At 40.0% G+C, this 60,948-nt stretch overlaps 5 protein-coding genes across 5 annotated transcripts; 2 read left to right on the plus strand and 3 right to left on the minus strand.

Annotated features, from left to right (window-relative positions):
• Positions 1–1,060: 1,060 nt before the first annotated feature.
• LOC122782639 (GTPase IMAP family member 9-like) lies at positions 1,061–6,481 on the minus strand. The gene is made up of 2 exons (XM_044047070.1): positions 6,427–6,481; positions 1,061–3,020 (listed from the first exon to the last, which is right to left on the minus strand). Exons 1-2 carry the CDS (start codon positions 6,446–6,448, stop codon positions 2,257–2,259), a joined length of 786 nt encoding a protein of 261 aa, XP_043903005.1. The 5' UTR covers positions 6,449–6,481; the 3' UTR covers positions 1,061–2,256.
• LOC122782637 (GTPase IMAP family member 7-like) lies at positions 3,897–6,484 on the minus strand. Its single transcript, XM_044047068.1, has 2 exons — positions 6,427–6,484; positions 3,897–4,883 (listed from the first exon to the last, which is right to left on the minus strand). The coding sequence occupies exons 1-2, from the start codon at positions 6,446–6,448 to the stop codon at positions 3,913–3,915; spliced, it is 993 nt and encodes a 330-aa protein (XP_043903003.1). The 5' UTR covers positions 6,449–6,484; the 3' UTR covers positions 3,897–3,912.
• Positions 6,485–14,603: 8,119 nt separating this feature from the next.
• Positions 14,604–16,977, minus strand: LOC122782638 (GTPase IMAP family member 2-like). The gene is made up of 2 exons (XM_044047069.1): positions 16,927–16,977; positions 14,604–15,502 (listed from the first exon to the last, which is right to left on the minus strand). The coding sequence occupies exons 1-2, from the start codon at positions 16,946–16,948 to the stop codon at positions 14,628–14,630; spliced, it is 897 nt and encodes a 298-aa protein (XP_043903004.1). The 5' UTR covers positions 16,949–16,977; the 3' UTR covers positions 14,604–14,627.
• A 3,147-nt stretch (positions 16,978–20,124) lies between these two features.
• Positions 20,125–35,195, plus strand: gabrr2a (gamma-aminobutyric acid type A receptor subunit rho2a). Its single transcript, XM_044046947.1, is given in 10 exon segments — positions 20,125–20,274; positions 20,277–20,400; positions 21,267–21,373; positions 29,219–29,286; positions 29,480–29,703; positions 30,562–30,644; positions 33,282–33,422; positions 33,928–34,080; positions 34,249–34,457; positions 34,561–35,195. Coding segments are annotated over 10 exon segments (1,512 nt in total). The 5' UTR covers positions 20,125–20,195; the 3' UTR covers positions 34,885–35,195.
• Positions 35,196–38,146: 2,951 nt separating this feature from the next.
• On the plus strand, positions 38,147–60,735 carry syne3 (spectrin repeat containing, nuclear envelope family member 3). Its single transcript, XM_044047724.1, has 18 exons — positions 38,147–38,251; positions 40,204–40,372; positions 41,534–41,706; positions 41,992–42,301; positions 43,164–43,319; positions 43,410–43,769; positions 44,393–44,529; positions 45,214–45,388; positions 45,689–45,871; positions 47,011–47,154; positions 47,725–47,859; positions 48,074–48,235; positions 49,661–49,833; positions 51,240–51,732; positions 52,478–52,621; positions 53,736–53,930; positions 54,560–54,610; positions 56,914–60,735. The coding sequence occupies exons 2-18, from the start codon at positions 40,229–40,231 to the stop codon at positions 57,094–57,096; spliced, it is 3,318 nt and encodes a 1,105-aa protein (XP_043903659.1). The 5' UTR covers positions 38,147–38,251; positions 40,204–40,228; the 3' UTR covers positions 57,097–60,735.
• The last annotated feature ends 213 nt before the right edge of the window (positions 60,736–60,948 follow it).

The following is a 60,948-nucleotide window of genomic DNA, read 5'->3' on the forward strand; positions in this document are numbered from 1 at the left end:
GGGAAACATATGTATTTATGTGACAACTGTATCATCACAGCGATGTGGTGATTGTTGTGCAATAAAGGCCACAGCTATCAGGTGTCACTGTTGACCATACCTGGAGCAGACAAGTGTCTACACTGCCACTATCAAAAACAGGTGGGGTGGGAGATTATTTTCTGGAGCAGTTTTTGTTGTCTTGCTTAAAATCCTCTTCACACATGATTGTAACCAATTAATTAATGCATTGTCACAAAAATTAAAATAATCACCTGTGGTGCAAACACGCATGTAAAACACCATCCAATCATAATGAACGGTCCCAATTAATTAATTGGATTGTGACAAAACGATCCAAGACCAGAGTGAACATCAATGCTGCGTTTGAACGGTGACGACAGAAAGGGCTGCAAAGCGATGCTGGCTCTGTTTCTCCTGGTCTTTTGAGAGTATTTCTTATTTTTCGACACTGTCATTTGAACAAGTATCCAAAAAAGGTAGCGTCACTGAAAAGGGGCTTGGGGTTTTGAATTCCAAATGTAGCCTGCTCTAACTGTTTTACTTACCTTTTAATGCATGTATAAAACATATGGAAACAAACTAGTCAACTTTCTTGTTGTTGTTGTTGTTGTTGTATGAAGTACTGACACCTGAAACCAAGAACCTACAGAACATATATCAGGGGTGTCAAACTCATTTTTGTTCAGGGGCCACATACAGCACAATTTGATCTTAAGTGGGCCAGACCAGTAAAAATAGTAAAATAATAGCATAATAATCTATGACCAACAAGAACTCCTTTGTTTTTTCTCCTTTGTTTTACATTTAATGAGGGATTTTTTTACAAAACATGACATTTCTTGAGAAATATAAGTGCAATTTCAACAATATCATGCCTAAATTTACTATTTACACATCATCTATAAAGGCATAAACATTTAGTCACAGGTATCTGGAAGTGAAAAATATTGCATTTGACATTACATTTAGATTGTAATCATAGTGTGAAATTTTGACAAATTCATCCTATGGGCTGGATTGGACCCTCTGGCGGGCCGGTTCTGGCCCCCGGGCCGTATGTTTGACACCCCTGGCATAGATGCTCGCCCTCAGTGAAAACACATCGGACACAGGGTGCACAAAGGATTTGAGATGCATGATATTATTGGCACCGTATTGGTATTATATAATGCTTTAAAATGGATATCAGCAAACACCAATATCCCCTGATATGAATTACATGATATTACCATATTGCACAATGAGCTAAATGTACATCTGCTGAGACATTAGTATGTTAAATAGGTAGATGTTCATTTATCCGTAGAAGAGACTACATGACCACCTTTGGCAGCTTCTGGGTGGAATAAGAAGTGTATACACTGCTCACCCTCCTCTTGGTCAGCCTTTCTCAAAGGGTGGTCTGTGGACCACTTGTGGTACGTGAGCGACCCCGCTTTCAGTGTTTCTCAAATGGCCTGTGACATATATGTGTTGTTTTTAATATCAAATCAGCTAGCAATCAAGAGTGTAAAATCAAAAAATATTTGTTTTGTGGCATTGTCCGGCTCGAGCAGTGCAGTGGACTGGTTTGCGACACTGCTGACCGCAGCTGTTTTGGGGTTATTTTAAGTTAGGTGGTCCATGAGTGTTGTTTTATGAGTTAAGTGGTCCTTGGTCACTTGGATTTGTGAGAACTTAGAATTTCAAAGTCACAAAATAACACATTTGAACTTGGTGCACATGACAAAGTACACCCACTCCTGAAATAACTTGAACTATCACTTTAAGACACACGTGTCAAACTCAAGGCGGCCTTGATAATGTGTGATGTCTTTCCTGCTCCTCCATTGATGCACTTATCAAGTCACCTTGCCCGTAAAAGAATTAGACAAACTAAATGTGGAGTTTGCAAACAGAGCCAGAACCAAAGGGGGCTCAGCCACTCCTTTGTATTTTGCTATTTCCCTTTAAACTGTATATATCTGTTCAGAAATGAACTGTTGATTGATGAGTATATTAAAATATTGACAAGTGATGACAGAGGAAATCAGGTCATTACTATACTGCTGATTTCAAAGGAAAATCATTGATAAATTAATTATTTAGCGGCTGAGTACTGTAACAGATGTGTGTAACACTTTGAAACACGTCATTCAATGTTGATATTCAGCCACCGTCGTACAGTCCTGACTAACATGAGATGAACAGATCTGTTGCCTCATCTGTTCACCAATATCACCTGCCTGTGTCTACCCACAATGCCTCCATCTCCTACTGCAGAAGACATTTCTCCCGTTTGGCCGACTCTCCCGTTAAATTCATTTCTCTCTTGACTTCTTCCTTCAGTGATTTCCTCCTCTGCCGCTCTGCTGCCTCCAGCTCCTTTGACTCTCTTCTTTTCTCAACCTGTGAGACCCTTCTTGCTCTCTGGAACATCTTCATGGTGTAGTGTCCTCCGTCATTCTCTTCTGTCATTCTGTTAATTTTCTCCAGGAGCTCAATGGTCTGTCCCTGGTCTTTCGCCAGGTTGTTGAAGACATGGTATCGCCCGCAGCAGAACTCGATGAGCTCGCAGAGTTCCCCGCTCTTCGAAACAAAGCCGTCAATGGTTTGCTTCTTCAGTTTGTCTCCATGTGTGAACAATAGCATTAAATATTTAATGGCCTCTTCACCAAAAGTACTTTGAATTATCTTGATGGTGTCTTTCTCCTCCTGGGTGAATCTTCCCAGCCTTAGCACCAACAGGAAGGCATGAGGACCAGGAGCAGACAGAGGAATACATTCATCAATCTTTTTCAACACTTCTTCTTGGGCAAAATTAGTGTCAAAAAGCCCCGGCGTGTCTATGACAGTCACCTTTCGGCCTCCGACCTCGCCCTCGGCGCTCTTGCACTGAAATGTCCAAGAAGAAGCAGAGAGTTGAGATTGAAATGCTTCTCTTCCTAAGATGGTATTTCCTGCTGCACTCTTCCCTGCTCCTGTCTTTCCCAACAAAACAATCCGAAGGTCATCGCTCCTCTTCTGCCTGCGAGATCCTGTTGAGATAAAACACACAAACATCTTTGTTTTCAGCTTTACTAATGTAGTTTTTACTTTCAGTGGCATTTTGGAAAATGTTACTGGTTAATTGTTTCTATCTGTGAACCACCAGGGGTTTTAAGACCTTTGTAATAGAAGTTTAAATGTAACTTTAATGCCTACACTACCATAATAATTGAAGGGTTATAGTGGAGGATCAGTATGGATTCTACTGCTGTGTCCCTTTTGTTCCTCTGCTCACCGCTCTCAAGCATGTGAGGGAACTACGGTGGCCTTCTCATTTCAGAGAGCATGTTGTTTGTCTTCCTTTGGGCCACTAAACTTTAATAAATGTTACACAATGCACCTTTAACAGCGTGATCTGTTGCAACACACAGAGGCAAAAACAAAATGCCCACTCATTCTGTTGCGCATACACTGTATGTGATCATAAAAGCTGATCATTTGCTTTTATCACAGCACAATGATGACAGTTAATTTGTTATATCTTTATTACATGCTACATACACATAGTATACAAGCTGAAACCACATAAACCATTCTACCTCACCAGCTATCAGGAGCGAAATCATATGAATGATAACATACAGTACAGAAGAGTAGTAGTGTTAAAATTATATTTAAAAAGTCACTCTCCTTGAAGAGATAGAGATTTCTAGATAATTATATGACATTACCAGGGGGGTAGATGATTCTAACCAAAATATAATGGGAACATACTTGGGTGATTGCTTACCCATCACAAAAAAGTTTAATATATATATATATATATGAAAGTTTATATATACTTGGATATTTGGTTTTAATTGTAAAGCGCTGCATCTTAGCTTACTGGCATTTATCTGTCACAATAGTGTTTGTTTTTCTCTGGAGTGTGCTTCTTTGTTGTTACTGAACCTTGCAATGCTCAGAGACTTTCACTGACAGAACGCCAACACCAGCTCCAATGGCTGCTCCAGCTGCAGCTCCAACCACTAAACCTATTGGACCTCCCACAATTCCAATCAGACCACCAACTGCTGCACCGCAGGTTGTTGTTATAGCAATCACTGGAGCAGCTATGAAGCCATTAGATTTTTCTGCTCGAGCTCTGGCTTCATGCTCATATCTGACATGCACCCGCCTCTCCTCCTTGCGGTAGACGTTCTGTGACGCACATTTGGCCCTCAGTTCATCCAGCTCTCTCTGCTTCTTAGTTTCCATCTCCTGCAGGAGTCTCTGTTTCTCCTTCTCTATGGCCTCCTCTGCTTTCATGAACATGTCATTGGTGTAGTAGCTTCCGTTGTTGGCCATGGTCATCTTGTCAATTTTGTCCAGGAGGTGGTTGGTTTGCACAGCATCTTTGATTTCATTATTGAAGACATGGTATCGACCATAACACGAGCGAATGAAGGCTTGCAGATCAGCACTCTCTGAAATGTAGCCCTCAATAGATTGGCTTCTCAGCTGGTCTCCATGAGTAAACAACACCATTGTGTAATTGGCGGCATCTTCACCAAAAGTGGTCTGGATCATCTTAACAGTGTCCTTCTCCTCCTGGGTGAACCTGCCCAGCTGAAGAACCACCAGGAAAGCATGAGGGCCAGGTGCAGACAGTGAGATGCACATCTTGATCCTCTTCAACACTTCCTCTTCAGTGAAATTAGTGTCAAACAGTCCTGGAGTGTCAATAACAGCAATCTTTCGGCCTCCAACATTCCCTTTAGCTTTCTGGCATTCAGCTGTCATGGAGGATGGAGATAGTTCAGACTCAAAAGCCTCTCGGCCCAAGATGGTGTTTCCAGCTGCACTCTTCCCCACGCCCGTCTTGCCAACTAGAATGATCCTCCTCTCATAGGAGTCTGTGGCACTGTAAAACCCTGTCGGACAGAAATACACCACGTCACACAGAGCTGTGTTGTTAGAGGCTTTGTGTATCTTCTGGATGAAAAACAAAACAAAACAATAAAATGTAAACAGGAATCGGAGCTAGATCTTCTCCTGGATCTTTAGTAACTTTTAATGTGTTACATGTCCACAAAAAAAGGAAAGAAAATGACACGCATGCGTGCAATAATAAACAACATCCTCATCTTTACTGGAGCTAACAGCTAGCACATGAGTCAGTATTTTTGTTTGTTATTTTGTAATTTTTGACAAGCAAAGAGCCTTGAAAGCAGGCCAAGCTGAACCCACAGTGCACTCTCTTGGACAATTTGGTAATTCCTTCATAAATTCTGTAGCGCTTCTAGGCAGTATATTTTTATTAATATTATTTTTATTATTTTTATTTTTAACTTGAACAGTTTTGAGCTTGAACTTTATGAAGCAAGTTTGAATGGATAAACGGACCTTGGACACAATTTGGCAGCCCTAGTGTGTTTTCACTGGTCCCCTGTCAGAATATGCTTATAGCTCACTGGTATTAAATGTCACAGTTGCTTTGTTTGTGGTCTCTCTGACATGCATATTCAATTGTTAGTATTGCACATTTTACCTTTAAATAACTAGGTAGCCCGGCTAGCTGGGTAACTGACGACTAACTAACTAGCTAACAGAACAGTTTGACTGAACTGCCCATGGGTATATATTTGTATATGTAGTGATGTCACAGAGACAGGTGATGTCACACATTATCATGATATTATTAAAAAATATATATCTTATTGCAACTAAAACTCGATTTAAAAAAAAGAAAACTGTTCTAAATTGATTGCATTTGTAATAACTACTGCATAAACAATAAGTTAGTCCACTGTTTCTGCCCCAAGCTTGAACTTGTAAATAGTAGAAACCACCTACTACCATGGTTCTCAAACAGTGGTACATGTACCACCAGTGGTACGCAAGCTTCCACTGGTGGTACTTGAAGGAAAATCAGAAATACTGTTCTATTGTTTAAACCAGGGTGTGTGAGCTGAGGATATTTTTAACCAGATTGTGTAGATAAATTAAACAAATAACATAAGATTATAATAAATTAAATAATATTAATTAGAGTCACCTTATGTCTCGCTTCATCTTAATCTAATTTGACTATACCAGTGTGTGAAGTATATGTGAAGAAGAAGATGAGAGAGCAAATGGTCTCCAAATCTGCCTCCTGTGATTTCAATAACATTTCCATTTCCTGTAAGCTGTCAGCCAAACATAAAGAGATGTTCTACAATAGGTGTGTGCAGAAATGACCAAGAGTCTTTAGTGATTAGTAATAGAATGTGTTGAGTCACTATTACTATTCAAACAATTACTTAAAGACACGGTAAAAGTAATTGAGTAACACTCCAGAGATGACAAATCAGAGAAAACAAGTCTTATGACTGTGCACATCATGAAAGAGAGAGAACAGCAACATTAAAATGTCTCCTCTGAAGATAAAAAGCACTTTTGAGTTGTCACACATGCAAAACATCAGACTCATACCTTGATATTTCTCCTTACTCATGTTGAACTGATCTTGTTCTCCTGTTGTCCGTGTGTCTTGTGATGTATGATGTATTTTTTCTTCCCGACACTTGTTCTCACTTCACCCGTCATACCTCTGCATGGGTGTTTCCTCTCTGTGTAATAGAATTGTACGAGGAAGTACAATTCTGTGTGGGGTTTATTAATCTACCTTTTATTATAGATTGTATTGGATGTCAAAGTAAAGATGCCGCGTATACACATAGAACATGTGAAGCAGGACATCATACAATTAATTTTTTTGAATTATGAGCATAACTATGCAACCAAAGACACTATAAACAAAACCTATTTTTTCTCCTGTTGTGCAACAAAACCGGTTGCACCAGTTCATTACCCTGCAACAACTCTGCATTGTTGGAGACAGTGAACATTCCTCACATGTTTTAGATGGTCACTTGATTAATTGAACTTCATTTGGGCAGTCTTTCATTCTGTCCATAATCAAGAGTCAAAAAAAAAACAAGAACAACAAAGGCATAAAGTCAGTATTCAAACAGCATTGTGTGTAGGTAATGCTTTTAAGACACTTGATTTTACATTAAGGCACTGATTTTCTTGATGAACTGTGGTGTGGGAGAGTTTACTTGGAAAGTGCAGTTTATAAATGGTCCAAAACATCAAAATTGTTATTATAATAACAAGTCATGGAGGTGTGTTGGCGACACTGCTCGCCTATAATCACAGGTGCAATCAGCCCTCCTTATGTACTCCAGCTCCACACTCACTCCTTTGTCAGATTGTTTTTAGCCCTCATGCAGGACTCTCCAGCGTTTATTTATGGACTGGCTATCGCTTCCTGACCCTGCCTGTCCTTGACCTTGCCTCTGTCTGAACCCTAATTCTTCATCTCCTGACTGTTTGCCGTTTCCTCTGCTGTGGTTCTCATAAAGACCATTACCAACCTGCACTGGAGAAGCTTGAGTTAGTCAGAACTCTACCTACAATGCTGTAATATGAAATGAGATTTTAACGAATGGGGACGATCGGCGTCAATATTGTGGTGACTACAAATAAATCAGCACTTAGTGTAGTGTAAAAGATCAGCTGAGGAGGCAGTTTATGATTCAGTCAAAGAACAGAGCTTGTTAATCAGGAATGTGGTCTCACGTGTCCTCAAACCACCTCAGAATGGGGCCTCTGTGATCAGATTGAGAGAGCTCAGAACTGAACTTGGCACCATCTAGATGTAATTGTTTAATAACAGGGTTGAACAGTGTCATTGACTCAGTTGTGAAGAACCATTCTCTGGATTTCTCATCTTTCCCTCCTGCCTTTGATAATATTTGCCATTGCGTCTTTTGAACTTTTTGTTTTTCAATCTCATCATCCTCCATTTTTGTAACAACCTTGACAGAACTAAACTCAAACACCTGAACTATGAAGGGGAGTGTTTAAGAGTAAAGTACTGTGCTAAGTAGCCATAGTTATCCTACTCCTAGTGTGTGCACCTACTGCTAGAGATTGTGTGTAGTATAGGGTTTAATCCCAAAGTCAGTGTGTGCCTGCAGGACTGTTTGTGGCTTTTCGGCTCCAATTAGTGTCCTTGGTGCAGTTTGTGTATTATTATTTTTTTCCAGTTCAAACTGAGCACATTTCGGCCACACGGTTCGCACTCTTGCCTTTGCAGCATGAAGACCCAGGTTTGAGCCCGACTGAAACAAGGGCCTTTCTGCATGGAGTTTGCATGTTCTCTCCGTGTGTGTGTGGGTTTTCTCTGTGTTCTCCGGCTTACGACCGCAGTCTAAAAACATGCAATACAGGGATTAGATTAGGTAAATTGGACACTCTGAATTGACCGTAGTTGTGAGAGTGAGCGTCAATGGTTGTCTTTATATGTGGCCCTGCGATGGACTGGCGAACTGTCCAGGGTGTACCCCGCCTATTGCCCTATGTCAGCTGAGATTGGCACAGCACCCGCCGTGACCCCCCTGTGGAGGATAAAGCAGTAGAAAATGGATGGATGGACATAAATCTCACAACATCATGATTAGGAGACCTGAGGGGAAAAATGTATGTCTGACAAATTTGTGAAGGTTCTCATCCAGGTCATAGTCTTCCTCTCTTCTTCTTCTTGGATGTGAGTTGAGATGTCTTCAAGCTTAACTCAAGCAAGCCCAGTTGCTAAAATGCTGAATTTGCCTCACAGGATCTTAAAATTACTTTGATAGACTAGCTGATGAGTTGGCGTAAATTTAGCTCTGTCATCTTGGCTCATGTATTGATAAAAGTTTCTCTTTTTCTTCTGATGCCAAATATTAGATCTGCTTCCCTGAAACATCTGCTGCTTTTGTTGATACTAAATATTGAGTTGCAGCCAAAGATAAGAGAGAGAGAGAGACTGGCAGTTTAGTCTCATGTCTAACGTACTGAAGATAATGTCAGCATTGAAACTCAACAAAGACAACGTGAGGCAACTCGGCTCCAAAGTGGTGAGAGGCTTCTTTTTGCCACTTGATGTCAGTGTTGTTTGAGGATTTTACATGCACACATGTTATCCCTAACATTAACCATAACAAGAATGTAGCACAACATCAAGGTAAACAGATAACATTGAAACGCAAATATTTTATGAAAAACCATAAACCCAATAGTTATATATTATAAAAAAAGGGATTACCAAAATTGTCCGCAAATGTCAGTGTGACAGGTCGTCTCCCTCCTTGCCACTATATGGCCCTATGCCAACTCAAACCCCATACTGATTGAGGGATGGTGCAATGTGTCTTTATATATAGGAGGTGCAGACACACCTGCCTCTCCTCTCTTTCTTCCGTTTCCCTCCGGTGACTGTGGCCTGTTGGCGAGGCCGTTGTGGGCGCACACTCCTTGCCGCTCAGTGCGACCGGCTGCTGGGGCCGTGGGGGACACATCGCTTTCCTGGATGCGCAAATAACAAAAGCGATATAGCCCATTTTAGTTTGTACATATACAGTGTAAATAAAAACACTATTATAGCGTTCCAGTTTTACATAAATATTGCGTTTTCTTGTTCTAGTTCAGGGGTGTCAAATTCATTTTTGTTCAGGGGCCACATACAGCACAATTTGATCTTAAGTTGGCCAGACCAGTAAAAATAGTAAAATAATAGCATAATAACCTATGACCAACAAGAACTCCTTTTTTTTTCTCCTTTGTTTTACATTTAATGAGAGATATTTTTACGAAACATGACATTTCTTGAGAAATATAAGTGCAATTTCAACAATATGGTTCTGGCCCCCGGGCCGTATGTTTGACACCCCTGTTTTAGTTGCTCATTTGTAGAATTTATGTAAGAATTTGTGTTTAAATATATAGGCCTGAAATGATCTTCCCCTGTTCCCCAGACTTCAGTGGGCATGTTGAGGTGATGAGGTGGTGTTTGGTAAGTATGGGGTGAAGGAGAGAAAATTGGAAGGACAGACGGTTGACGATTTTGAAAAAAGGATGGAAATGGCTGTGGTGAACATGTATTTCAGGAATAGAGAGGATTATAGGGTGACCTATAAGAGTGGAGTAGATGCTCACAGGTAGATTTATACTGTACAGAAGATGCAATCTGAACAAAATGGGATACTGCAAGGTGATGCCTGCTGCACTCTTCCAATCTCCTGTCTTTCCCAACAAAACTATCTGGAGGTCATCGCTCCTCTTCTGCCTGTGAGATCCTGTTGAGATAAAACACACAAACATCTTTGTTTTCAGCTTTACTAATGTAGGTCTCTGCTGCTGGCACTGCAAACATTATTTATCACAATATATTCATCTGAATGTAATTCAATTTTAGTTGTTTTATATATTTTATAGTAAGGTATGTTTCTGTGGCATTATGGAAAATCTTACTGGTTTATTTTTTTCTATCTGTGAACCACCAGGGTTCTTCCTCATGGGAATAAGTGAGCGCGGGCGAACTCCAGCAGGGAGTGAGGGAGATCAAATAAGATGATGGCCCCCAAAAAACACAAATCTGGACCCCAGAAAAGACTTGAGAGGGAGGCCAGGACTAGGAGCAGCAGAGCAGGGGCCCAGGACATTAAACATTATTTCTCTAAGAATGGTGAGAGTAAAGCTACCGAGGGTGGTTGAAGCCTACTTGTTCATTCATTTATTGTCTGTAACGTTTACCTTAGACAGGGCACAGGGGCTGGAGCCTACGTTAGCTGTCATCGGGTGAGAGGCGGGCTACACTATAGGCAAGTCACCAGTTCATTGTAGAGCAACAATTCCTAGTGTAGATAACGGAACGTTACTAATTTGGAGGCTATCTACAGCAGACTGTGTGTTTCACACATTTTATTGTTGGACAGTGCTCCAGTAAGCACCAAGCACCCCATTTTGTAGACTGTATATACGTTTGACAAACATCTGAAATTTTCAAAAGATAGAAGATTGTGCCTGTGTAGTATGTCACAGTGATGGTACCTAAGTGTCTTTTTGTCACATATTTTCAGTGCCTGTTTATACAGGGATTCTAAGTGGCCTGATTGTTGTTTGACTAGCCTGCCCCCAACAAGTGATACAATAGGAGACGTGTGATAAAATAAGAGCATGCAGAAATATTTTTGCAACCTCTGTGTATAGGGAGGATCTAATCTGCCTGAAGTTAGCCAAGTTGTATTTGATAGTTTTTGTCATCTTTTTTATATGTTTCTTGAAACTCAGATTTGGATCAAGTAGCACACCAAGATATTTGAACTCGCTGACAGTCTCAATCTGTTCACCTCTGATGTAGATGTTTACATGTGAGATGTTCAGCTTGGTGTTGTAGAAGAACATGACTTTTGTTTTACTTACATTCAGGGTGAGACTGGATTGGTCGAGCCACTCTGCAACTCCAACCAGGGCGTTGGTTAGTTTAGTAGCAGCTTACTGAGCTGATTTTGCATGTGTGTATAAGACGGTGTCATCAGCATAGAGTTGTACCTCTACGTCATGACAGTTCTGTGGGAGGTCATTAATGTATAAACTGAATAGTAGTGGGCCTAACACAGATCCTTGAGGTACACCCATTGTGCACCTCAAGTAGCTGGAGCCTGCATCTTTAATTTTCACACACTGCCTTCTATCGGATAGGTAGGACGATATCCATGCAAGTGTGTTGAACAAAAGGTTGAAGTTGGAGAGCTTAGACAAAAGGACATTATGATTAACTGTGTCGAAGGCTTTACTTAAGTCTAAGAACACGGCTCCAACAACTCCACCTTTGTCCAGACCTAGTCAGATTTGCTCTGTTAGGTGGAAGATGGCTGTTTCTGTGGAATGTTTTTTTCTGAATCCAAATTGTGCTGAGTCAAGACCAGGGTTACAGCTGTTATTTATTTAGCCCGTGGCCAAGTGGAAAGGGAACTTGCCTTGTAACCAGAAGGTTGCAAGTCCCCAGGTCAAAAGGGCTGGGGCGACGGTTGGTTACCATTGCTCCCCGGGCGCTACTCAGTGTGGCAGCCCACTGCTCCCAATTCTGAAACAATTTCCCTAAGGGCATTAATAAAATTTGTTTTATGACAATTTTGGAAATTACTGTTAAGATGCTTATGGGTCTGTAGTTACTGACTATATTGCGATCACCAGATTTAAATATAGGAATTACAATGGCCTGTTTCCAGTGTGGAGGAAAGCAACTTTGAATAATGGAGAAGTTTGCCAAGTGAGTAATTGCAGGAATTAGTGTGGTTGAATGTTTTTTTGATAAACATAAACTGATGAGAGACATCTTTGCTTTTTGAGTTTTTTAGTGAGCAAATCACTTTCTTCACTTCCTCTTCAGTGACTGTGACTAGGTCAAAACCCTGTCCCGCAACATTCAGGTCAGTGAGTTGTTCCCTAGTCTTAAAATTATTTCCTAGTTCCTGAACAGAGTCAATAAAAAAAGAATTAAAAATGGAGGCAATTTTGGCATTGTCATCTATTGTCTGGCCCGTGAACTGTGAGCAGTGATGTTGAGCTCTCCCTAAGAGACTGTTGATGCTTTTCCAAATTTCGCTGCTGTTCCCTTTAGCATCATTCAAAAGTTTGACAAAGAAGTGTGACTTGGCTAATCTAAGTTTGTTTATGACTTTATTCCTTAGGTTTTTATAGACCAAAATGTCTGTGTCTCTTTTGGTTTTAATGGCCTTTTTTAAGGCAGCGTCTCTACTCTTCATCAGTTGACATAGAATTTCACTAAACCAAGGCAGGTTGACCTTGTTTATGTTTTTTCTCTTGTTTTTGATGTGTTTATCCCTGACAATGTTGATTTTTGATGTAAATAGCTGGCAACTATTCCCAGATTTTCAGAGGATAAAATGTCTCTTAGACTTATTCTCCCAATTGAGATTAAAATCCCCCATAAAAATAATTTATTTGTTATGGTCACATTCTTTAAGAATATCAGCAAATTCATCATAAAATGTGTCATTGGCAGTCGGGGATCTATAAAAGCCTATAATAATGAATAACATTTGCTGAGACAAAACACCTTTTAGTGCGACATACTCAAGAGAGATTTCCGGCTTGAAATATATGCGTTCGCATTTGATAGAGTCTTTCACATACACATTTCACATTTCACAAGTACCCCAAAGATTTGTTGTTGTTTTCACAGCAATATAAAATAAAATACACCATAATGGCTGACAATAACAAAAGAAAAAGACAATATAGAAGTTTGGACAGTTTACACTGACTTATGTATGGTTTCGAATTATTTTTGCCTGACAAGGTTGACATTACTCAATAGAGCTTGCCCTCCTAATACAATGGCAAAGTGAAGCTTTGAGTGATGGTCCTGAGAAGCCCATTTAGATTTAATTCCAAGACTAGGTTAGTTCTTCATCAGCTTTCCACATAACGTTTACAAAATATATAATGGAACAATAAACCTTTATGCTTTGCTGCTCCAGAATCAGCAGTGGCCACTTCGCCTGAGTTTGACCCAGCAACAGACCCTCACCCCCAGCAGTCCAATGATGCCTTTGATGGTGAGTGAGTGATGTAGACACTGGTTGGTTCATTGTTTCTAATTCATATTCATATCCTTAATTTAACATTAAAAAGCCAAATAAATAAAGCAGGTATGATCTAAAATGAAAGGCAATAAGTGTATTTTGATTTATTTTGTATAATCATGTATTACAGATCATAAACAGTAGTTATTTTATCTTAGAGTGTATTTACAGTGTATTGTCCCTCTACTTGGGAAGTACAAACATCTCAAAAGAAAACTTTTACTTTCCCATATATATATATATAATATATCCAAATCTGCATAGAACTTTACCTGCTTATACCTATTTATTTTTTTCCCATTGTAAGAGATAGAGATTTCTCGATAATTCTTTGTGACATTATCAGGGGGTAGATGATTCTAACCAAATTATAATTGGAACATACTTGGGTGATCACTTACCCATCACAAAAAACTCTGATTGATCCGTCAAAAGCTGTATAGAGGAAGTTGCTTAAAAATTTACAAACCCACCCTGATGAAAACATTGGCCTTCTTGGTGGTGGTAAGAATGACTCAGAGGTAGCCCTTCTCCTCCTGCTCTCATTGTAGATTAGAGTAACATAATAATAATAATAATAATAACAACAATAATAATAATAATAATAATAACAATAATAATGATAATACATTTACACCTGGATTCAAGATCACCTTACAGTACATGATTAAAAACAGAAAAACACAGGGGACGGGGCGGAAGTTATTCAGGTTGGTGGGATCTGAGCCAGGTTTCTTCAATACTGGAGTTATTGCAGCAGTTTTGAGGGGAGATGGGACATGACCAGAGGAGAGGGAGGAGTGAATAATGTTAGTGGTAAGAGCAGACAGGGAATGTAGACAATATTTAACAAGAGGGGTTGGAAGGGGATCAAGGTGGCAGGTGGATGGTTTTGATTTACGGATTAGGTTTGAGATGTCGTTAGCAGTGGGGAGGGTGGAGCAAGACAGTGAGGAGTGGGGGACAGCAGGAATAGGGTAGGATGGAGTCGTGTTAGTTGAGTAGGACAGTTGTTGGTGGATGTCTTGAATTTTGGACTAGAAAAAAGTATCACAGTGGGCAGTTGAGAGCAGATGGGGGCGAGAGTATCAGGGGGTCTTAAGATGTTGTTGAAGGTGGACATGATGCATTTATTGTGCTACATGTCTGTTTTATTGATGACCAACTAAAACAGGCATCTTAACTTACTGGCATTTATCTGTCACGTCGCATTTTTTGAGTTTGCTTCTTTGTTGTTTCTGTTTTCACTGATGGAGTACTAACAGTAGCTCCAATGGCTGCCCCAGCTAAAACTCCAAGCACTAAACCTTGTTGCCTGTTTGTAAGCAGACCACCAACCAGAACACCGCAGGCTGTTGTTATAAAAATCACTAGAGCAGTTTTATCTGCTCGAGCTCTGGCTTCATGCTCCATCTCCTGCAGGAGTCTCTGTTTCTCCTTCTCTATGGCCTCCTCTGGTTTCATGAACATGTCATTGGTGTAGTAGCTTCCATAGTTGGCCATGGTCATCTTGTCAATTTTTTGCAGGAGGTGGCTGGTTTGCACAGCATCTTTGATTTCATTATTGAAGACATGGTATCGACCGCAACACGAGCGAATGAAGGCTTGCAGATCAGCACTCTCTGAAATGTAGCTCTCAATAGATAGATTTCTCAGCCTGTCTCCATGAGTAAACAACACCATTGTGTAATTGGCAGCATCTTCACCAAAAGTGGTCTGGATCATCTTAACAGTCTCCTTCTCCTTTTGGGTGAACCTGCCCAACTCAAGAACCACCAGGAAGGCATGAGGGCCAGGAGCAGACAGTGAGATGCACATCTTGATCCACTTCAACATTTCCTCTTCATAGCAATTAGTGTCAAACAGTCCTGGAGTGTCAATAACAGCAATCCTTCGGCCTCCAACATTCCCCTTAGCTTTCTGGCATTCAGTTGTCATGGAGGATAGAGGCAGTTCAGACTCAAAAGCCTCTCGGCCCAAGATGGTGTTTCCAGCTGCACTCTTTCCCACGCCTGTCTTGCCAAATAGAATGATCCTCATTTCATAGGAGTCTGTGGCACTGTAAAACCCTGTCGGACAGAAATACACCACGTCACACAGAGCTGTGTTGTTAGAGGCTTTGTGTATCTTCTGGATGAGTCAGTTTATTTGTTTGTTACTTGCAAAGAGCCTTGAAAGCAGGCCAAGCTGAACCCACAGTGCCCTCTGTTGGATAACTTGGTAATTACTCTGTAGCACTTCTAGGCTGTTAATCTGTGTGATCTTGCTAGCTCACCGGTTGGCTGCTCAGCTGAGAGCTGAGAGCTGAAACAGCTGATAGCCGGCGTCCGGAGTGTACAACAGGAAACCCAGAGAGCCTCAGTGTCGGACATGGTAAAAACGCTGGTCCGCTGGCTGCAATTCCACTTGGGGCCAAAATCTGCGGCTAACAGCTTGTGCTGCTAAATACGACTAGCAACAACAAACAGGCATTACGCCAGCAACTCAACTTTTATTTTGTAGTAACGAGTAATAAAGATGATTAAGGGAAATGTATCGGAGTGGAAGTACACATTTTATTTAGGAAATGTATAATTAATGTATATGTGAAAATTCAGTGTACAGTAACGAATTATTTGTACTTGAACAAGCTTCCTCTTGTAGAAACTCAGAAATACTGTTCTACTGTCTAAACTGGGGTCTGTGATCAGAGTGGAGCTGCGGAATTTTGACCAGAATGTGTAGAAAATTAAACAAATAAAAGATTATAATAAATTAAAAAAATTATTATTATTATTATTATTGTTATTACATTAGTCTCACTCCATCTAAATGTAATCTCACTATACCAGTGTGCAAGGTATATGTGAGGAAGAGGAGGATGAGGACACAGCAAATTATCTTATTGGGTATAAATCTGCCTCCTTTGCTCGGCCAATTTACACCACTGTATTTTCATATTGGTAATAATGGTGTTACTTTGAGTGCTCAGTATTTCCTCGGGTGGTACTTGGTATAAAAAGGTTGAGAACCACTGACCTACTACTAATAAGATGAAAGGGGTCATAAAACCACCTAGCATAGCAGAGACCAGCACACTTCATTCAAGAAATCTATTATGACACAACAGTCGTCCACTTGAATTCTGTGGTTAATCTATAACCACAACTTGATTTAACTGACCATATGCACACAGTCACTTCCTGGTTTTCAATAAGCCAATTCCAATAATGATTTCCTGTAAGCTGTCAGCCAAAGATAAAGATATGTTCTACAATAGGTGTGTGCAGAAAATACCAAGAGTGTTAGTGATTAATAATAGAATGTTTTGAGTCCTTCAGGGCTAACTATTAAAACAATTACCTAAAGGCATTGTAAAAATAACTGATTTCAGATGTTTTAATTGCTAACGCTCCAGAGATGACAAAGCAGAGAAAAAAAATCATGACCAGTCTTGTGACTGGTACATCATGAAAGAGAGAGAACAGCAACATTAAATTGTTCAGACTCTTACCTTGATATTTCTCCTTACTCATGTTGAACTGATCTTGTTGTCCGTGTGTCTTGTTATGTATGATCTACTTTTATTCCCATCACTTCTTTACCTGTCATACCTCTGCATGGGTGTTTCCTCTCTGTATAATAGAATTGTACGAGGAAGTACCATTCTGTATTTTTTTAATCTAACTTATCTACCTTTTGTTATATGTGGAATAGATTGTATTGGATGTCAAAATAGATATTCCATGTATGGAAAAATAAGCACACAACACATAAAACGATTAAGTATTACATCTCACAATTATTATAATTTTTTTAATTATGAGCATAACTCTGCAACCAAAGAAACAACAACCAATTTTTTTTTCTCTGCTGTTGTGCAACAAAACCTGTTGCACCAGCTCAGTACCGTGCAACAACTCATTGTTGTAAGTTGATTAATTGAACTTCATTCCGACAGTCTTTCATTCACACTTTTCAGTCTGTCCATAATTAAGAGAGTCCAAAAAACAGAACAAAGAACAAATACAAAAAGTCAGTATTTAAACAGCATTTTCAGTAGGTCAAGAAACCTGATTTTACATTATGGCACATGGGAGTTGTTGATTCTGTCAGAGTTACACAAAATGGCAGGCAAGCCATGTTGGGGCCAAGGCGTGTGCCTGTAATCCATTGTTCTATTGTTCGTCATGGGTAAGGCCTATATGCAGACAGAAAGCCTGATTTGAGTATTAAACAAAGCTGAACCCATGGGAACACGCCTTGTTTTCCTAAAACGAAAGGAAAACAGAGTCTGAATATATAATTCAGCAGGGATAGTTTTTGTCCTTTGTACTGAATGAAAGGATTTACCAGCACGGAGACGTCTGTGTGGTATATGTGGTAAAAGTGTGCACACTGCCAGCTCAGGAAAATGGGAAACAGGCAAAGTAAGAAGCCTGAAGTGTCCGAGCCTGAGGGGCCAATGGTAGATGTCCTGAGGAAGAAGTGGGGATCAGAGTGTTAGTCTGTTGCATCGTTGGCGTGTGGAATGTGGGGGTTTCCTAAAGCCTGATAAAACTTAAACAGCTGGAAGAAAAAATTGACGAAAAAGAGGAAAAATGTATTAGGGGAAGATCGGTGAAAGTGAAAGTGTGTTGAGATATAAAAGAACATAGAAAAATATTCAATATGTGTACAACCGAAGTTGAAACAAGGGAAAGATGAGAATTTGCAAAAAGAGAAAAATGTCAAAAAGACAAAGAGGACAAAGAGGTTGTAAATGCATTGCCTGATAAGAAATGATTCACTGTCTGAGAACACACACTCGCAGCCTGTCACTTCTTTGCTTTATCCCCAGCTTTTACAGCTGACTGCTCAAACACTGGATCACGACCTCGACGTCGTCAGCCCGGCCCCACCACCACTCCAACAGCCACTCCCTCCGGTGTATGACGAGGAGGAGCAGCCATCAAGCAGCACTCCAGACGTTCCATTACTCCAGCCTCCTCCTCCAGCCCAAACAAGGACGGGAAGGACCTTCAGGACAGAACAAACACAGCCGTCTGCACCTGAAAATGCTCCCTCCTCTTCCTCCTCTTCTTGGGAAGCCGCAGGAGGGGCAGAAAGAAATTTCCAACTTCCAATGATGTAGGGGGTGGGACCGGATGGTGTACCTGTACTGGTTTATAAGCCTTGGACTGCATCTTTCCAAACCAGAGGATGGGGACGCTGCTTTTGTTATACAGTTTCTGACTTTCTGTAATGATTTCAGACCAACAATGTCTGAAATTAGACTCCTGTTACAAACATGAATGGGCACTCTTGACTTCCACAAACTCTTAGACAAAATGAAAGGAGAGGAGAGATGTGTCCACCACGACTGGGATGACGCAGGCAACGCTGCCTAAAATTATGTATGTGTGAGGTAAAAAAGGAATTATGGCCTATACAGCCCCTCATACTTTTCCCTCAGAGCCATCTTTGACTTGCCTCGGAGCAGTTGTTCATCTGTGACTCTCTCTTTGCAAAGAATAAACCGCGCTTCAACACCTGTTAAAAGTTTGTTTTCTCTTCACTGATGTCGAGTGTTGGCTCATTGTGTGATCTGTTGGGTTTCTCTTCTCTAAAAGTTTCTGCCTTACTATGTACGGTGCCTTGAGCTAATGTATGTTGTGATTTGGTGCTAGACAAATAAAATTGAATTGAATTGACTAAGCTTGTGGGGAAAGTGTTATGACCTGGAGTTGGTGCAGTTGGTCAACAATACAAGATCCTGGCAAATAAAACTGCAACTCTGGACATAAATAAATGTCATTAAAGGTAGGGTGGGACATCCTGGAAAAACAGCAGGCTACATTTTGAATTCAAAAATCCAATTCCCTTTCTTCAGACTTCCCTCCGAATCCACACTTGCACAGCACAGGAACGTGTAATGCTTGTCCACGTAGAGTGTTGGTTCCACATAGATTCACGAGCACTGCGCTGCATCGGTGACTTTCAGTACCTTTCGGTGATGTTTAATCGGTTGCATTCAGGGTGTGAAGTGGATTTTCACTAATGCAGTAAAAAAAAAGCTCCAGTTAATTATCTCCCACCCTACTTTTATTGAAACAATGCCATTATGAATGTGTGCCTTAATAAAAACGACAGACTTTCCAACAAAATATAAGTGGCTTTTTTCACCAGGCAGTGTATTTTACCCCAGAAGCCCATTATGAGGCCCATCTGCAATATCTTCAAGACCCACTAATGGGCCGCACCCCACAGTTTGAGAACCAATGTGCTCAAAGTTAGCTGCCGTAATATGTTTTTTAGACTTTAATAACTAAGCTGGGTACATTTTGGTTCAATGCACTGATAAAAAATATCGCAAAAATGACTTACATTCAATAGTAAATCATTTTCTACCAGTCAATGTCATGTTTTGCTGGCAGGTTTGCTCTATGGCAACACAGGGCCTTTTCATTGGTCCTGTGAGGGAAAACCCACTGCAACGTAGCAGTTGCATCATTTCACTGCTCCATCGTGTCCATGAGTTCAGCGAAACGTGATTCCTATGGCTTTATTTACAAGAGAGAGGGGTAATCTGCCTCTCTTGTTGTGTCATACCAGGCTGCAAATAATCCATGTGTATGTGCATCTGTGTGTGTGTGTGTGTGTGTGTACGCTACAGATGTTCAACCCCCATGGTCTCCCTATTGAGTAAGTGTAGATTGCAATCACACTCACTCCTCTCCTGCATCCTCATGTGGCACAGTCTGATGCCATGAGTGACGCCGCATCCATCCTCTGTTGAAAACCATGCGCTGCCTGTTGAGCTCTGCTGGTATGAACCAATGGAAAGGCGCGTGCAAGGCTCTCACATGTGGATTTGCACCATCAAGATGGCTTATTTGACCAAATCTCTGATTTTACTTTGGTTTCTGTTTGTTACCCATGAGTGCCGTAAATACGGCCACCGGGTGCGGAGATGGAGCATCGCTGTGGAGACTCAGAAGCATGCCAAGTAAGTACAGGACACAGAGAAAATAATATAACAGAAATAGGGGATATACTTTCCTGCATGGGCAGCATGTATTGTAATAATGTTTAAAACAAGTTGACTGTCAAAGTACATAGGATATGTAATTGCAGGTCCATGTGGAATCAATCTAAATCTACAGTAGATTTTAATCTAATGGGTTTGTTTATTTAAATGTTTCTAAATGTCATTATTAAGGTTTGAATTTACAACACAGATATAACTGTTTTAATAGAAAAATATTTAATTTCTTATTCAAATCAACTACAATTTTTCTTTTTGTTACATGTTTGTGAAAGATTACACTTGGACGTATTATATTCAGTGGGCAATTGGTATTTTTATTTGACTGTCTTTCCAAAAGTGATTATATATGATATTATATATGATATTTTCTAAACTAAATTAAAAATACTAAAATATGATGTCTCACTTTGTTGTTATTTACATTTTAATGACATAAAGCTTGTCAATAATGACCAAAATGGTTAGATTATGATTACTTATTGGTAACTGGGATGAATTATTCTTCTAATGTACAGAGCTGGACATAATTTTAGGTGAGGTTTTGAGTCTTGTTGCAGTCATATGGGATTTGCAAGGACAAATCACACTAATCAGAAATTCTCACACTGCACTCACAGCTCAAAGAGTGTGTGAATGGTTGAATGTTAAGTGTCAGACCTGAAAAGCAAGTCTAGGCCATAAATCCAGTCCATTTGCTTTCGCTTGCTAACATTTGTATGTGTCAACAAAGACAAGTTGCATGTCGTCTTAACAATCACTTATGTAGTTGTTGATGGACCGGTATTCTTAGTTCTTGACTGACTGTGACTTTCATCCTCCTCTAGCTCTCTGGCAAAGAAGCCTCCAGATGTGACCAAGTCTCACAAAACCAAGACAGAGCAACTGCTCAAAGTAGACGATCATGATTTCACCATGAGACCAGCATTTGGAGGTAAGAGCCCAGTCATCTCCACATGTGCTTTATTGTGCATTATTTTGCAAAAATTCTGCAATAGCTGCTCACATGTCAACGAAAAACACAATATGACACTTGTACCACTCCAGTGATCATACATGAGTGAGAATGCAGGTCCACAAGTTGTGGCAGCAAATGCAAGAATCTGCCAAACAACAATGATTGTGTGATATTTTTGCAACACAGACACAGACCCTCCATCAAACTGACTTAGATACACATAATATGGAATCCTCAAAACCTTACATTTTCACAGAGATCCATCAAGTCACATAATTGGTGACAGTGGAGAGAGAGAGAAAAAAAAAACTACCACGAAGAACTCTCTGACGGAACCATCTCAATTTAATCCAGATCTGATCCAGATTACAGATTTTCCGTCAATTTAGATCTGAATATATCAGTGACATCTTAACAGTGCAGGATTAATTTTAACATATAAGCAGGGACATACAGTTGGTGTAGTGGTTAGCACTCTTGCCTTTGCAGCAAGAATAGCAGCCTTTCTGCATGGAGTTGTCATGTTCTCCCCGTGTGTATGTGGGCTTTCTCCGGGTTCTCCCCACAGTCCAAAAAACTAATCCCCATATTGCATTATGGGGATTAGGTAAATTGGACACTCTAAATCAGGAGCCTGCCAGAAGGTCCAATCCGGCCCGCAAGATGAATTTGTGTAAACTACTGTTGTAAGAATGCTGTGGCAAGTGTACGCGCATGGAGAGAGAGAGTGAGCAAGCAGCGCTGTGTATGTGTGTGTGAGGAGAGAGAAGCCGGTGTATGGGTCGAGTTAGCATTGAGTGAGTGAGTGAGTGAGTGAGTGAGTGAAAGTTCTATTGCGATCCAGAAAGTCTTTTGATCCAGTGGATCAAAATGTAAACATTTGAGTCTCTGGTTTGTAAAACAGGTGTAAAACCTTTGCAGAGGTTAGTGCTCTCTGAGTGTTCTAGTTGTTTTTTCCTTGCTTTTGTTTTGTGTCGCTTAAGCATGAGTGGCTTCATGATTCATACAGTGACCCACTATAATCACAAAGCTTTTGGCAGTGTGCTACTTGAATGGATTCGCCTAATGGTGTTTCCAAGCACAGTGTTCTTGCAGAGCATAGCATTTAAATATATTCTGACTAAATGATCATAGATATGGATTCATGCATTAATCTCCACTTTATCTTTATCTTTATCCAAACTGCGCTGCTTCACCTTTCTCAAGAGTAACATAAAGAGTCGACTGGATTCAGCTGAGGTATATGAAATTGATGGTGCCACCACCACCTGCCCCTGACTCCATCCATTGATAGAAATGACTCTTCAGTGCAGATGTTTGAAACCTGAAAGAAACCATTCTATAATAGTCTAAGGTTATCATTTTATGCTACACATATTTTAGGTGGTGTAATGTTTAGCCTCGCCTTTCTGTTTACGTGTTTTCTGTAGATACGCCAGCTTCCATTCACAGTCTACACACATGCAAGGTTGAAGTTAATGGGCCCTTTGAACCACAGCCATTTTGACATCAAATCCAATCTAATACATTTGTTGCTAGTGCAACAATACTAGCACAGCTGCAGGACAACACAGGTCACCAACACCATCACACAATGCCAAAGGTCATATGACTCACAGAATATAAATAACAGAACAAAAAATGTAATATCCCACCTTAAAATGTAGGCAAGATCAAACATTAACATGAAAACAGAAAACACTGTGAAAACAAGGCATTAAAAAGCAGAATATGTGTACTTGTGGACATTTCTATGTGTTTTCAGTCATACTCAAGCATGCTTCATGTGGAGATGATAGGCTTAATCATTATTGTGTGAACTCATTTGACAATGTTTTCATCATAGCAGACATTTGTTTACATTTAAAAGTTATGCACTAAAATCTTCAGTTGACAAATATTGATATGGATTATGAGTATGCAGCGAATTAACAAACAAACCTCATCCTGTAAACATCCAAAGTCTGTCAAATCTCACAGCCTTTGTACTGTAAACTCTGATCATGCCATCAGTTCCACATATTCTCGGACACAGATGCATGTGTTTGCCAGGATTGTGACTGATGTGTTTTGCTGTATTATTGCTCTTGATCCTGGGTAAGATAACACATTAAGCTCGATGTTAATCCACGCAGAGGGGAAAGTCTGTCAACCAAATGGTTTGATGTATGGGCTGAGTGATATTAGTCATGTGATGATCCGTCAACTGTATACCAGAGATGCTGTGTGCTTTTTAGAAAATGTGGTGGCTTGGTGATGTGCTGTGAATTTACTGGTGTTGTTTCATGCAGCCTGTTACTTTGACATGTCCTCCAGCGTTTAAACGCATAGTGCTATCACTAACATTACTCAGTCAGTGTGAGGTGTGTGATGCTATAGGCGTGTTGGAATCAACATCACTGATATACTATATGATGCCGGACAAACTTTGGATAATGTTGGACAAAACTATAATGCTGGGGCACAGCAATCTTAGTGACTTCAACCATGGTTGATGGTAGAGTTATTTTTCTGCTGGAAATTCCTTAATGTCATGCAATGACAGATGTGATAGACGCAACTTTATATCATGTCTCTTTCACTGTGTATCTTCTGTCGCCGCCTGAGGAATTCTAAGTAATTAATAGAACACTGTCAGGGCCTTGTTTGCCTCAGAAAACTTGCCCTGCCCCTACTCCTTCTCTACCCGGTAACAAAAAGGTGTTTTTCCTGTCAAAAACTCCATGAGGTTACCAACTTTTCCAAGAGCAGTACATCATTTGATGATGAAAAAGCTGCACATTTTTTTCATGCATTTGTTTTGCTTAACTCTAACCCTGGAAACAAAGTGGTGTAGGGGTTTAGCCATATATTAGGCTAACTTTAATCCTGTGTACGAGCATGGTGGCCTGTAGTGTGTAATTTAATGGGACCTTGATGAAGAACTAGAACAAAACAGGACCCACATTTTATTCACGTAGCCAGAGGAGGTCAAATGAATTATTATTCCGCAGATGAACTCTCAGCCTCATGGTCTGCACATTCAAGCAGTTTCAAATGGGCAACCATCATTACATAATCACAAAGAAAACACGAGAAAAAGTGAAGTCATCTATGGGGCCTCAGGGGGCTGCTGTCCTCTGCTGTCTGACAAACCTGTAGAACGCAGGAAGACCCATTTCATGTAACATCAGGTGACCCTTCAGAGGAAGACCACAGGAAGTGGTTGAAACATGTGAAGGTAATCCAAAAAAGCATTTTTATCAACGGGTATTACAAACAATAGGTAGCCTGAGGTTTGTGTCCATGTTTTTTTTTTTGACCTTCAGGAACATGGTCAACTCAGAAGTGGCATCACTGAAGTCCAATGTTTACGGAATGCAGACAATAGAGATATTGAACGTAATATAGAAATATTTAAAACAGATTTAACTAAAATTATTTTACTTTTAAAAGTACATATTCCGAGGATCTTCTTTGTATCGACAGGAGATGAGACTGGCGCAGCCCATGGCCATGTGGAAAGGGAACTCTAAAATTGAGGCCCCCAGCCACTGAGGGGCCACAGCCAGTGTACTCGTTGTGCCGGTCCCAAGCCCAATAGCAGTTCCTCCTTTGCTTAAAAATGAAAAAGTGACATCTGTCATCTGTGAGGAGACATGAGCCTCGGGGAACAGTCTTTCACCACAAAGCTTAACACAGTGCTTACTGAAGTGTCAGAAGCAGCCACTTATCTTCTGGAAACATGAGTTAAATAAATAATAAAAGGTAACTAGATTGTAGCTTTGACCACTAGGTTTCCCCAGGATAATATAGCCTAGTCTGCTGTGTTAACTTAGCCTAGCTCCACATGGCTGCACGGTAGGTCCCACTCCAGCATTGAAGAGCAGATTAAGCTGGCAGCAATTCATCCTGTTTACAGCTTAGATTAGCACAAGCACCAATCTGCTACACCACCAGACAGATGCTACCCCACAAATGAAACTTTGTTCCAACTGATACAGAAAAATGAGGACAAATGCAAAACTGGCAGCAAAAGTACATCTGCTGTTGGTGATGGTTCTAAGAAAATCTGAACTGTCAAACAGATAATAATATAATATAATAATATTTCACTCTCCACTCAACATTGTGGAGTCATGTCAGCCACAACAACCCAACAGTATACAGAGCCGCCAGCATTTCAGGCTGAATATTATCCATATTCAAGCTTCTTGAACACCTTTGCTAAGGATATGTGCAAGGCTTCTCCTGCCTCAGTACAGTACGTATATTTTAATATTCTTAACTGGTCCTAACTAGTGCTGTCAAGCGCTTCAGATATTTAATCGCGATTAATCGCATTAATGTCAATAATTTAACTCGTATTAAATCAACTAGTGTTGCAAACAATAGGTAGCCTGAGGTTTGTGTCCATGTTTTTTACAGAGCATTTCATCTCTGTATTAGAGGGTAATCTATGACAGGGCCTCATCCAGTGCACTCCTAGTGGGAGGATTGTGTTAGGAAGGGCATCCGGTGTAAATCAAATAAAACGGCTGATTCGCTGTGGCAAATTAGAGAGAGGGAGAAGCCGAAACAAAACAGAGGTAATCTTCTTCCTTAAAAACATATATCACGTGTCTCTGCTCTGCACTTGTTTACTTAGTTTCAGAAAGTCCTACTAATGACTATAGTGAAAACCAAAGAGCAGGGATTTAAGATAAGATGAGATAAGATTTATTTTATATTTGTCCCGCAGTGGGGAAATTTACATTGTCACAGCAGCAAAGACAGTAAAGATAGATAAAGATAATAAATAATAAACATGCATTTCCTAGAAAGTACACTATAGAAACATGTTAACAATAGGTTCAAGGTTTTTATTTGCCATTTGTGCTTAAACAGACAGTCCAGGCACATTGGAAATCTTGTGCGGGTTCTCCGAGTCAGTTGTAGGAGACAGAAACACACTTCATCATCTAACCGCTTTATCCTCCACCAGAGGGTCGCGGGGGGTGCTGTGCCAATCTCAGCTACATCGGGCGATAGGCGGGGTACACCCTGGAAAGTTCACCAGTCCATCGCAGGGCCACACACAGCTAGAGACAAATAATCATTCACTCTCACACTCACTCCTACGTGTCCAATTCACCTAATCCCCACATTGCATGTTTTTGGACTGTGGGAGGAAGCCGGAGAACCCGGAGAGAACCCACGCACACACGGGGAGAACATGCAAACTCCGTGCAGAAAGGCCCTTGTTCCAACCGGGACTCGAACCCGGGTCTTCTCGCTGCAAGGCGAGAGTGCTAACCACAACTCCACCGTGTGACCCACACATTTAAATATAAATATAAAAGTATAAAAGTAGACCTCAAATTAACGTCTATACAGAGTAAAATGTAGATGTGGAGAAATAAAAAAATATATACAGATATACAGCAGATTATGGGGTGTATTGCACAGTTCTGACATTGCACATTTATCAGGGAGAGGAATATTGCACATAATATTACACAAAATTACAAAATAAAGGCTTCCAGAATATATACAGCATGGGCTTGATATTTACAGTATAATCAAAGATTGAACATGGAATATTATATATCTATATTGCAAAATGACAGTATATTGCACGTGGGATGAGTACCTGATTATGTGTGGTCTACTGAGAGCAGTGCTTGTTGTACAGTCTAACAGCTGCAGGCTGTTTTGCCTCTCTAAACTAGAACACAGCAACCACATTTTCACACTCACTCAATCATCGAGGCTTGAAAATGTCTCGGTACTGTGAACTTTCAAATGACAATAGAGTAGTGTGGATGAAGTCTTAAAACAGACCATTTAAAGTTCATCTAACCTGAAACATGCCTGATACTATTCTTCCAGTAAGCTATGAATAATCCATAATATGGAGATATTTAGAGCTTTTCAGAAGATGACCACAGCCTCCAGATGCAGGGGCTTTGGTGACTAATCTCTTTGGATTGTGTCGTCTCTGGATGCAAAGTGGTTCAAATCCCGTATGCTGTAAATCTTTGCACTGTGTGTATGCTAAATAGTAATATATTTGAGAGGATCACATGTAATCCTTATGTAGAGGACAGAGGTCATGACAGGTATGTTAAATTGATATAAAGCATTCACATGTAGTTAACTAGAACATTGTAAAACAGAATTAGATTGGTAGCTCTGGGAGCCTGGTTTGGAAATCCAATATCAGGGAGCAATCCTGTGTAAGAAATACCCCATGAGCTTGGAAATTCCAAGTTCTGACTTTTAATGGAACACAGCATAAAAACATACAGACAGAAAGGAGGTGGTGTATATACATGTCCTGTGATTGAAAGGGTCACTGGCTAGCATTGTTGCCTCACAACAAGAAGGTTGCTGGTTCGAATTCCAGTCCAAGGGCCTTTCTCTGTGGATTTTCTCCGGGTTTTCCAGTTTTCTCCTAAATGTGATTCAAAGCACATTCACAGGTGGTTTCGTATGTGATCGTTTTTATAGATCCATTTCAATCAGAACATCTCGGTCACTCAGATAGGATTTATCACACCTTATTCAGTGGACCTGGATTCCACTGAATGAGGAATGAGATACACATCCACTTTAGTCAACGTGTGAGCTTCCACTGGCTGCGTTATTGTCCGTCAGCCAGTTGTCTGTCAGTCTGTGTTTTATTTTTGCCAGATGACAGAAAACAACACTTCAATTCAGTAGAATTCAACATTAGCAGGACAGGAAGTTAAATGCTATACATAATTAAGCATCCATTTTTTTTTTTGTGGGTGGGGTGGGGGTTGTTCAGTATAAAAGCCCCCGTGTTGATATCATATTTACACGCATGCAGTAGAATCCCGGGGTTCTTAGTTGCTTTAAATAATCGACACAGTGGAAAACAGTAGTTTTCAGAAGATGAAAGTTTTTGCTTCACGTAACTATATTTGGGACAGAAACAGGAGATTAGATTTCTGTTGTCCATTTTGTTTATTTGTTTTACCCAGGTCTGTAACTATGGTAATCCATGTGGAAGACTAGACTAGACAATGTCAATATGGACACAGGAGGAGCAGAGCAGATCAATTGCAATATATAATGTGAACAGTTGCTCACATTAGAAGATTTGTAAGCATATCCGATCAGAAGCTGATCTTCCTGACCAACTGTTTACATTTGCAAGTGATCAGATTTGGGCTGCCGTCTAAACAAGACCTACATTAACTGTAGGTGTGAATGTGAGAGTGAATGGTTGTTGGTCTCTGTAGCTTGGTCTTGTGATGGACTGGGTTTGGTGACATGTGCAGGGTGTTCCCCCTGCCTTTCGCCAACAGCCCCATGACCCTCATGTGAAGTATGATGCAGAGCACTGCAAACCAATGAATATTTATTGGGGTTAATTGTGCAAATGGTGTCTTTATTCAAATTGTATACTTACACTTATTTAGTCGATACCATATTTTTGTTTAGATTTTGGTAAAGCTTTACATTAAGTTCACAAAGGGTATATTATTATGGATCGTTTGTATGGTGGACAGGCTAATAATAAAGTCTGAATTGTTGCCACTTAATTGGAGTGTTATGTAATCAGACATATATAGGACCCAAAATGAAGACACAGATGTGGATATTGCCAAAAAGCTGAAGTATATTGATTGAAAAAAGTCTTTTGAGGGGCAGTTGATAAATCCTTCCTCAGCTCACAGGAGTGAAAACTGAGGGCTTGTGATTCAGAATGTTTGGGACTTATGATTTCTGAGTTTCCAGCACAAAAATAACGAACCAGGAGATAAAGAATTGAGAGTCAGCCTATGTGTCTTCACATTCATGACACACATTCATTTTGCTTTAATTCAACAGGTCCTGCAATCCCTGTTGGAGTGGACGTCCAGGTGGAGAGCTTGGACAGCATCTCTGAAGTTGATATGGTAACACAGGCTGAATTTATCCATACATTTCTTTAAGGGATAGTTCAGGCTTATTTAAATATTTACGCTCATAGTCATTGCTGTCTGAGTGTGCGTGGCCCCTGCTGGCCTCCCCAGAGAATCTGACTTTTGACTGTTATGTGTTGTGAGAGAACTGCCTCTCTCACACAGTTCATTCCATACATTTCCCCAGGACTTCACCATGACACTGTACCTGAGGCACTACTGGAAGGACGAGCGCTTGTCGTTCATCAGCAGCACCAACAAGAGCATGACGTTTGACGGTCGTCTGGTGAAGAAGATCTGGGTCCCTGATGTCTTCTTCGTCCACTCCAAGAGGTCCTTCATCCACGACACCACCACCGACAACATCATGCTGCGCGTCTTTCCTGACGGACACGTCCTCTACAGCCTGAGGTCAGAGGCTTTTCAGCATCGCTGTGTCGGTCTGCCTCAGGAACGCGTTTACACAGCAGACACATCCAACCATTTTCTACCACTTTATCCTCCACATGAGGGTCGTGGGGGAGCTGACATAGGGTTCCAGGTGGGGTACACCCTGGATCGGCCCATCACAGGGTCAACATACAGAGGCAAACAACCATTCACTGTCACATTCACACCTATCATCAGTTTAGGGTCCAGTGAACCTCTACATGTTCTTGGACCCCAGAGAACACATACACATACACAGAAAAGTCCTTTTCTCTAACCAGGATATTTATTGTTGACCTTCTTGCTGTGAGAAGCTAGCCACTGAACCACCGCGTGGACCCTGCTACATCCTAATTAAAAGCCTAATTCAATTAAATTCTGAATGTTCACGCAAAGATTGGCATTTATCTATATGTAAGTAAGTAAAAGCATTGTCTGATTGTATGTACTATAGGACTACACTGTTTATTCTGACATAATAATCAGCCATATATTTATTCAAAGACCTCGACTGAATGATAGCTGAATATCATGAGTGCCAGGCTCTTATTGGTCTGAAATGTCATTAAAATTAAATAATAAACTCTACAAATGTTTGAAACCATGAACCAACTCAGATGCAGCTGGTGTCTTTTTGTCCCCTCTGTATCTAATGTCTAAACTTAAAGAAGACCTGATAAGAAAGGCTGCCATGGTACGCCTATTTTTAATTGCGAGCTTGTTACATCAGCTTTGTACGTGCAGTATAATATACAGAATATTATATACATGTACTCGCTAAGTAGAGCACAGTGTCTCTTCTCACCACGGGCCTCTTTTGTTGATTGTGTTGTCGAACAGAGTGACAGTGACAGCAGCCTGTAACATGGACTTCAGTCGCTTTCCTCTTGATTCTCAGACCTGCTCACTGGAGCTGGAGAGCTGTGAGTATATGATTTACATTTTATGGCCATACATGCTCCACAAGAGCAACATTAGAATGTGTATTTAATTATTCGAGTTCACATCATTTTAGCGCTGCACACTTTGTTAATTCAAGGGAACTTGAAGACATAATCCCACTTCATGCTTCAACACCTAAATACAAACACTGTCTCAAATAAATCCCTAAGCCTGACCCTTATCCTAACTTGCACTTTGAAATTATGTAATTTATCATACAGATTATTTTATCATTTCATTTAGAAATATTCAAAAATAAAAAAGCCAATTTTGAAGACATTTTTTTTATTTCTGTCCATGTGCATGTGCCCATGTGAGTGCTGCATTTTAACTCTCACCTGACCTAAAATCAAGTGTTATCCCTCAAAAACAGTCATTTGAAGTTGTGGGGACCTGCTAAAATGTACTTACAATCATGACTGCGAACAACAATGTATTCTCACACCCTACTTAAGACTAGTTTTTGTTCTCAGAAACTTGATGAATGTTGCTATGTCAATTTCTTCATCCAGATTTAGTTTGTTTTTTAATGTTTCTATCAATCTAAATGCACTGCAGTATAGACATAAACTCTATATTGAAGAGGCAGACTTTTAGTGTCGCTCAATAACTACTTAACTACTGAAGTTAAGCCGTTTTTGCAAGAACATATTTTATCAGATGTTGGAAAAAAAGAAAATCAGCTTAATATATGGGCCAAATATTCATACTATACTACAAGTTCCACACCAAAGTCCACAGAGAAAATCAGTTGTCTGTTTTTCTGAGGTAAATCTGAACGCAGATTTTCTCTATGGACTTTGGTGTGGGAGAGTGAGTCAGTCAGAAAAAGTTGTAAACATCTTGTGAAAATATAGATATAGACATAGGTCTCAGGCTGGTTGCTGGCAGCGATGAAGTGTCTGTGTCTCCTATCAGTATGTATACAGTATCTCATACAACCTCACTTCAGAAAAACCTGAACTGTCCCTTTAAAGAGACAAACACTAAAAGAGCTCACATCTGACAGAGAGTAGAATTAGTGGCTCCATATTCAAGATATAAAAGTACTGTATCAAACTGTGAATTACACACTCTTACTCTGGTGGAGTATGCGATTAAAACTATAAAGCTGGGAATGACCCTTTATAGGTTTGGAATTACCAACAGGAGTAGTGATGATGGAAAGCAGACTCTCAGTGAGCGGACTGAAAGCAACTGTCCATTAACGCTTTTTACTGGAAAAAAAAAAGATGGGTTAAATATTAATCTGGCTAAAATGCTTCTAAAAATAGCAACTGAATTAAAAGCTGCTGGCAGCAGTGCTCACTCAATTACCAAACACAATGTGAGCAGCAAGAGAGACAGCAGTGTGAACCCCAGCAGGCAGAGATAAAATCATGAGGCAGAGACACTTACAGAAAGCTATGGAAGCCCCTTTTTGCCACTAAAGAAAAACAAACAAAAAAGCGTACATATCATAATTATGAGCCAAGCTAAACAGATAAATTGGGAGTGAAGGGCCATCGTGGTAAAGTTTTTGCTGCTGGTGGAAACTATCCTGCCGTGACCAAGAAGAATCTTATAATTATAAGATGCAGGTGCATGAGCAGTGGGCAGCACTAATGCTGCTCAATGAGCAATGGGGAATTGGGTGCTTTGCTCAGGGGCACCCCAGCCCAGGCCTGTCCCGGGATTGAACCAGTGACCTTACCGGTTGCAAGCCCAAATCCTTTGCTCCTTACATATAAAATGTACCTGAGATGAGAAATGATCACATCATACATGTATGTTGCTCCCACTTTCTCTTTCCTCTCATATCTGTCGTTCTTTTTTGTTTTTCTTCATTCAGTGCAATAGCAGAGCATCATGTTGTTTACTTATCAGTTGTACATTACCACTATTTTTCACAATGCATTGTGGGATACTATGACTGCACTATACAGGGTATAATTATTGGAATGATTCAGACACTACAATCAAATGGTGTGAGTGATTTTGGACCTGATTCATAATGTATGGACCCTCATTGTTCAATATGCTTATATGTTGTTATTATTATTATTAGTTATTATAATTATTGTTTTTCCTTTTGTGTAAAATAATAAATAATTTAAAAAATATATATCATAGTTGGTGCTACATCCAAATGTTGTGTTTGCTATCAAGGTCTATAATTAACTCCAGAGTTAGTACTATTACTGAAATGCAGACAGGAGAGCAGTAGTACAGTCATGGCAAATAGTAATAATGATTGTGTAGATATTAGAACAGTGCTACTGTGCCCCATGGTGGCCATTTTGTGCCACAGCAGTGATCCTGAAACGAAATTCCTTACACACAAAGTGTGGACTCTGCCTGGTTTGAGCTCCAGTTAGCCCAGAGAACGTGTATATATACAGTAGTTTAACAACTATATTGTTTTTCAGGGACATGGTGGCTTCTATACTTAAGATAGAATACCCAAAATGGGCAAATATGATAGTATAGGATGATGATGTCAGATAACCTTTAAAAAGTGTGTTCTGAGATTCGGCTGAAACACACTCTCTCAAGCAGACTTTACATTTACATGTTATCTGTGTGTGAAATTGTGTGTGTTTTCTTTTTGTGTTTGATTTCATGACTATGGTTTGCAGATGCCTACACAGATGAAGACCTCATGCTGTACTGGAAGAGCGGCGATGAGTCCCTCAGCACTGATGATCGCATCTCCCTGTCACAGTTCCTCATCCAAAAATTCCACACAACATCTCGCTTGGCCTTCTACAGCAGCACAGGTACACATTTGGAGTTTACAGTGAATTCAGCAATGCTTTGGTAATAAATGAACGGCTGGTAAGTACAACTCCAGTGTGCTATCATTTCTGTGGAGTAAAAATATACATAAAGGCCACTTTTTTTACTTCAAGATCTGTTTAATTTCAGTGTACAAACTGAAAACTAAATTGCATTATTGCATATTACTTTGTGGTTACTGTTTGTTGTATAAAAGTCTGGGATTTAATGTCATTAAACATGTTCCCAAATGGTTTCTAATATTGAAATCTTTCTACCACTGCGCAGTAGAACAATGTACTGCATCACAGTCTGTTGTGGAGACTGCTCAACAACTGACTCAGAAACAGCTTTTACCCAATTTATTTGTTATGTGTGTGTGTGTGTGTGTGTGTGTTTTGGAGTGTGAATGTATACAGTTGTTGTTTAATGAGAGACCCCAAATTACGTTGTATATCACATGCAATGACAATAAAGGTGTTCTATTCTATTCCATTTTATTTCCAGGCTGGTACAACCGCCTCTATATCAACTTCACATTGCGACGGCACATCTTCTTCTTCTTGCTGCAGACGTACTTTCCTGCCACGCTCATGGTCATGCTTTCCTGGGTGTCATTCTGGATCGACCGGCGAGCTGTGCCAGCCAGAGTTTCCCTGGGTAACAATGTCACATGTCCTTTGAAGTAATTGAGAAATGTGTCTACTTGTATATGTTACCTCTATAGGAACTGTCAGGACATGTCATCACAATTTAAAGACTCTTAAGACATTAAAACACCTGGATTAAAGCACATTTCCAAACTAACATTGTGTGTCCTATGTTCAGGCATTACTACTGTGCTGACTATGTCCACCATCATCACTGGTGTGAATGCATCCATGCCTCGTGTGTCCTACATCAAGGCTGTGGACATTTACCTGTGGGTCAGCTTTGTCTTTGTCTTCCTGTCCGTGTTGGAGTATGCCGCGGTCAACTACCTGTCCACTGTCCAGGACCGACGAGAACGCAAGATGAGAGAGAGGGCCCGATCTCAGGTTTGCTCATACTTTGTCTTTTTTTCTCCTGCCATTAGTGTAACATTATAATGAGTGAAGTTTGAAACACAACATCAATGATATGTTTTTCTCCCTCGTCCAGTCCCTGCCCTGCACCTGTGGCATCTCCCAGACACGAACCATGATCATGTTAGATGGCACCTACAGTGAGGCAGACACCAACAGTCTGGCTGGCTACACTGAGGAACCCATGGAGGAACAGGAAGAGGTTCCGAAGAAGCCTGAACACATGGTGGTCCATCTGTCAGTGAGCAGTGAGTCGACCACCACCACCACCAAGAAGAAGAAGAGCTTGCGTACCATCAGCATCATTGAAAACACACACGCCATTGACAAATACTCCCGGATGATTTTCCCTGGTTCATACATCTTCTTCAACCTCATCTACTGGTCTGTCTACTGCTGAAAGACACTCCTGAGGCAGACTTAGAGACTTAGATCTACACAAAGACTGTACAAATGGAAGATTTTTGGATACAATATGTCTGGTGCTATTAGATTTAATACCTGATACCGCAGAATGTCATGCTTTTCACTTTAGCACCCATGTTATCAGGTCAGAGTAGCCACACTGCTATAATGGTTCAAAAAAACACAGTGAAAGTGATCTTTGACCACAGCTTCGATGTCTATACTGTACTAGAATGTGTCACAGGCATAAATATATGTAACACTCTCTGTACCTATTTCAAATAAAAACACTCTAGTGTTTCCTGATTCTTTCATTTGATTCTTAACATACCTGCTGTACATGTTAATCATGATACAGATTAGATGGAGCATGGCTCTTGTGGTTGCTGTGTTGTCTGAAGAATGTCTGAAATGATTTCCAGCAGCAGTACTGCAGTTTTTATATTGTCTCCTTCTACTTCCGGGCCAAAGACCAGGGAGGAAATAATTACTGACTAAAATCGTACTTTTAACGTGCATGTAAACCCACTGACTGATTGGACAAAATAGAGGCAGGTGATCTGCTGTTGTGACCCCTAAAGGGAGAAGCACTTATACCCCTTTGAAATCCTAATTCTGAATATCGGGTGGACGGCTGTCAAATAAGTGTCAGATTTGAATATACAGTACTTGGCCAAGGAGAACCTGACACTACCTCCAATTCTGAAGATCAGTCTTCAAGAGGACACATATAATCATCTGTCTAATAAATGAATAATCTGGTTTTAGAGACAACCTTGAAACTAGCTCAATCTGTATTTAACATGATCTCCTAGTCTCTTAACTAGCAATGGCTCTATGTTTATAATAAATGACATTTAATGATGCAATTAATAAAGCTTATATGTGGTGTCTGTTATGTCTACTGTGTGTATACATATCCCTCTCATGTTAAACATCTTTTAGAAAACACAATGAAGTGCTTGTTGTTTTTTTTACAGTGCTTTACTAAGCAACACAACAACAACAACAAAGCAACAGCTTTTATTGAAAAGAGATAAGACATCTCTTTTTTTTAAGGGAGACCTGGCCAAGGAAGCAGTCCTACAAAATCAAAACAATATAAAACACGTACAGTACATGTTACACAAATGAACAATAAAACAGAATGACAGCTATTCAAGTCCTCTCAAGAAAAACAGTGACATTCCTCCTTCCCTGGATTCTTTATGATACTCTTCAAATCATTAATGGACATGATTTCTTTTTAGAGTTTTTTGGAGATTATTCCAAGACTATGGTGCATGGCAGGAAAGTCAAAGTCTGTCAAAGCCAACAAAGAGCAAGAGCAACCACTTGGATATGGAGGCGCACAGCTGGCGACGACTGGAGCTGACAGAGAGGAGGGTGCTGAGGTATTCTGGAAGTTTACCCTGCAGGGCTTTATAGATGAACAAATACCAGTGTTGTCTGCGAATGATGATTTCCAGCCAACTGAATCATAGAGAATGCAGTGGTCACCCTAATCAATCACAGAAAATAGAATAGAATAGAAAAGTGGCTGCCACCAGTTTGTTCTCTTTGCAGAGAATGTGAAACATGATTTATTTATTTATTTTATTTAAATAAAAGCTTAACTACATTAGAAATATGAACATTAAATAAAAAGCTTTTCATCTATTCCTATTCCCAAGCACTGTACCATCAGACGTAAAAATTAATTATTAGCATTCGAGATATTTAATGCTCTTGTGCTTCAGAAAGTCAAAGAAGAAAGTTCAGTGTAGATCGCTCCAGATCAGTTTTGCCAGGGGCCTGCACAGTGCTTTGAAATGCCCCTGCTGAAGATGATAAAAGTTCTGCACCACACAAAGGTTCACTGTGGTTATAACGGAACCCCAGAATACGGTCTGTAAGTTTGAATCCAGGCGGGAAGTGTAGTTTCCCGCCTAGAGTTATTTCACTGCACACTCAGCAGCCTGAGGCTCTGGGTTGTTCTGAGCTAACAGCTGCTGTAGATTTTCCCTTCTGGTTTAAACTGGCATGCTGATGAGTTCAGGTGCTGTTGGAAAATGAATGTATTTGTGGCGTATGAATGCAATACAATTAGGCATTATTGATCAATAAGTCAATTTTAATTGCCCAGTAGGTAAATCAAGTAACACAAGAGAGAACAACACCCAGGCATATAAAACGAAGTCACTGCAGTTTCACGCAGCCATGCAGTGATGACTCCGCCCACATTGAGTAGGTACTTTTTTGTAGTGCAGATGCAACCTAACCTTCAACAAGGGATCATTTTCCACCACAGTCAAGTCTGAATGCTGCTCATGTTATGTGTGTTTCTGCCTCTTGCAAACTTGATAGGGATGCAATACTGTGGTGTTTCTATCACATTATATCTCCATAGGAACAGTGGACTGATGGATGCAAGTGTAGAGGGAGATAGTGCAGAGGAGGGGTAGGGTAAGTGTTAGGATAGAAGATGTTCTAGGAGGAGCTGGGTTTTCAAGAGCTTGGTAGGTCATTCCACCAGCGTGGAACGACCCTTGAAAAGAGAATCCTTTGATGAACGGAGTAGTCGAGGGGTAACATAAGCCTTTAGGAGAGCATTTAAGTAGGTGGGAGCAGACCCATGAAGCACTTTGTAGGCTAGCATCAGTGATTTTAATTTGTTGCGGGCAGCTAAGGGTAGCCAGTGGAGCTCAATGAACAGAGGATTGACATGTGCCCTATTAGGCTGATTCATTCATACACACAATGTCCATATTTAGAGTTGTGTTTAAATGATTGGATGTGTAATAAGTAATCAGCTCTGTATGTATACAATATAAATAAGTATATATCAATATGAGCAAGATGAAACGCACAAAAATATGAATATAAAATATAAACCTTATAAGAACATAATACACAGCTATACAAAGAATGAAAAAAATGCATATAATGTAAATTATTAGAATAAACTATACAAGTATAGAAATATAAGAAACATACCCTGCAGCAATAACAAAAATAAGGAATGAATTATTTAAATGCACATAAATATACGCAGATTGGTCATGGATAGACTTGACCAATAAGGTGCCTTTTTGGCTGGGGCTGTGAACGCCTCAGATTTGAGGACTATTCTTGTTGTTTTGTTGCGTTTTCGTGTGGTGATGAAGTTAACGTGGTGTCTTTGAAGGCAACACGTTAGTCGGTTTTCTGTGTGTGTGTGTGTGTGTGTGTGTGGGTGGGAAACCCTCCTCCCCTCAGTGACAGCAGCGCTACTTCCTGCCTGCTGCCATAACTTTACTGTACACTAGTAAACACACACACAACAGACCAGAGCAACGCGGTTGTCTCATAGTAGCGGCCATTCAGCAGAGAAACAAAGAGCAGTAAGTGCTTTTATTCTTACTTTCCTGCAACCGCTGTTCACCAGACTGTGAGAAAACAACGGGCCTATATACGGTTTAAACACAGAGAAGAGTGTGTTTGTAGCCTTCTGTGCTTTGCTCCGGCTCAATATCAGATTACTGTAATGTCACGAGCCGCGAAGATAAACTATATATATATATGAGCGTGCGTGCTGTGTTCGGGTACATCAAGGTAAAAGCCCATGTCCTAATGTGCCACCTTCGCCTCAATATTAGCATAGCTCGTTGTTAGCGCACACTTCCCTATATAAGTTTCACTGAAGCCGTTAAAGTGAACACGAGTACGGCAATAGCACTTAGCATCAACACAATAACATGTTATTACAGCAAGTGGTGAGTGAGAATGAAAATAGTTAATATGAGTTCACGACACGAGCTGTCAAAGTAGAAAAAAAGAGAGGGGGTGTGATTGACTTGCTAAGAGTTAAATAAAGCATCACATGAGACTGTGTTTGTGTTTTATGGCGTACATTAATAAGAGAAAAGAGGAAACACTAGGCGTCAGTCAAGCTAAGCTATTCCTATTTATTTACATTGTTGTTAACTGGTTCCTCCTGTTTACTGTCCACTGAGAGTGGAACATAAGCAAGGAAAATGTTTTGCTAGTTTGACTACAGAAAACACAACTAAATTGTTTCAAAAAACAACAGGAAAACAGTTTTCATTGAGGACAGAGAAGACTACATATTTCCATACTTTAAGAGCCTGTGGAAGAACCAACAGGAATGTTGTAGTGGGGAGAATGAATCATTGGGCAGAGATGCCTTTGCTGCTGCCAATTTTATTTCCCCTCCAAGTGCTGGCAGCAAAGACTCCACCCGCCCATGCATCATATTACAGATTGACTAGACTCTAGTCACTAGAGTGTTATGGAGATTAACCTTTCACCATTACATTGCACACATTAGTCAGTTGTGGTTGTGTATGTGTGGCAATTACAGGGTATTTTGCACGAGGTACACATCCTCCAGTGTGTCATATTTAGGGTATATTGGTAGATCTTAAATCTAGTGCCCACAAGTATGTATTTATAAGTGTGAAATCACTAAAATAAAAAATGTTTGGCTTCCGAAGCCTAAGAATCAGTCTGTACTTAATGCAAGGGTTGCACTTTAAAGCCGCACTTTTAGTGATTTTTGTAAATGCTGATCGCATGCTGCCTCTGTTTGGTCTTTGTGAACAGAAACAGAAATTATTTTTTTGATTTTCACTGATAGAAAAAGGGGTTCCCAAATCAGAAACTGTATTTTAAATAATCTACAATTATTGCAAGTTAAATTTCCCCTTAACTTTTGACCAGGAAGCTATGAATCTGGATATCAACTTCAGTGCTGTTCTGTCAAGCAATACAATCAGACCTGACTGAGGGAGCATTTGTGGGTTTGTGACTGGGTTTTTTGAGCAGTAGAATTTTGCTTCTGAAACATGGACACTTCTTTGTGTTTTCTGTCATACTAGTGCAATGAATCACTTCCTGTGCGCAGCACATGATCTAATCACCACCACTATTAGAACCAAAGAGAGAGTTGAGTGGAGCTGATAAGCACTGTGTGAACTAATTGTCTCAGTGTAATGGGAATTTGTTCATATTTAAAATTCACTGTCTAAAGTTATAAATAATTTACAAATAATGTCATATTATTTATGTTCACACAGACCAAACTGAGGCAGAATAATAACATCAACAATGACAAAAATCACAAAATGTTCAAAAATTTCCCAGCACGCAACCAAGATCGACTTTAAGTTGGGAGTACCTTTTGATACAAAACTAACGATTAAAATACAGTGGTTTATTCTTCAAGATGAGACTATTTATGCCATTTAAAGCTCTCTTAACTCTACAGCAGTAGAGTTGTAATGTAGAATGATACAACACTTTTTCCACTTATCTTGTAAAACCATTTTTTCAGGCTGCTCTCTTCTTCCGGTCTGAGAATGACTCAGCAGGAGCAGCAGGATTTCATGGAGAGCCTGGAGGCAGCGCTCTCCTGGATGCAGGCCATCCAGGAGAGGCTGAAGGCTAATGACAACACGCAGGGACCCCGTGATGCCCTGGAGGCCCGACTCAGGGAGACAGAGGTTTGACTCTGCACTCACCATCTGACCCTTCACTTCTCACCCCTGCTCCTAGTACTCTGTTTTTAGACTGCTTTATGGACTTTGTGGCAGCTGCTGTTTTTAGTCTCAGAGCAGGAATTTTATACAACAAAATGTGTAAAAAGACTGAGCTAATTACTTACTGATTAACGAATTATACCACACACTTCATAGATCCACAAATCATTATTTATACTACCCTCTTTTCACACCTTTTCAGCAATCAGTTTTGAATTCACTAAACAGGGACTGTAACTATTTTACAATTACAGAAGTAACTTTTACATGTATTACTTAACTTTTTGTGACTTTTAATCAGCCTTTTTTTAAGAATGAAATCAAGCTGTCTTTTTAAATGTAAATAGTTTTTAGTTTATTTGTTGAAAACATTTAAAGTGAATAATTTTAGTTTGTGGACAAAACTTGTCATTTCAGAAAATCATCTTTTTGAGTTTTATTAAACAATGATCAACATTTTCTGGCTTTTTATGGATCAAACAACTATTTGATTAGTCGAGAAAATAATAAACAGATTCTGATCGATTGTGAAAATAATTGTTAGTTGTAGCTCTAGACATTAGTCTGTTGTTAGTCTGGATGTAATGCTCCTAAAAATACAGTGGCTTTAAGGGGTATTCCCTTAAAACTAACTTTAACTTTTTGCACACGGTTCTTGATTTGCTTTCAAACTGTGAAAAACAGATCAGTGAACAATGAGATTTTTATTTTGAAAATTAATTTAAAGGTGTTATGTACTGTATATGTTCCAAAATTAAGCAAAAGTGAGTAAATGGGTAAGATGAGACCTGGGCAGACTTCTTCAGAATTCTTTCTAAAGACTTGCCTTCCAAGTCCACAAAATTATTAACACTGTACAATATACCAAGTGTTATATCTGTCAAGCAGACAATGGTGCTTTAATTATGTCCTCCTTTGAGAATGTCGGGTTATTTGTGTAGCAAATGGAAGACTTTGGGGTGTTGGAGCCTAGAAGAATTCAGAACAAAATAACTTCCAGCATGTAATGATTTAATAAATAGTATTACAAATTATACATTTTTATTATAAAGCTGCTGTATCAGTCACCTCTGGAGCCATACATACATCACATAGAGTCTATAATGCTATTCCCTGTCTCCTTAGAAAATCCATCAGTCGGAGCATGAAGGTTGGGTCAAGATGGACCTGGTAATGGTGGCGGCTGAGAACCTTCTGCAGAGTGGAGATGAAGAGATGAGGAACCACACCCACACTAAGCTCAAAGAACTGAAGAGCCTGTGGGAGGAGACATCTACCTACATCATTCACTGTCACAGGTTCTGTTCTACTCACTCCACATGTACTGAGGTCACTACAGTAAACTTGGTTTTAGTGGTGATCGTATTCAAAAACAATTTGCAGATTACTACCACAGTTACTCCTTCAGCTAAGCCCGAAGGTGGTGCAGCAGTGAAAAGGGTTCCCCATCGAAAAGCTTTTTTTTGCTTGTAGGGTGACACTGTTTATGGAGGTCTGCGTCACGGTGCCGCCCCCAAGTATAAACAAGTCTTCTCACCTCATCCATATCCATACCACTTGTGTTGTTCCCTCCTCACTTACAGTCGTATCGAGTGGGTGTGGCTTCACTGGAGCGAGTACCTGAAGGCTTACGAGGAGTTTGAGCTTTGGCTGACGCGACTGCAGTGTGTCCTAGACACTGGGGTGGAGCTGCAGTTGGGGGTGAAGGAGAAGCTCTGGCAGGTGGACCAGCAGAGAGTGGCGGTCAGTGATGTCCATGGACAGGCAGTGCTGTTGGAGAGGCTGTTAGACGAAGCGGCCGCACTGCACAACCGAACTCAGGACCCCAGCGTGGATTCCCAAGCCCAGAAGAGTCTGCAAGAGGCCTACAGAGATGTCCGGGACAGAGCTGAGGTGTGGTCACACTCTTCTTCTCTCTTCACTTCAGACTGTAGCTCAACATATTGGCCCAATTTGTCAAACTGTTGTAAAAACCTCATCTCAAGCTAAATTCAACTACTTTTATTTAGCAACCTGTTGCGAACAAGAGAGTAATTGAACTACATCTAAGGTTTGAATATTGAAAGAAGCTGTATATTTGCATAATCAAAGATATAGTTCAGGTTGTATGAGGCGCTGACACATACGGTCAGCGCTGACTTTGCCTGAGACACAGACAACGAGGACACAAAGAAAATCAAATTTTAGCCACTAAAGAAAAGGGTGATCTGATTAAATGTACACAGTCCCAGCCAGGGCCGGCTCTACCTAATTTTGTGCCCTAGGCGAGATTGTGTGTGTGTGTCCACAAGCGTGTTTGTCGCGCTCAAAAGTGACTGTATACTCGTAACTCGTCACTAGTCGCCTCGCGGCGCCCCTCCAGCAGATGGCACTCTAGGCGACCGCCTATATCGCCTATGCCAAGAGCCGGCCCTGGTCCCAGCAACTGCACACAACAAAGTCAGCACTTCCGAACTCATATGGTACATCCACACTGAACAAAAAAAAACCCTGAACTTTCCCTTTAACCACCCACCTACATCAGTCTTTCTTGGTTTTCTGGTTAGACTGTGCTTTTTTGAATGTAAAGTTGTGATTTGAATAATACCTTTTACATGATAATGAGAGTCTCTTCTCTTATCTGAAATGTCGGTGTGTATTTGAATGTGCAAATTCACACTTAAGCTCCTCACTCACATAGACAAACGTTGTGATGTGTGCTCAGTGATGATGTTAAAGATGAACAGAAGGTGTGTCTCCCTGCTGCGCTTTGCAGGAGCGTCTTTTGCTGCTTCAGAAGATCGCAGAGGAGCACCAGACATACCAAGGCTGCGTTCAGAGGTTCCAGTCCTGGCTGCTGTCGAAAACCAAGGAGCTGACCGATCTGATGGACAGAGAGAACACGGCTGAGGACAAGCTCAAAGCCTTACAAGTGAGACTTGAAAGTGAAACTAGTATTAAGCATGTTTTCTTAATCTTTGATGATGTATCATGTCTCCTGTGTATCTGTCCCCTGTCCCAGGCTCTGGATGACAGTGTAGCTGGTGAGGAGAAAACCCTCCAACACATTGAAGGTTTGGCCGAGGCAGTGAGGAGAAGCACCTGTCCAGCAGGAGCAGAGGTGGTGGTGGAAGAGGCTGAGGAGCTGAGGCTTGGCTGGCAGAGGCTTCGACAGGGCCTGTGTGAGGCTGGGGAGGGCCTGCGCTCCAGCCTGGACTCTCACAGTCAGTACATGTCAAGAAGCCAGCGGCTGGAAGAAGACATCGGGCGCCTCAGAGTGCTGTTGCATGAGCTGGACCATGAACTGCTTATGGGCCACGAGGCTGAAGACCACACTGACTGCAATGAGGAGCAGATGGTGGGCCAGTGGAAGAAATACACAGTAGGTGCTTTTAAACACATCAGGGGTAGTATTAAGGTCAGTGTCACTGTAATGTAAGTAATACTTCAAAGTGTTGTGGTCAAGTGAAATAACTAGCACGTAATATTCTATAATATGTTCTACGACAAATGTAACTTAGAATACAAGATAGTTCGGATGATACCTGCAATATCATTTATGTGGTTTTCACTGTAACAAATTTCAATATCTGAAATTACAACATTACCGATTATTCTATTTTAAAAATACAAAATTTAATTGGATAAGAACAGTGTTGTTTTATCTGTTTCTCAATCATTGTCAAGTCAGAACTGGGAGTGTCCACTAAGTTCTCTCCAGTTGAGAAAAACGGAAAAACCATGGACACGAGCACATCTCGGGTTAACCATAGTTAGCAATACCAGTTGATAACAAGGCTCTACATGGTATTTTGTATGGATGAGCCGAAATGATTTTATTTTGCCATTAGACAACCAGTTACATTTTCTCAAGAATGTTTTTCTGCATCATAGTCTGTTCAAAAATATTAATGTTTTAAACCCATGATTGGCCCATGTTGGCAGTCATAATCAGTATTGTTTTTTATTTGATTCATCTGATTGTTCTCCATGTATGTGTTGCAGGGTGTAAGGAATACACTGGCAGGGGAAGAGTCCCAAGTGGAACTTCTAAAGTCTCAGCTCAAGGAGCTCTTTAAATTCTCAGTGGACTCACAGCACCTTTCTGATGATGTCCTGGCTGTTGTCAAAGAGCATCAGAGGTACAGTATGTCTGACAATAACATCTTAGCCAGGTCTCCCTTTGAAAAGAGGGTTTAATCTCAATGGCATTTACTTTGTTAAATAAATAAATAAATAAATAAATAAGCAATAAATATGCTCACTTACACTAAATGGGATTTTCCACGGGATAGATTAGATCCATTCTTTTATTTCAGTTCTTCAGTTAAGTTGCTCTTTGAAGTCAGTGTGAAAATACTGCATGAGAAAGTGCAGTACCATGGAGATATTACAGCTTAAAGACTGTTTGGGGGTACTGTTTGTCATTTCAAGGAATTCCTATTAAAATCATCACCACAATACAATGTCGTGCCTATAAAATCACTATAGATGTAGGTGTTCCATTTTTAAGAATGGCTTGTTTTGATGAAAACAGGATTGTAGCTGATTTATTACATTACTTTGGTAGCAAAAATCCACCACTTATGTCACAATAACAATAACAATATAATATAATATGATATGATCTTCGTCTGTCAAATTCTCCCCGTAGGGGTTGCAACAGCCCATCATCTGCTTCCATCTTGCCCCGTATGACAAACAATGCCATGCATTATTATCATTATTAAATGCATGGCCATGTGATTTCTTTATTTTTTTTTCCATTATGTCACCTCATAGCCTCTGCAGTATTGTACAGTAAATATCCTGTGTGTGTGTTGCAGTGTGAAATCTAGAGCAACCAGGCTGTGTTCCGATTCAGAGTCAGGACTGAGAAACGTTCTCCAGGATCCTCTGCTGGTCTACGCCCAGTGGAGTCACATGGTATCTCAGGTGTTGGAGGCTTCTGCTGAGGTTACCGATTTCTCCCACATCGCCATGCTGGTTCAGAAGATAGAGGTAAAACACAGAAGTCTGACAGACTCTTTTTGATACTATTTATTGATGCAGATAATGAACTTAAACTTAAGTGCTGTCTTTTTAATTCATTCCACTGGTAGCACTTGTTTGTCAATCATGAAGTTGCTAGAGATTCCCAAACCTAGTTATAACTGTGGATAGGTCACATTGCTGCCCAAACCCTTGTAAAACATCTTCTTAGATGGCTGGTGTTTAGCACATACTCTTTTTTGTAGTGTGTAACAAATAGGTAGTGACTAAAAATCTGACGAACATCATAAAAATGTTGTCTTTTGTTAGCATCTGCTGAAGGAAAGTGTCCAGCTCCAGGAGCGTCTGAGTCTGCTGCATGTGAAGGGAGACCTGCTGGACTCTGTGTTTGGTCCAGAGAGGTCTGATGGTTTACAGGGTGATCTAAGTGCTGCCATCAAAAACAGAGAGCTGCTGCACACCCAGCTACTGCAGAGGAGGAACAGGCTTCAGGTAACAACATGTTATTGTCTTAATGTGGTCAAGTATGTGTAGATTTAGTGTAAGGACTGGAAAATACCTTGTAAAATACACTGTATTGTTACAACCATCACATGGTTGGTGTAGTAGTAAGAAGACCTGGGTTTGCAACCCGGTCAGAACAAGAGCCTTTCTGCATGGAGTTTGCATGTTCTCCCTGTCTGTGCGTGGGGTTTCTCCGGGTTCTCCGGCTTCCTCCCACAGTCCAAAAAAATGCAATATGGGGATTAATTGGGCACTCTAAATTAACCGTGAGTGCGAATGGTTGTTTGTCTCTTTGTGTGATGGACTGGCGATCTGTCCAGGGTGTGACCCCGCCTTTCGCCCTATGTCAGCTCCCCCTGTGACCCGATGTTACAACCATGATTTTTGATACCCGTAAACATCAGCATGCTCATGTATTATTTATTGTTCCTTTTACAATATTAATAATTCAAATAACAATATCTATTTACACAGTTAATCACAGCAACAGTGGTCAGGTGATCGTCATGTAATGTAATTTCTTAAAGCTTTACTGTGTTGTAATATGTGTTTGATTTTAATTCACTCCTCATCTAAAAATGTTGTTGTTAATTATAAGCAAAGATGTGATATTTACACAGGTATTACATTGACATTATAAAATAATGATTCCAACCATCGATATATGGGATCTGCAGCTATTTTTTATTTTCAATTAGCACCCTCTAGTGGTGAACATGTATGGGCCTATATTTTTTTTACAATTGAAGTATTTATTTGCACTTGGATTAGATTGATTGGATTTGACTACTTCGACAAAGGTGTGTGCCAGTCAAGGAATTAAACATGCTAATTATTCTGTGTCGTACAGACATAGTATGTCACAAAACTGATGAAGTATCCCCCTCTGAATCCATAAACGCTAACCTTGCGTTTAGTATTGCCAAGATATTAGACAATATACTTGCAAGTTACTTAATTCCAAACCACATTGTGGCAGAACAAAAAAAAAAGATTTTGAAAGATGTAACCAGTGGGGTTGCAGTTTAGAAAGCGATTAGCTCACTGTATTTCATTATAGTGAATATGGAAACAAAGCAGACATGTCTGGCATTGCAACACAATCACATTTTTTTTCCTGTTGTCAGGCTTTAATTTCAAGAACCAAGGACTTTGGTGACGCCTACAATTTGATACGCTCCAAGCTGGGCCAACTTCGTGACCGACTGACAGCAGCAGATGTCCTACAGCCTGACATCTTGGCCAAGAAAAGTCAGTCAGACCAGTTCACGGTGAGTCAAAAATGCCACACCAGGGCCAAGTCTGATTTGGACACAAGAAGTTTTCTGTCAGCTACAAATTGAGCACACTGAACGTAGTTATAAGTTGGAATGTGCACTGTGTATAATCTGTAATGATATTGTACAGTCATTGAAAATATAATGCATTTATTTTAGCCACTGAGGGCCAAACAAACACATTTTTGAGATTAAAAACAAACTTGTATTTACACTGTAGTGTTGGAACCCAACCTACATTGTTCCTCATTGAAAGGGTTAATTAGACACTCGAAATTGACTCCAGCCACAAGGAGACCACATCCAGTGTACTCCCGGTGCTGGTCCCAAGCTGGGATAAATGGGAGGGTTGTGTCAGGAAGGGAAATTGGCTTAAAACAATCAAAGTCAAATTATGTGGATTACTTAAACAGCAAGTTATCCACTCCAGTGACCCCTAGAGAGGGAGAAGCCGGGAAAAAAATGCACTTGTAGTGTATTTAGTTACTTGGTTAAGCAATGTTTGTATTGTTGCTTTGTTGTTGCCCACAACCTGCTGTCACACTGTGTTTTATGTGTCCTCAGGTAATCCAGAGGGACATAGAGGACTGTGAAGCCCACATCACAGCACTGGAGACTCTGGTCTCCTCCAGTCAGAACAACAGGACTCAGTTTGAACTGCTCTATGCTGAATGGAAACATCTGCACAAGGCAGTCAGGGTAAGATTTGAGTTCGGAAAGATTCCTGTGTAGTTTCTTTTTTCTACTCACAAAAATGGCTGCTATAGCATTTTGAAACTGTCCTCTTTAAATTTGCTTAGACAATGAATGAGAATCTCCTAAGACTTCCTGGTTAAATATTTCTGTAGTACAGTTAAATTGTCCCAGTCACCTTTTTTCTCACTCTTGACTTTCCATTTTGTGTTGTTCACAGATAAAGGTCCAGGAAAGTCAGCAGAGCATCGCAGATCATGAGAGCTTCCACGACAGCCTTCTGAACATAGAGAAATGGCTGATGATCATGAAGCAAAAGCTTAAGTCCTTTCAAAGTTCCTCAGGAGAATGGAGCATCGAAGGTCGCCAGCATGAAGCTCAGGTCTGAATTTCTGTGTGTAGGTGTGTGTGTGTGTGCGTGTGCATGCGTGCGTGTGTGTGCGTGCAGGAAACAACACTGTAGACATTTGCACTAGACCAGTGGTTCTCAAAATTTTTGTATCAAGTAACCACCTGAGAAAATATTGAGCTTTCGAAGTAACACCATGATCACCAACGTTAAAATACAGTGGTGTAAATAGGTTTGCTACAGACTTTTCACTTGAGACCCTGGTATAGTAAATTTATATTAAGATGCAGGATGAGCTAAGGAGACTCTAATTCTTATTAATTAATTAATTTATTTATTTTTATTTGTTTCGTTTTCTTAGAAGGCAGGTTAAAATTCCTCAGCTCCACTCTGATCACGTACCCTGATATATATACAGTAGAACAGATTTTCCTCCAAGTACCAACAGAGGTATTAGACAACACATAAATCAGGCAATACATCATCTCTTTACTGGCTGTTTTTCATCATAAAGTGAAGATGTTGTGCCAAAACAGCTGTAGACAGACTGACGGTAGATCATTTCACTGGATCCCCACAGATCCAGAGAGATGGTGAAAGCGACTCAGGCTACATTTGCCAAGTTCTAGAGGATAAAGCAGTAGATAATGGATGGATAGACTGCACAGCAGCGTTAACACAACAATAATTTACAGTACATTGCCCGTTGTTAACACTAACATTGTGCTATGTTATGCTAACGGTACACTTACCCTTCATTTTATTTTTGCTGCATCATCATGGCGGTTCATAGACACAGAGTCACGTGATGTCCAGAGCTCTATTGCATAAAACATTTAAACAAATCAAATATGAAACTCTGCTACATCTGCCTCTTTTCTTCCCCAAACAAGTGTCCCTGCAGACACTGCAATAACCTGTCTAGAGGGTAAAGAAACAGCGTAAACTCAGTTAATGTTAGTTTTCAATGATCTCAATCAGTATAGATTAGAAAATAATCATGGTACAGCAGCTAAACCTAAACTGCTGCTGTACTGAGTACATTTTGCATTGTACAACATTGTGAAATAACTTTTGCATCTTGCTGTTAAAAGGATATTTACATTCATGGCTGCAATGACAACAGCAATAATCTATGATCAATATGTGCATAATTGTCATACAGGCAATATTTTACATGGTGTGGCATGGCCGATACATAACATGCTCAAATTTAACTGCTCATCTTTTTCTCCAAATATCAAGCAGCAAAGTATTTCTGCACTAAATTCAAACTGTACTTTTTATCACTGCACAGATGTGTCAGAAAACCTAATCATTTTCAACTTTCCACCTAGAACTCCATCATTGGTAGCATCCGTCTTTAGACACGTGTTAATTTTATTTTATTTTATTTCATAGAAAGCATTATATAATTGGAAATCATTGGAAGAATTTAATGTCCCCCCCTGTCCACAGAGAGCACTGGGGGAGTTTCCTGAGAAGGAGATTCAGCTGCAGCACATGGAGGTCCAGGGTCAACGGGTTTTGGAGAGGACTTCAGAGGACGGACGGATCCACATTGTATGTGACATGAAGCGGCTACGAGAGTCCTGGATGGCCCTCTACAACATGAGTCTCAATCTTCACGGGTACATGAAAATGAATAGTCTGTGATAGTGTGATAGAATGATAGTGTAGTGTTTTATTTTTTTGCTTAGACAGCATGCCATGTAGAGCATTCAACTCTGAAAATTGTGTAGTGTAAATTTGGCTTATTTCAAAGGTTGGTGGCTCCTTCCCTTCTTCTTCTACTCCTTCTTTTGGCTTCTCCCTTTAGGGGTCACCACAGTGGATTATCAGCCTCCATCTTGTCCTCTCCCTTGTGTCCTCTTCCTTTACACCAACTGTCCTTATGTTGTCTTTCACAACATTCATGGACATTCTCTGTGGTCTTCTTCTTTTCCTCCTGCAGCTCCTTCTTCAACATCATTTCTCCAATATAATCACTATCCCTCCACTGCACTTGACCAAGTCATCTCAAACTTGACTCTCTTACTTTATTCCCAATCCATTCAACCTGAGCTGTCCCTGGAATATGCTCAATTCTAATCCCGACCTTGCTGGTCACTTCCAATGAAAATCTCAGTATATTCAGCTTTGCCACCTTCAGTGCCTCTTGTCTTTTAAACAGTGCCACTGTCTCCAAGCCATACATCATATTGGGTCTCACTACCTTCCTTTTCACATTTGCTGCTATCCCTCTGTTACACATCAGCCCTGACACCCGCTCCACCCTGCCTGCACTCTCTTCTTCACTTTTTCTTCACTGTTCATTGCTTTGGATGATTGACCCCAGGTATTTAAACTCATCCACTTTCTCTACCTCCACTCGCTGCGTCTTCACTGAACCACCTGTCTCACTGTCATTCACACACAGGTATTCTGTATTGCTCCTATTAACCCTCATCCTAACTTCAATACCACCCAGATGGCTCCTTTTCTGGCTGGTCTAATGCGGAAAGTACTAGGATTGTCACAATACTAGAATTTCAAACAGGAAGAAAAAAGGTTGATACTGAAGAGCATTTAATATGGTTGTCTGATGTGGTGCAAAATAATTTACTATCTTTAAAAAAAATGACAATAAAATGTCAGAGAATGTTGAAAAATGTCAAATGATGATTTTCTCAAATGTCTTGTTTTGGCCACAAACTAAAATGTTTCAGATTTATTTGTAATTGAAGCAAAGAAACCAGAAAATATTTACATCTCATCATCATCTTAAATCTCAGAGTTATTAGAAAAACAAATCAAACTAATCATTTGATTATTAACAACAGTTTCGACTAATTTAGTAACTGATTAATTGTTGCAGCCTCATATTGAACCATATTGCTTCCGATGTACGTGAACATGTGTCTTATTGTGAAGATTAATGGTTAATCAATCGGTGATCAGTGATCAGTGGAGCTAAAATACTCTATAAAAGTGCAGTTCATGTTTACTGTATAAATTTAAATAGATTTAACACTTTCTTTTGCTCATTTTCTCTCAGGCTACTGAACAGCACCATTAAGCATACAGAGTCTGGCTTTAGGAGTATTGGAGGCGGCACATTCACACCCGAGGAAGAGGACAGTGAGGTCTGGACAGGATCCAGAGGATCCAGAACCCAGAGAGGCCAACAACAAGATGAAACCGTAGAGTTATTTGGAACCTTTGCAAGTCCTGTACCAAAAGGCATGGAGGGAGTGGATGTGGAGAATGTGATTTCAGGGCAAGGTGAGTGGATCCAGGGTCACTCTGAAGGTCACATCATACTGTCGGGACAAGATGGGGAACATCTCAGTCAGAACATCTCATCAAAGACACACGTGGACAGCAGGCGCTCTTTTAAAGGAGATGAAGTTGATTCCTTTGCTTGGAGCTTCCATGGCGAAAGTCAAACTCACAAAGACACAGATGGATTCCTTGACAATGAAGACTCAACAGTGTCCGACAGTCACGTCTTGATTGGAGACAGAGGTGTAACAGCACTGACCACAAAGGTTAGTAGTGGTGATGGGGATGGGAGTCAGTTCTTTAGAGGGCAGTGTGGAGACTGGTCAAGGCCTATGCCCAGGTCTTCACACACTACTTTTGGTTATCTTTTTGTAGTGTAGCAAACCTTTTTTGAACTTCAACTTCAATTAAAATGAGACACTTTAACTTTGCTTGATCAGTTAAAAGTAGGCAGACTGGTTTCTCAGTTCACTATTTTCTCCATTAGCTTCACAGTCGTTTTACAACTAAGAAAATATTATTGAAATTACAGTAAAGCATATTAAGAAAGCAGCTTAAAAATCTGCTATCGTCAGCCAGATATCTCTACCACTTCAGCCCTCATCCACACTGGATATGCAGCATTAATTTGAATTTGGAAACTACAAGGCTGAGTTTTAGTTAGGATAATTTGGATTGCAGAAAAATGTACAACATAGTTACCTGCTTTCACTTCCTGATTGGATCTTATGAACCCCAAGTCAACTATCAGCTGAAAGGAAAGCTCCAATAACACTTACTTTCAGTTTCACCTTGTCATCTGTCTCTGTCTGTACTAAGTAAGCAACTGCAGAGGAGAGAATCAACTTACTGGCACATGCATTTGTTTGAAAATGAAAACACAGAAGTATGGATGTGGCCTGAGAGGCAGAGAGAATATCAAACCACTGCTAACTTGTTGACAGTGTTGGTGTGTGCTGTGTAAGTGTTGTTTTTTGTACATGTTTGTTTTACCTTAAATGGTGTTTGCAGGGGAGCACAGGACGGTACAGATCCAGAAGGGCAGAGTTTGAAGCCTGGCTGTGCAAAGAGAATGAACTTCTTTCAGGAATCCTCAGCAACAGAGGAGCAACAATCAGCACCAAAGAACTCAAGATCAGACAGAACACCCTGAAAGTGAGTCTCTTTTTAACATTTAAACACGCAGGATTCTTTCATATAGCTTAGTCTGGAGTCATGACATCACCCCCAGTTCTGGGTGAATAACAGGATAATTGACACTTTTTTCTTGTTCTTGAAGATAGATGTTTATTTTACTGGACAACATAGAGAAGAGGGTTGTAATGTTGAGACTGAAAAGTATAACAAGCAAATAACTGCTTATGGAATGAAGGTGTCGCTCACATCATAAAGGATTTAAAGGGGACATGTTATGCAAAATCAACCATTTCAATACTTATATTTGGGACTCTGGAGGCCCTACCAGTCGCCAAAGTGTGGAAAAAGAATACTCAGTCCTTTTTTCGTGGTCCCCCTTAGTGTAAGTATAGGCGATAAAACATGCGATGTTGAATTCCCTGCTCATTATGACGGCAGCATGCACATTTCACCGCAAATGTTACCGCCCCACCAGTAAGTTTACTTCGAGAGCTCCACCTTAGCTCCACCTTGTCCCTGCGAGAGTGCCGGCGAGGGAGGAAGAGCGGTATTATGTCAACGCGGAGGGACAAGTGTGCTGTTGGTGCTTCATCCTTATGGTATTTTGACCAAAGCATGTCACAGACGTGTTCATTAGGACACCAGAGAACTATTTTAAGTTGGGGAAATAGGGTATAATATGTCTCCTTTAAATACTCCTTCACAAATCTCTCCATTCCCCTTTCTGCTGTTCCCTCCTCCTCCTTTGTTGGTTTATGCATTAGCTTAATGTGGGTGGAGAATTTCCTCATCTGTGTTGCAAAATGCAAAACACACATCTGATCAGATTGCTGGGAAAAACATGGCTCTGTAAGATGGCAGCCTCTGTAAAGCACCCCTTGCCTAAAGTACAGATAAAAGGCTTATTCTAAGGCTACGAAAACCAAACAATGTTTAGTTTAAAGCACGTATACACCTTTACAAACATACTTATGGGTAGTATATTCAATTTCTACCAGTAAATCCTCCTACATGATACACTCTGGTACTTACTGTAAAGGTTGTTGCATCTAATAAAACTTGCTGGCCAAGAAAAGTGAATCAGAACACCGTTAACTAGCTATCTAAAACACTCTTCTCTGTCCTGGTGCAGACTCTGAGAGCAGAAGTGGCCTGGGGTCAAGAGCAGTTCCAGCTGTTGCTTCAGGAAAGTCCGAGCAAAGAGGCTGGTTCTGGGTCAGCAGAGGATCTGGATCCGAGTATGGAGGAACTTCGCTACCGCTGGATGCTCTACAAGTCCAAACTGAAGGATGTGGGAGACGTCAGGGTGAGGAAGAGCAGTGCTAAGGTGAGGTCAGCATGGATCGCTGCAGAGACATGCTAACACAAGCCATTTAGATCATGCGTGTTGGTTGTTTTGCATTTGCTGATTGTCACCTCCCGCACCATGAGACAGAGCTGCCCATTGCCAAGTGATAAAGTGACACGTTTACTGATTAGTAAAGCACTCTGAGATTTGGGATGGGTTTTTTGTAACTCTAGGAAAAAAACAAAAAATAGTGTGGATAATTGACAGGGTGTAAATCATTAAATGTAATGTGATTAATTGTTATTACATGATTGAAGTGCAGTATGTATTAGAAATTGTTTTTGGAAGCTTTCATCTTAATCTCCTTTAATTGGACTGTTGTTTTTTTCAATCAGTCAAACAATAAATCTAATTTTATTTATATTAGTCACACTTGTTTTGCATCTTCTGGCCTTGAACCCTTTCACCACAAGATGGCAGTGTGATACAGTGACCATTGACAGTCCCTATTTCAGACAAAGCATGTGGCAGACCATAGAATTCCTCAGTGATTTGAATACATTTAGATTATCCAGTACATATGTTGTGTGTGTGATGCTTTCCTGCAGAGTCTGTGAACAAAGTCAACACTGTAAATTGAGCATATTTATTTCTGTGTGTCTTTGCAGAGAGTCCAAGCCAAACAAGAGGAGCTACTCAATGCAGCAAAGATACAAAAGGTAACACGACATGACATGGAGAACACAATGTTTGCAGTGCTTTAGAATAATAAGTTCTGTGGTCCTGTGGTGGTTCTGCTGGCCTCATGACCTATGGAGAAGCATTACACATTAAAACATCACAAAATACTCACCTGATAAAGTGTATACCTTAAAAAAAACCTTTAATTTTACCTTGTCTTACATATACATCTAATTATTCTGGTTGTTTTTCTGGTTCTGGTGAGATATATAAACCACTCACTCTCCTGCACCAAAGACCATAGAAAAAAAAAAATCTTAGCTCATGGGGACACAAGACTGTTACTTCTGTTCAAACATGGACGTCTCTTTTCCTGAATCGACGTAGTCTTGGCTCAACAGTTGTGTTCTGTGATGGAACGTTGCTGATTTTCTCTATGCACAAGGATTATTGGAATTGTATATAGAACCACCACATTCCAGTGCTTTACACATTCATTGACCTTTTTAGATACAGTGCTATTGGGTTTTGTGATAATCCAAGCTACATTTTACACATTGCTGTACAAACCCCGCTGCACGATTTTTATGTGTATTTTCTCATTCACAGCGAACTGAGGTCGAGTTCACTGATTTAAAAAAAAAAAACACATGCATACCTTTGTCCTGTGAGTGTTTGCCATGTGAAGATAAACACATTTACTAGTTTTGCTTCCTCTTCCATTAATGATTAACATTTACACACAGTCTGGGCCACCATGTGTCCCTGTCCCACCCTGTCTCTATAACTGTGTACAGCAGAGAGACAGACTCCTTTTATTGTCCACAGTTAGGTTTAGGTTTCATCGCCGTTTGTGCTTCTTTCCTGCCTGTACTTGTTTGCAGACAGTAGGATCATTTAGTTTTCCTGAAGCACTAAGGGATTATTACTGACAATCTAGGTTAGAAGCTTTTTTTAGCATCGTCATGGAAACATGAGCATGTGCAGGGGCACACTGCTAGTTAAGGTCAACCAAGTCGAACACGTCTCACCACAACCTTTTTTGTGGCCTCATTCATACAAATCTCGCACGGTCCTCGCTTCCATTGCTAATTTACAAACTTAATCAGTTTAATAGAACTTTATACAGGTAAAATGTATGTGCAGGGGAGCCACAACAAGAGCAGCTCCAATCACTGCTAGCAGATGAAAATGATCAGAGAACAGGATAAAGAGGCTGAAAAGAGGGATGTTGTTGACATCGTGCACACCACTCATGTAATCAAACCCTTGATGGGTTTTTGATGGGAAGTTTGTAAACTGCTAACTCTAATGCACCAAAGTCCATGGAGGAAATCACAGTTTTTAGCTCATGGTGTCACTGAGGTTTTTGGTCTACTCTTTGCATCACTTAGTTAAATCTGAACAAAGGATTTAAAACACTAAAGTCACAAAATACCACTTTTGAACTTACTGATGGAGGCAGCTGTGGATACAACTCCTGTATGCTGTGATGTAAAATTGCACATTTGTTCTATTGGATTTGGTGCAGGGAGTGAGTGGTTAATAAAGCGCCACAGAAACCTTGGTACTGTAAAGATTAACCTTCACAAACCGTTATCTGCCTGTTGATTCATGCTCAGTGGATTCCGTCTTTGCAGGTAACTTTTTAAGTTTTAAATGTTGTCAAGTTAAGTTATTTCCATGTCAGGCCTCGGTGACACCATGTACAGAAGGTGAACGATAACTGGAGGAGGAAACATGATTCATAGAATAACAAGTCTGACAGACATTTGAGAGTGCAGCAGCCTTTAATGACTCACTGTACCACGGTACGTGATGTGTCTGACTGTGTGGGTGATATGAGCTGCCTTCATCCTGCTCACATTTCCTGTACTTACTGTTTCACCAATAAGAACATATTTTAATTTGGTATTTTCCTGTCTTTTTAAACAAATTAATACTTGCAATTATTATTTGTTATTATTTTTGATATGTATAAGCCGAAGAGTAAAGGAGAAATGATGCAAAGATGCATATAGAATACAACATAATGCAGTTCCTCATCAGCCCAATTCTAAAATTCACACACACAGTAGTTTTGATTGTTGAAAAAACAGTTTGAGTATGCATAGTATGTGTGAGCATGTGTACTTCAATACACTCTACTGACTGACTAATCCTTTTCCTTGTGTCCCCTGTGGCAACTGTTTTAAGTTATTACAGGATAAATACTGTACAGCGTCGTCTGTTCACCTCATTCACCCTTATTTCCAATAAGAACATGGCTTTAATATTTGATTGTGTTTTTGATAACATGAACCTGTGTGATTGTGTATGCACATGTGTGTTGTTGTTGCAGAAGCCCAGCCTGATGCAGCGTGTGTGTCGGCTGGCGTTGCCATTGTGGCTCCTCTTCCTCGCTCTGCTTCTCTTGCTGTTCCTGCTGCCGCTCATGGACGAAAGCCACAGCTGCTCCCTCTCCAACAACTTTGCCCGGTCCTTCAACGTCATGCTTCGCTACGAGGGCCCTCCACCCACATAGGACAAGACAACGTGCAGTAACATCGAATGACCATGGCTAATGTAGGAAATGTTAACTGTAATACTTGACATCCCACATTCCCCCGTCCTTTAATCATCATGTATTAACTGTAACATGACGTAAACTATAGAAACTATACAGCTTTAAGCCATCAGATCCTCTGCGTGTCGAGGACCTTACACTCATTTTAATGCTTTGACTACCACTAATACACATTTGCTCATTTTACTATATAGGAGCTCTGCTGAAACTGATAAATCCTACATTCATTACCATTAGTAAATACTGTAATACGCATTTACTAACTGTTAATTCATGTTTTAACTAAATACTTAATAGGTTAATTAGGTATTAATTCATACAGGATTCAAGGATTTATAAAGCTACTAGTAATGTCAGTTAACAGTAATAACTGTTAACCGTTTATGAGTACTGAATAAGTATAACTAAACTGTAATTAAGAATTTATTAACCATTATTAACATGCTCTTTGTGACCCCTATTGTAAAGTGGTCAAGTATCATTTAACAAAGACCTTATAAACATATAAAGATGCTAAATAATGCATGGGTACAGGTATGCTTAAGTAATTGCTTAACAGAGTTAACTAATGATGATTTAGTGCTACTATACATAAATGAAGGGTCACTTTTAATCACATTTACAGTTATTTAAAGCTTTAATTAACTGTCAGTTAACAGTTATTAATGACATTAACAGTAGCTTTATAGACCCCTGAATAATATATGAATTAGTATCTGAATAACATTAATGAATGAAAGACTGAAACACCAAGAGTGGTGCCAAATAATGTAATGTACTGTACTGAACCGCATAGAAGCTTTCCACTCAGTGCACACACAGCTGTAGTAAATGCTTATAACAGCATAATGTCAACAAAAGAACCTTTATTGTAAAGGCTGCATACAGTATTTCTTCATGTTTGATGTAACCTCTAAAAGGATGGACGTCAGAGTAACATCTGCAAACACCAAATGTAATATTAATGCATTTATTTAAGCCTGTATCCATGTAGTCTTTATGAAGTTGCCACCCACCAGTTTGCATTGGACTTCAGAATGATGCATCAGTCTGTCTTTAAGCCGAAGTACATTTCTGCTTTTACCGAGATCGTTTATAACAAGAAGAGCTTTTATCTCCTTCCTGAGAGCTGGATTTAATGGAAGTAAACATGTGGCCACTTGTTTGGTTTAATCCTTTTTTATCCAAATGTCTTTTTTAATTCAGAAAAAAAAGTTTTCTATTTTATTAAGTGGTAAATTCCCATAATTCCTGCCCTCTAGGTGTTACTATTTTCAGATTTCTCTGTTATTCTAGGTTAACAAGATTATGTTTTACATTTAAAAAAAGTACAATTCTGCTGTTAGTTTATACTTCCCAAGAGCTGAGCAAACCTGTGGACACTTTAAAATGGAAGCCTTTTTTACTTTGTTTCGTGTTCAGACACATTAGACACTTGTTAATTTAAAAAAGTGCTATTTTTTAATGAATATCATATCCTTTTTATTCAGAAAAGCGCAGTTTTCTTTTATTTATTTTCAGTGAATGAATGCAGTTCCATAGAATTTCCATAATTGCGAGGAGTCACTTCTTGTGTGCCTGCAATATTCACTAACAAGAAAAAAAATCTAAATTCCTACAGCCAGATACAGCCTGATGTCCGTCTTTCTGCCAAACAGTGTGAGAGAAACAGACAAACACAAGCGAGCGAAAAATATATATATAATATATCATAACCAGCCATAATGTATTATTATCTTACTGTGTGTCAGTACTTCATGCAAAGTCCGTAAAAACACTTGATCTATCCCTTTAAGATGTTTCAATAAGCACCATAATCCACCATTGTTATTTTTATTTTTTATTTTTTTCTGTGTAGCCCATTTTAACTGAACAACCACCTCATGAGACCTGACCGTTATAAGTACAGTTGCTATTTTGGTTTGATCCGTCTTTCTTTTTTTTTTTGTCTGGCGTCATCACCTGACCTAAACCACCTGGCTGTAATCAGTGTGTGCAAACCCAAAATAAACCAGAAAACCAACGCAGTCGCACCATGCTCACCTCCTCCTAAAACACACACCACAACACCTCCTCCACATGCCGTCACACACTCACCACTTCATTTCCCTTTTTTGGTTTGAGTGTATGAGTTGTATTAGTTTTATCGTGTTGTCATGGCAACAGTGGCCACATTAAGTCTGGCGTCCAGGTTTGTGTTATGCAGTCTTTGTGTGTTGCGGCTTCACATGTATTGCAGCATGTGTGATGTTTCCGATTTTGAGAAGGACTTTAAAGGCTTTAAAGAGCTCAAGTCGCATCAAAGAAAAAGATATTGTAAACACAGCAAAGGTAACTCTAACTTATGTTGTTGTTTTTTTACAGTTACAGTTGCACGGGATACTGACACATAGTCAGCTCTGTAAACCACCTACAGATGTGTGCTGCTCTGTTAACTCCTCACTCCCTGCGCCAAAGACAAAGTTAGTGATTTTATAGCACAGCACACAGGAGATGTTAATCCACTGCTGCCAGTGAGGACACGTGTACAAACAGATTACAGCCACGTTACAAAAGGCTCATCTAATAAAACATCCGCCTGCTTGAGACTACGATATTTGAAAAAAAACTTTAGATTTTAGTATGTTTATGTCACTGAAGTAAGTCCAAATGAAGGATTTTAAACACAGAACTCTAAAGAGTCACTGAATGCACTGATGGAGGCAGCAGTGGACCTGTAACTATATAAATCCATGTGTAAGACTAGACTGTGTCAGTATGGACACACGCACATCAGATCTGATCACTTGCAATACATAATGTGAACAGTTGGTCTACTTACAAATCTAAACAAGGCCCAGTGTCACTAACTCATACGACCACATTTACACAGCTAACCCTGTAAGAGTTCATATTTCACATATTATCATAACACACCCACTGGTGTGTAGTGGCAAAAACATGCTTATTTTAACATGCAAATATGCAATATATATACCTTTTAAATAAAGGTATAAAAAAAAAAGAAATGACCAAAAAGCATACTGAAGGCATGCAGCTACATGTATACTACACAATCACATATACTGAGTGCCATAACCTTATGTTTTTATTCACTATACTGTACGTCTTTATATTTTTTATTCACTATACTGTATGTGTTTTTAGTCCTGTCATGCATGTTCATGTTACATGACATGATGAATCAGTTATTAGGCTGGTACTGTACTGCTTTATTTATAATCTCCCTTTAGAGAAGCCTATGAACGCCTGCACCAGTCACACATCATCTGTCAAAGTGCAAATCAGTAGCTGATGTAACAAGAGCACTGACTTTAAATCTCCATGACAACACGTGCGTCAAACACACAGAATTGTCAGAACTGAACACATCAAACAAATGTTATGCAAAAAGTCTCTCGTGCTAGTGCCTGCCGACTGATACGATTGTTCAAATCAAAGATTGACAAGTGAGAGCTTTAAAAGATGAAAAAAAATCAAACGTTACCAATTGTGTTCTTGTATTTTGAACGTGTCAGGAAGAAATAATGTAAATAATTTAAGAGCATGTAGTGATTCTGTTTATGCTGATGAAATAAAAGACATTTATTCCTTTAAGGTTTTTCTCTGATATCGATCGAGCTGTATTTGATTATCTTTGCATTCTTACAATGTTGTTTTGCATACATGAATATTTGACGGCCATTTACTCCACCTCTCTTATACAAGATAAAGCCATAAGACGCCACCTGGAGTCTTATGGCTTGCATTAATGTTTAACCCGTTATTTTCTACACAATGTTGTCAGATACTGGGAAATATCTGACAACT

The sequence above is a fragment of the Solea senegalensis genome, linkage group LG16 (genome assembly GCF_019176455.1).
Source record: "Solea senegalensis isolate Sse05_10M linkage group LG16, IFAPA_SoseM_1, whole genome shotgun sequence".
NCBI classification, from domain to species: Eukaryota; Metazoa; Chordata; class Actinopteri; order Pleuronectiformes; family Soleidae; genus Solea; species Solea senegalensis.

Excerpts from the sequence above, each read along its gene's own strand:
- syne3 (XM_044047724.1), top strand. The coding sequence starts at position 40,229 with ATGACTCAGCAGGAGCAGCAGGATTTCATGGAGAGCCTGGAGGCAGCG. Across the intron at positions 44,530-45,213 it reads GTTGTCAAAGAGCATCAGAG|TGTGAAATCTAGAGCAACCA; the intron begins GTACAGTATGTC and ends TGTGTGTTGCAG. Across the intron at positions 49,834-51,239 it reads ATGAGTCTCAATCTTCACGG|GCTACTGAACAGCACCATTA; the intron begins GTACATGAAAAT and ends ATTTTCTCTCAG.
- LOC122782639 (XM_044047070.1), bottom strand. The coding sequence starts at position 6,448 with ATGAGTAAGGAGAAATATCAAG. Across the intron at positions 3,021-6,426 it reads GAGTAAGGAGAAATATCAAG|GATCTCGCAGGCAGAAGAGG; the intron begins GTATGAGTCTGA and ends TTATCTCAACAG.
- LOC122782637 (XM_044047068.1), bottom strand. The coding sequence starts at position 6,448 with ATGAGTAAGGAGAAATATCAAG. Across the intron at positions 4,884-6,426 it reads GAGTAAGGAGAAATATCAAG|GGTTTTACAGTGCCACAGAC; the intron begins GTATGAGTCTGA and ends TCTGTCCGACAG.
- LOC122782638 (XM_044047069.1), bottom strand. The coding sequence starts at position 16,948 with ATGAGTAAGGAGAAATATCAAG. Across the intron at positions 15,503-16,926 it reads GAGTAAGGAGAAATATCAAG|GGTTTTACAGTGCCACAGAC; the intron begins GTAAGAGTCTGA and ends TCTGTCCGACAG.